Source organism: Apteryx mantelli, chromosome 10 (assembly GCF_036417845.1).
Source record: "Apteryx mantelli isolate bAptMan1 chromosome 10, bAptMan1.hap1, whole genome shotgun sequence".
Lineage (NCBI taxonomy): Eukaryota > Metazoa > Chordata > Aves > Apterygiformes > Apterygidae > Apteryx > Apteryx mantelli.
The window spans coordinates 23,411,014-23,478,699 of NC_089987.1; the positions used below are offsets into that span (position 1 = coordinate 23,411,014).

Sequence of the window (67,686 nt, forward strand, 5' to 3'; positions counted from 1 at the left end):
AAACAGCTGAACTTTTTTGGCTGGATCTGAAAATAGCGCTAACAATAAAAATAGTTCGATAACATTTCGGAGAAAGTAGGTAAAGCTTGACAAACTTCAAAGCAACTACAAACAGGGCTTTTATTGTGGGAAGTGTCAGGCAACGTTAAGACTCGGCAATGCCAGGAACCAGCTGTCTCGGGAGCCAGGAAGCCTTGGGTTCCTGCTTTTGGGACAGACCTGCAGCCGGGCAGCCAAGGAGTCAGCTGGAGGAGCTGGCCAGACTCCAGGCGGGTTTCCTGCCAGAAATGAGCCCGGCAAGCCGGTTTTGTAACCTGCTTGTGTCCCACTGGAAAACTCTCAGGAGCATGTCACCTGTGATGAAACGGGTGACTGCTGACAAGCCGGTGTAGTCCGCTGGGGAAAAAAAAAAAACAGAAAAAGGGTGGCCGACTTGACCTTCGAGCACGCATGCCCAAATGGCAGCACACTGTAAAACGTGGGCCTTTCGGGGGTCTTATTCTTCCTTAGGGTAGGTATGTGATTGCAGGACCGGCACATCTGCTTCGCTCCCCAGCTCGTACAGGCAGAGCAGGGAGTGCGTATGCAGATTGCCGTAATTAGCCATTGCTCAAATGGCCAGGTGCAAGCAGAGCAGCTTTGTACGCATCCCTGCACCGTGTCTTTGGTTTCGTGCAGAGGGAGGCGCCTCGGATGCCGTCTCCCTCCCCACGGAGCATGCAAGTAGGTCTGTGTCCCACCACAGCTGGCTGCAGGGCGCCCTGGCTGCTGGTGGCAGGCAATGGGCACCTGAGCTTTCAGAGCTTGGGCCTGGATGTGGATTCAAACTTCCCCATGACTTGCGAGTGTTTGGATCTGGATTTTAACATGCTCCCGTGTAGATTTTACTGGGACAGATGAACTTCTCAGCTGTGTACTGGCACGGCTTTGTCCTTCTCGCTCTGAGAAAAAGCCATATGTACGTGCTGGTATCATGGCGTTGTTTTAAACCTATGACTCAACCCCCTTGCATATACTGTCATAAATTCTAATTTCTCTAAGGACCTTTACTCTGAAAGAAAGCTGATGCACTTCTGCATCTTCTCTGAGTCTTATTCCACCACGTACTGCCACTGGTAGATGATTTTCATTTTCAGTCTGTAATCCTGGTAACAAGAGGCTGCTAAGTTGTCCTCTGGCTGTGCCAGACTTCCCCAAGGTATAGGTGACTTTCCACTCACTTTGCTAAGACAGACCTTATAGAAGTGGGTGCTGACTTGCCTTTTCTCTCCGATGCTGGGTGCCCTGGGAGAGCAAGCAGTTTGAACCCATCCACCTAGCTTTCCAAAAATCCTGTGAAAGTCTTGCCTGGACTGTTTACTGTCAGAACCCAAAGTATAAAATTATAGAGTCCTGTTTGGTTTCCTGGTAATTCACTTCCAGGCACCTGGAAAGTTCACTGGCTTTTGCCATGCATGGTTGACTCTGTGCTTATCTTCTCAGTGAGACTGGAAATGAGCTGGAAATGAGTGGTTACCTCCACTGTAACCTCAAAGTCCGGTACCCATGTCAGTTTTAGCCTGATGAATTGAAACTTTTCCTTTCTTAGCACTCAAAGGAAAAGAAAATCATCTCTCTTATATGTGTTTCCATAAGGGAACACAGGCTAAGGCTTATATCCTCATCTCCAAGTGCTGCTTTCCCCATTACTGGCAGTATGAAGAAATACAAAATCTTTATGAAGTATGAAAACGTCGCCTTGTCTTTGACTCCAGGCAGGAAAGTGTGTCTGCAGAAAAGGAAGCACGCCTGTGGTGGCCCTGTGACCTGATGGCTGGAAAGGTCCCTTGGCAGCCAGCATAAAACAGAGCAGCCTCAAGCAGGTCTAATTTCCAGCCAAGACTGAGCTGACATTTGGATGGTCTCAGGTGAGGGCTCCGGCTTTAAACCACCTTTGCCTTTGGCCTTCCTGAGGTGTTGAAAAGGCCACTGTGATACCATTGACACTGCTATTCAGGCAGCATAGTGATGGGCAGGAATGCAATCCCGAGCTAGCATTAATTCCTCTGTGATATTACAAGCCGTGTTCAGCGCCAGCCTAAGTCAGCCCAGCACTTGAGAAGTTGGTTGCCAGCACTGAACATATGGCATACGTTCGGCAAGAGCAGCAGCAACATTAAAAATAGCAGTTGAGATTTGCCTGAGGACTCGCCGGGAACGGTGCTGCTGTAAGACGAAGCAAGCCATGCCCCAACCCATGCTCAAAACGCCAGGCCAGCGCCCCGCACCAGTGGGGCCGGCGGCGCCCACGAAGCGTGCCTCCCTGCGGCAATCCCTGCATCCCAGCGCGTGGCTGCCCTCCCGCTCTGGCCCGCTCCTGGGGCAGAAGGGGCACGAGCTAGTGTGTCTTCTTTCTCCCCACCTCTTCTTTCTGCAAAATTTGGAGAAATGTAATGCCTTTTTGAATCCTGCTCCTCTATCTGATCAGCCAAATGTCAGCTTAGTCTTGGCTGGCAATTAGACCTGCTCTGATTTTTTAAGGGGGACTGATGGGTGGCGGAGGTGGTGCAATGCCATGAGCTCCATTTCTGTAGGTCATTAGGCTAAAAAGGCCACTATTCCTTCTCCTCCAGCAGCCCCAGCTACTCTCGCAAACCAGTGATGCTTCATCCTCTGCTCTCTGGCCAGCTCTGTTCTCCCTGGCTGTGATCCGTACTGTCACCCGCAGTGAGTCCCCTCTGGTGCTGTCATCCCTGAGCTTGGGCTATAACCCTGATACCCCTCGGTGCATGGCTGGTGGTCCACAACCCCCCTTGTCCCCTGGTGACAGTAACCCAGCTCAGGCTGGCATTTCCGTGTTTTTTTTTCTCCCACCGCTTCTGCTGGCCTTCCTGCACTGCTTGAAGCAAAGCACCAACGAGTTCTTCTCCCTTCAGCGGATAAAAATATAGCATTGCTGGGGCAAGCGCAAAGGCTCATCTGTGAGTCTGTAACACTCCAAAATGCCAGCACTAGGCAGAAGAAGCAGAGCTTCTCCAGAAGGGCTTCAGTGTGCGAGAGCAGGTCCCTCTCGGTGCGTGAAAACGCTGAGGAGCAGCCGTGCGGGGGAAGCTCCAAGAGCTGACATCTCCCCCTCAATCACCTTTCCTCTGGGGCCGGGGCTTCCTTGATGTGCTCCTCCTTGGCCCCCCCTCCCCCCCATATACCCCTCCTGAGAGCAGCGTGAAAATGCCGCTGGCTCTGGGGTGGTGGCAGCAGGTTGATCCAGAGGCAAGAGGCACCAAGGGCAAAGCCGGGCAGCTCGCTGGGCTTGACACCCCTTGCCTCCTGCCCGAGACAACCTGCCTCCTGAAGAGCTGGTTTGAAGTGCCTGCAAATTACTCTTTTCCATCACAGAAACTGCCTGCCCGGCCCCTCTCCTCGCCCAGCTGCTGGGGGGCTGGAAGAACTGCCAGACAACTACTAGTTTAGCCTTTCAGAAGCAGGAAGGCTCTCGACACGGCTCGCATGCTCATTTTCTGCCCCGCTTCGCCCGCCCCTGTCCTTTTTGGTTTCTCTCCTCTTTTCTCCGCAGCAGCTGGCCTGACTCATCTGTCCCACGTGGGCCTGGGAGCACGAGCTCCTCGCTGGCACTGTCCTGATCCCTGAAACTTTCCCCCCAGGCTCCCCACGAGGCCGATGACATCTCTCTCCCTATTCACTCTTGTGCTGAGACCCCACCAAATTCTGGCAGATGGGAATTATCTCCCGGAACAGTTTTAAAACCTTCTTCTGCTTGCCCCGAAGCCAGACTTGTGGTCCCATGACAAGGGCAGGGATGCTGATCTGCTGCTCCAACCTGGCTGCTGTGTCACCGTCTCATTAAATCTGCGGAGATAGTATCTGCTGTGCTGATCAATCCACGGGACTCTCCTCGCCTTGTTAGCTGGAGGCTGGCACTGAGACCTGAATGCATCCAGCAACGAGGCAAGGACCTTGGAGAAAAGCTGGAATTCGCAGCTCCCCACCATGACTCACCAAGCACAAGGGAGACGAACGTGCGCCTGGAAGCCATGCACTGACATCCCTGCTCTCAGGAGACAGCTCGAAGGGATGGATCTTCTCATACTTTCTCCTCTTACCATGCCTAACAGCAGGTTAGGGACCAGCTCCAGTTTAGATTCAAGTCCTGGGTCATTCTTGCCTAGCTGTGACTAAGGGTCCACATATGTGATGTGTCCAGCCTTCCTGCTGGGCTAATGTGACTCTTACTGGTCCTACCAAGTCTCCATTTGGAAGAGTGGTCTGGAAGCAACTGACTGCTTGGACAAACTCCTCTATCAGCTTTGTGGAAATGAAAGACTACGACCAGGGTAGGGATCTGGGTGAGGGAAGCAGGGCTGAGATACCAAAGAGCCACAATAGCGCTGTTGCAGGCAGCTGGGCAAGCCAGCAGCGCATGAACCTGGTGTTAACGATGGTGATGCCATAGCCTCCGTCTCCAGTTTGGCGAGTTAATGCAAGCGTTCAAATCCCTTTAACCTCAGCATGCCCATAGGGTCGCTCGGGAATCTGGAGGTTAACCCACTGGTGTCCCCTTTCCAGCTCATTAGCTGTGCAATCTCTCTTTTTCCTCCTAGAGCCTTATCAACCTCAGAAGACAGCAAGGCCTACCAAGCGAACTAGGTTTTACCATACCATCCTTAACCCTGTTGCGTGATACTTTCTCATGATTTTTCTCGAGTGAGAAAACAAAGCTGTGTCAGAGCCCGAGGTGGCAGAGCACTGGAATAAATCCCTTGCTTCCAAAGGCAACTCCTTTCCATGCCCAAGTGGCTGAGCTGTGAAGAAAAACCTGCACTCTCATTTGGACAAAACACCGCACCGAGGAACCGCAATGTAGTCAGTGCTGTATCCCTCCTGAAAAAGGCCTTAGGGTGATCCCGGGGCCTGCAGACCAATTAACCTCCCTTTGGCAGCAGAAGAAGGGAGTGAAGCAATCATTAAAAAGAGACTGATGAAGCGCTAGAAGAAGATGGGGACAAATCAATGTGTCTCCTGCAATGCAGAGAGGAAAGCAGAGCCTTTAATCTATCCAAATTCTCTCCTCAGGCCAATAAAATAGGAGAACCAGTTGAGAGATTTTGTCCTGGATTTTCAAAGAGCCTTTGAAAGAGGTAATCCTGAGAAACTCTTTGGTGGTCAAGGAAAAGCAGGGATTAGAAAGTGGTGGAGAGAGTTAGGAATAGAAAGGAGCAATCCTTGCCTCTTGCCCTGAAGATAATCACGCTCCATAAGCTCCTGGGTGAGGGTGTTTCAAATATCACCCGGAAAATCTCCTAAGCAATGCCAAAGAGACTGACAGGTGACACAGGGTTATTTTGGTCAGTTTGTTCTGGAGAAGACCAAGGACATGAGCCCTGGTCAAAGGAAAGCCCAGAACATGGCAGAGTGTGCCTTCCTGGTGGGGCTACAGCCCTGCTCCCGCCCACCGTCACCCACGGGGGCCCTCCAAAACCTCGTGCCCTGGTTCGGGAGGGGTAAGCCCGGCTACACCCGATGCTCGTGTCAAAGCACAGCCAGCTGGCCTTGCTGCGTTTCGGGGAGGCGAATTAGCGCCGCGAAGAAGCCACAGCTTTACGGCTCACGGCGAAGCGAGCCGCAGGAGCGGAAGCAGAGGTGGCTGCTGAGGGTCCCCGTATTTGTAGTAATAATTAAGCTAAGTAACGACCCTTGCTTCCCCTCCTCTGAGATGCGTGGAGGGGCCACTGCCTCCTCACGCCTGCGTTTTCCGACGCCGGCTCGAGCTTTCTGTCGTGGTCCCCTCCCCAAGGGATGGCCGGGAGCAGGACCCCCTTGCCACTGAGGAGCCCAGGGCAGGGGGACACACGCAGGGGTCGGTCCCAGCCTGGGGCAGGCGAGTGGGTGCGCGGGGTTAACCCGGAGCTGGGAGGCGGAAGGGGTGGGAGGTCTCAGGGGCCCCGGGGTGGCTGGGCTGGGGGGCTCTCGGGGTGGGGACCACTGGCAGGGCTGGGCCATGGGCACCTGCGGGTGACAGGGCAGGGGCAGCAGGGCCTGGGAAAAGTGCTGGAGGTTGAAGGACCCTGGGGCTGGGGGGGCCTGGGAATGCCCCAGGGGCTGGGGGTGCTCAGGAGTCTGGGGGTCACTGGAGGCTGAGGGTGTCCTGGCTTCTGGGGGTCCCTGGGGGCTGGGGTGCACTGGGGGCTAAGGCAGCAGGGTGGGGGGCTGTAGGTGGGTGTGGCCATGGGGCATGTGGGGTGTGAGATGGTGACAGGGGCTGGTAGGGTGTGATGGGGTGACGGGGCCGACATGGGTGACGAGGTGTGCGACAGGGGCATGTGATGGGTGACAGGGTGTGACAGGGCTGTGACAAGGTGTAAGGGGTTGATAGGGCTGAAAGGGGATTGTGACGGGGTGACAGGGGAGATGGGGGTGACAGGGTGCAAGAGGGGTTGTGACGGGGACTGTGATGGGGGTGTGGCAAGGGTTGAAGGGGGCAAAAAGGGGTGACGGGCTGTGATGGGAGTGACGGGATGATGGGGGTGACAGTGTTTGACAGGGGCTGTGACGGGGTGATGGAGTGACAGAGTGTGACAAGGCTGTGACGGCTGTGACAGGGAGTGATGGGGGTGGCAGGCGCTGAAGGGGGCTCTGACAGGAGATGATGGGGAGACAGGGGCTGTGGCAGGGGTGTGACAGGGTGTGACAGGGCCTGTGATGAGTGGTGATGGGGGGAGAGGGACTCTAACGGAGGGTGGCAGGGAGAGACAGGGTGGCAGGGGGTGACAGGGGCTGTGCTGGGGGGTGACAGGGAGTGATGGGGTGACGGAGGTGAGGGGGCTGCACGGGGGGTGACAGGGGGTGATGGGGTGCTCGAGCTGTGCGGGGGTGAAGGGGGTGACGGGGCTGTGCGGGGGGTGCTGGAACTTGAAGGGGGTGACAAGGGGTGATGGGGGGCCGGGGGTGAGGCGGCTGTGCAGGGGGTGACAGGAGCTGTGCGGGGGGTGAGGGGCTGATGGGGTGCTCTAGCTGTGCGGGGGGTGCCGGGACTGTGAGGGGTGTGGCAGGGGGTGATGGGGGGCCGGGGCTGTGCAGGAGGTGACAGGGGGTGACAGGGGGTGAGGGGGTGCCGGGGGTGGGGGGGCTGTGCGGGGGGTGCCGGGGCTGACAGGGGGTGATGGGGTGCCGGCAGCCGGGGGCGCCGGGCAGGGCCGGGCCGGCGAGGGGCGGGGGCGAGGGGGGGCCCGGCGGCGGCGGCGGCGGCGGCCGTTGGTGGCGGGCGGGCGGGCGGGGCGCGGCGCGTCCTCCGCGCCGCCGGGGGGCGCTGCGCGGCGGGCGGCGGGGCGGCGCGGCGGGCGGCCGCCTCTCGCGGCGGGCGGCGCGGCGGCGGCGCGGCCGCATCGGCGCCTTTTCCGGGTTGGCTGCGCCGCGCTCGGGGCCGGCCCAGGCTGCAGCGCCGCCGCCGCCGCCGGGCACCGGGCAGCGGCCTCGGGCCTCGGCACAGCTCCGCGCGGGCCCCGCGCCCGCCCCCGGGGCCGGCCCCCGCCCGCCCGCCCGCCCGGCCTGGCCCTGCCGCCGCCCGCCGCCGCCCTCCTGCGCGCCGCGCCCCGCCTCGCCGGCCTCCCGCGCCGGCCCCGCGCCCTCCTCCTCCTCCTGCAGCCGCCGCCGCCCGGCGCCGCCATGCCCGGCCCGGCCGCCGGCAGCCGGGCGCGGGTGTACGCCGAGGTGAACAGCCTGAGGAGCCGCGAGTACTGGGACTACGAGGCGCACGTCCCGAGCTGGGGGTAAAGCGCCCCGCGGGGACCCCCCTTCCCCGGGCGGCCGCCGCCCCCGGCCGCCCCGCAGGCCGCTGCCCGAGGGGAGGCCCCTGCCCCCCCCCCCCCCCGGCGTCGCTTCTCGGGGTGCCCGTGGGTCCTTCCCCGCGGGGAAGCGGGCGGGCGGCTGCGGGAAGGGCCGGCGGGAGGGGAGCCCCCCCTCCCCCCCCGCCCCCATCGCAGCCCGGTGCCCTCTCAGTTATTTTCCTCTCCCTCCGTTCTCCTCTGTCTGTGTTTTGGGGCCTGCAGCAATCAGGACGACTACCAGCTGGTTCGCAAGCTCGGCCGGGGGAAGTACAGCGAGGTCTTCGAGGCCATCAACATCACCAACAACGAGAGGGTCGTTGTGAAGATCCTCAAGGTGAGTGTCCCGGTGATGGCCGCAGGGGCTTGCGGTGGCAGTGGCCCTCGTTTCGTTTTTGAGCTGGGAACTAGCGGGAAAGAAGCTGCGCTAGGGCCAAAAGACTGTTAGATCTCGTCCTGTGCCCCCCAAACTCTTGTTTTTTGCTCTATGGACATTTGGGTGCGGGACCATGTTTGGGGAAATGGATTTAGGCTCCTGTGTGCTGTAGTGATGTTTTGATGTCTCCACCCCTTCTGTCCAGAGTAGCTGGAGCCTGCTCCAGGCCGAGGGCTCCTCGGGGGGAGGAGTGCTGTGAGTCCTGACGTTTGAGCAGTGTTGCATGTGCTGCCTGCGTTTGGTAAATGGTAGCTGGCAATGCCTGTCTGAAGCGGCCCGAGGACTGCCGTGTCAACAGGAGTACGAAGCCCGGAGGGGGAATCCTTTCGTTAACCTTTAGACAGCTGGCACGCAGCCTTTTCAGGGATCAGGCCACGGGATGCTCGGCGGTCAGGATTTAGTAAAGCAAACAAAACTTTAGATGCGGCCTTTTAAAGGATCGGTTACATGGAGGAGAACTTCACCATGGTCAGGTCAAAAATACTATGGAAACTTGAAGAGGCTGAAGGAGACCATCTGATGTTTAGCAGCGTTGGTGACATATTCTGGTTGTGTTGATCGTAGCGAGGTTGGGGTGTGGGGACCTTCTTGCAAAAGTAACCGGTTGTAGTTTGGGACAGCTAAATGCACTGGATTAGTCTCTGTAGGGCACACCTTACCGTGCTTGACGGCGAAGCAGCGTGCTTACGGAGAGGCGTGGTAGCCGTGTTCACAGAAGTCTGTGGTGGTGGTGACCTGGGGGTGGGGATGGGGGGGGTGTCGAGAAACAGAAACCAAAAGGTTGGAACCGAGGTGCTTTTGGCTTTGGTTTGGCTGATGCTTGTGGCTGCTGTTTGCAGAACCGGCAACGCTTCTTACTCGTTCCTCAAGAGCATGTGGGAGCTAGTTTCTGATCACGGGCGTACTAAGAATTTGGACACGTGTTGATCTGCAGCATGCAGGAGGGTTCAGAGCTTGGAAACTTGTCCTTGCAGCCACTAAGGCTGGGAACTACCTAGGATATGGGTCTCTACGCGGGGTCATAGCCTTAAGGCTGGGATGCGTTCGCTAGATATAATCTGATAGTGTAGCTAGCTGGCTAGTTTTGTCTTTGCTCCTTTCCCCGCTCATCCACTGCTCCTGCTTCCTTGGGATCCTCCTTGGCTTCCCAGAGAACTTGTTATCGCCTGTCCAGCCCCAGCTCCTAGGCAAGGTGTGACTTCCCATCAGAGAAAGAGTTAATCGTATCCCTGCCTTGACTCTGGCCAAGGTGGTGGCTAGGTGAGCCGTTGAGGAGAGCCCTGTGGCCAAGTCCCAGCATGAGGGCAGAGCAGTGAGGCTTCTGTGTCCTCTCCAAGTTCTTCTGGCGTGCTGCTCAGGCCTCCCCCTCTTTTGGACGTTTTACCTAGGGTGGTGTGGGGTGGGTTGGTTTGGTTTGTTTTTTAAGCAGGGGCAGGCGGGAGTTTCTGTTTGGAGAGAGAGTAGTCAGAGGTAGCCGGTGTAGAGTGGTGAGTTACAAGATGGCTTGTGGTTAAGCTGAGGAAACCGTGCGCTTCTGTGTGCTGCTCTGGAGCCCCCCTGGTCTCTCCAGGACTGCTGCGGTTTGTTGAGACTGCAGGTCTTGCCCCACATTAAAAGGTGCCACTAGGCCGCGAGACTGCAGAGAAAGTCTTGGGGAAATCTTCTTCCTTGCCTGTTCCTAGCCTAAAGAGCCTCCCCTGGAGCAATGCTCCTCTCGCTGTGGCAGCTGAACTCTGTCGTCTTTAGGGAGCCTGTCAGCACTGAACTGTGAGTCAGCTGGCAAGAGTCATCTGAGGGAAGCTGGGTGCTCCTTCTCCTTGGGGCCTGAATGTGTTGCCGTAACGCCCTGCAAGCAGGGGACTGGATTGTCCCAGATTTGAGGTAGATGGCATTGCTACCAGTTCCCCTGGCTTCCCCCTACTTGCATTAACATGCAGACAGCATTCCTGCAAGTGAGCAAGGAAAAGCAGAAAGTCCAGATAAATAAAGATGAACTTTCTTCTCAGTGGAAAGTGGGTCAGTGAAAAGCGAGTTTCAGAACATCATGTTGTATACGTTATGAAAACCTGCGAAGTGTGGCAATAACATCACTCTCTGATCTGTGGAAAGTGCCTCTGGTTTCCTGTAGCTAGACTCAAACTTAATTGCAAATGTAATTACACGTATTTACAGTGGAGCCTTAACAAATAGGCCGGGCCTCTCTGTTTCTCTTAATTCAAGTTGGATTCTATGAGGTGGGAAACGTGACCAAAAGTCGTCAGGTTTTTGTGTGGCTGTGGGGGTGGGAGAAAGGGAAAAATTGCTGGGTGATGGATGCTGCTGTTTAGCACAGTCACTCCTTTCTCTGTGCCGTCTCTTGAGAGGAGAATTTAAGTTATGCATTAGAATGATCTTTAGCAAGAGTCACTGTCTTAATATCTGTGCCTCTCGTTAGGTGACTGAGATCTCTTCCCAGCCTTGCTCTTCAACGGAGCTTATCCTTACTGAGCTCAAGTTAGTATTGTAGCAGGTACTTTCCCCTGCCTTTTTTCCCCCTTTCTTTGGTACTGTGGTACCTGATCATCTTGCACCCTCCTCCAGAGAGGTCAGGAAACTTTATCACCCTGTCTCAGATGCAGAACTGAGCCACAGAGATTTCCTGTGTGACTTTGGGCAAGTCCCTTAGCCTCAACAAAGTCAAGACTAGAGCAAAGGTCCCAGTCTGGTGCTGCATGAACAAGATAACTGCCCTTCCTCTTCAAGCAGCCACTTGCCTCCTTTAAGTACCCCGTGACTCTTAACATTGGACAAGGCCGAGGAGCTAATGGCTCTGATTTCTGATTGGTATCAGAATGCCCCAGGCCATTTGGGCTTGCATAAAGCAAGATGTCTCACTCCCCTGACTATTCCAGTACAGAACAGTGCCTTCCTGTTCTGCTACCCCATGTGCAGGACCAGGTTGGAACTGTGATGCTCTTAATGTCGCTGTCTTCAGGAAACTTTTGCAGTTCTACTTTAAAAGCAAATGAAGCAAGCAAGTTCCTTAGCATAGCACTGCAGCTAGACACCAGGGTGCTCTGTGTGGGACAGTGTTTGCAAAGGCAAGGCAGGAGCCCTGGCTTGCCCCACAGACACCCTCTGCCAGCATTCTCCAAAAGCTTTTATCTCTAGAAGTGAGGCAGAGGGCAACTCGCCAGCTCTTTGGCATGTTCAGGGAGTAAAAATTCAGCAAAACAAGAGCCATGGAGCTGAAGTCATCCTCGGTATGTAGTGGAGTGCTCAGCTCTGTGCTGTCCTTCCTGCCCATCTCAGGTGTAGGGCATGGAGTCGATCAGCAGCTGTGTTCCTGCAGTCCCCAGCTGGTGTGTGAGGCTCTTGTGGGCTTTTTGATCTGGCTGACTTCAGTGCAGCTGTGGACATGCTTCCTCCATGCTTAGGGGAGGGCCAAGCCAGGAGCAGGGAACGTGTGAACATGTCGTGCCTGTGCTTCTGTGTTGTGCTTCAATTTGATGCCAATATTCAGCTCACAGAATGAGATCCGATATTCTTCTGCACGTACAAGCGAAGTTTAAGATGTTTGTTTCCAGTGAGTTATGTATTGTTGACGTCCAGTGCAGCTATCTACAGCGCAACTTTGGTCTTTCTTATTGCAACCACAAGAGGTTAGGTTTTTTTTTTTGGTGGACCACTGAGTTTGGTCTGCAGCCTTTGCGCTGTCTCTTTGATGAACTTCTCATTTCTGTTACCAGCTAATGTAGCTCCAAAGTGTCTGCAGTCTCCTTGTGTACCTCCATACTGGAGGAAAAAACCACGTTCCTGGGGGATGTGAACAGCATTGCAAGTTGCTGCTCTAAAAGATAAACTTTTCACATTGCTCGTAATTCCTGTGGGTGACTCTTTTTGTTAAAGTTACCTACAGTTATGGCTGTCGGTGAGCTTCAGCTCTACTGCAGTGTCCTTCACAGCCTGTTCTATTGTAGCATTTACCACCCATCTGAGTGTCTGCCCAAGGCAGAGTTTATAGCATCAATATTGTCAACTCTGTGCAGGAGCCTTCCTGCTTTCCTCATACGTGTGTCTATGTACAGTCTGTTTGCCTGTAGAGCATTAAACCACCCCATAAAGAGACTGTTCTGTTCCCTTGTATAGCTACTATCTGAATAGGCAAAACACACAAGCAGAAGTTAGGGAAAGAGTGCAGTTATAAGGAGAGGGACCAGCGAAACAGAGATTCTGCAGCAATGATGAAATAGCCCCTTTCTCCTTTGGTGGCTTTTGTCCCTCTGTGCTGAGTCCATGAACTGGAACTTTCAACCGTGTACTTGGTTTCACAAGTGCATTCTTGTTTGTTTTTTTTTTTTTTCCCCTGTTCCCCCTTCTGGGTTGTATAAACCCTCCAGAGCCACTGCCCTGACTAGGGGCTGCTACATGGTCCTTTCAGTGTCGCACTCCGAATGATCCCCCTGGGAGCTAGGGATCAGTTTGGGGGATAGCCCTGCAGCTCCAGTAATTCTTCTGCTGTCTCTATTAGAGCTGTCATATATAGGCATGCCCTAAGGGTGCGTGGGGAAAGGGGTTTGAAATGACTCTCTTGGTATGAAGAAGGGACTGCGCAGGGAAATAGGATCGGACGATGTTGGTCCCTCAGGGCTGGAGCTTTTGACTGCATCACTGACTTTCCACCAAAGCGGTTGACCTTCCGCCAACGCTGTTCAATGTCTGCTCCTGGTAGTTCTGTGTTTTCTGCTACTCCTGCGTTTGCGCTCACTGAATCAGCTCTCCCTGGCCCACTTCCTCCTCTAGCAGGACTGAAATGAGCCCTTTTGCAAGAGAGCTGGGTGCCCAGCTCTTCTCTTTTAAACATCTGTTGCCCACACTGAGCTTGGCACAGTTCGCTTGTTTGGAGCTGAGATCAACTGAAACGGTACAGGGTGTCTAGCAGAGGTCTGGAGATGCAGCTCATAACTCAAAGGGTTGTGTCCTACCTTCCAGGAATTGGTGAGTTATAAAATTGTGACTCTTGTGAGGAGGAGGAGGGTGAGTTACAGTAGTCTGTCTGTTTGCATTAGCCTAGGGCAGAATCTGAACGAGTGTTTCCAATTCCCTGCTATGGTGGTGGTGGGCAATCAGGATTTGGTCCTTGTGTGTCTCCCTTTTAGTTGACTGCAGAAGTCTTGATGTATTGTGGGCCGAGTCCTGTGTCCTGTAGCTCCAGAAAGGGGTTATTTCAGGGATGTGCTGTGGGGGGGAGAAAAGGTGTTCAGAAGAAAATAGATGCTGCCTTCAGAATGCTTCCTGATACCTCACTTGGATTAAAAAGCAAAAAAGTGGATTAAAAAGCAAAAGTGCTTTAGCAGTTTCAGGGTGAGTTTTTTTTCTCTTTTCTAAAATTCAAGAGCAGCTCTGGAGAGGAAGGGTTGCAGCTTCCATAATGGAAGCTGCAAGGTGCAAACAACTGACAAATTGCTAACACAAGTGGGCTTCTTGATTGATATATATATATATATATATATATATATATATCAATATTTTTTTTTTTGTGGCTCTTTTGAATATGATTCTTTGGTTTCCCAGCTGATGTCTGACAAAATAAACACTGCTGTTCTGAAGCCAGTTTTTCTATTGAGCAACTGGCATCAGGCTTTATAGGCAGATGATTACGACCCTTTCGATAACACTTGCTAGAGATAAATGAGTTTTTAGTGCCAGCTTACATGTTTAAAGCCTGTTATGTGGATGCTGGTCAGGTCTTTTTCTGGTCTTGGACTTTGTATGTCGAGATTTGCCTACTTGTTCACTGGAACGATTGTGGTGTTTCTTGGCTATTGAGGTTTGGTGAGTGAAGAATAGACCTCTCTGTTTAAATATGCTTTGCGTGCGGTGGGACAAACGGCATTAGTTTCCTCGGGATTTGTATCTTTTGACTGCTAAACCTTCTGCCCTGCTGTACTAACTAGGGTTCTTCTTCAGAGCACCTGCTGGGCAAAACCCAGCACCTTCTGGGACTCCTTCAGGGCATCGTGTGTGCTCCTCAGCTGGCCAGTAAGTGCATGCTGCCTCATGAACTGCTTTTGGCTAATGTAAAATGATTTTTACACTTTGAATCTAACTTGGATCTTGCTTCTTTTTCTGGTCACCGTTCTTTTTTTTGTTTAGTTTTTCCGTAAGTGTGGAAATATTCAGAAAACTCTGAATAACAAAGTTCTTGAATTCAAGCAAAGACAGAAGAATAAAGTGATATGTCCGCTGGTTATTGGGGAAGTCTGGAACTGAAAAATCTGACAAATGTGTGTTTCCCTTGCTTTAGAAACCAAGCAAAAATATGATTAACCAGGCAGACATCTATTCATTCCAGACAGGAAGTGATGGTTGCAGTCTTATATTTAAAGGTTTATCTTAGCAAACAATGTTAATTCTCCCAGCTGGTGTTTGCTGCAGCTGGACTCTTTCCCTGCTAACAAGTTTACACGATTTCTGACATAATGACCTGGGATCTGATCTCTTGGTCACAGAGAGGTTTTTTGCCTGCACCTACCTGAGTACAAAGCAACTGCTCATCACATGCCACTTGTCACCTCTGCCAAGAGAAGGCCCCGTGCGAATGCTCCCTGATCTCTTCAGACAAAAGCAGTTGGGTTAGCTCTGGCCACTTTCATTGCCTGTTCTGTCCCAGCTGCCTTTGAAGTAGATTGAAGAATCCTCATGTGATCCTTTCAGCCAGTAGGGTGGGAGACCTGCAGTGACAGGTCACCAGCTGGTGACAATTGCATGAGTTCAGGAAGGACCATCCAGCCTCCTGTGGCTTGAGGTCACCTCGTCCCTCTGCTCTGGGTGTTCAGCATAGTGGACCACCATAAGCTCTAGGTCTTGTCTCCGCTGTCCACAGCCACCTCACGTCTAGTTTGCCTGAGAAAGGAAGCAATTACCTAGGAAACTGGAAGACTGGCTTGTGCTAGACAGTCATGTTGCTCTGAGGGTACTGCTGCAGTTGAAGTAATTAAACCCCTCCCAGTGTAGACACAGTTAAACTGAGACATGTCTTTTAGCCTGGTTTCCTATGGAAACGAGCCTTATGCAATCCTGCTGTCTGTCAGCCTCTTCTCCCACTCCCCCCCCCCAGTAATTTTTGCACTCATTGGCCAATTTCAACCAAATGTGACAGAAGTCTCCAAGCTGTCAAGTTTCTACAGATTTCATGGAAATAGGTGTTTGCATAGAGCAGAGGGACTCTGTCTCTTGAGGGAAAGGCTGCAGCGAGAGTTTGACTCGTACTGGTCACTGGAGAAGCCAAGCAGGAAAGAAAGCGTTGAAATGCCTCTACTGTGGGAACGGATTGAGTTGGAGTGTGCGCCTTTATAAAATGTTGCCTTGCAAATATAGGCTGGTCAAACTTGGAAGCAGCGAATTTCATCTAGGTGTCAACTCCATTCCTCTGCTGGAAATCCCCCTTCCAGAGCAGGGGGGAACTGAGCCGTGTATGCAGCATAACCTGAAATGCCACAGTTCATAGTTTGGTATAAGAAAATAGCCCCAAATAGGTGCTATTAAAATATTCAGGCTGTAAGGGGCGGTGTCTTAGAAGCTATCCCTGCTGGGAGAGGCAGATGGTTGGAGGCCATAATAGCTTCAGCAGTTTGCATTTAATCCATGTGTGTTTGGAGTCAACACCCTTGGAGAGACAGATCGGGTGACCGTGAGAGACAGTTGTAGCAACCCAGACTTAATCCTGGGTGCTCGGAGGATATGCCGCAGATTGACTGCGATTTCAGCAGTCCCGGGGCCTGGGGGTGGGAGGGAAAGCAGCAGAATTTCTGTGGTTGTGACCATGTAGCTCGAGTCAGCTGGTTTGCATTACTGGCCATGCGTTGCGGTGGTTTGCACCGCTGCTTTTGACTTGACAGATGGGGTAATCCAAGAGTTTGGGCTTGGAGTCGGTTAGCGGCATTCAGTTTTGGGGCAATAACGTGTTACTGCACAGTAAATTGCATTTACAGTTTTAACTGGAGTGATGAGCTCTGTCTGGCATGGTATGACGTGTGTGGGTAAGAGATGGCACGTGCTTAGTCAAGGTTGCAGGGTGAAAGCCATGTGGAGGGGAGGCCAGAGACTGCCACTGCTTTCTCCTGCAAACTTGAACTGGGGAAATCCTCTGTTCCCCGAGCGTTACCCTCCGAGGGAAACTTCCCGGTGGTAGCTTTTCCTTGAAGATTTTTTTTAACCTGTGGCATTTCTCCCCTCCTCATCCTTATTTACTTAGCGGTAGGAAATTCTGTCCTGACCAGTGGATAGGGCTAGGGAGAGCGTTCTTGCATCAGCGTTCCTTAAAGCCACTTGGCAAGGGAGCTTGCCGAAGGGAGCAGGGTTTCCCATACCGCTGCCCGGCTCGGAGGTGCCCGAGGGAGGCCAGCGGGGCCTTTGCCCTGGATCGCACCCAAGCCGTGCACAGGCAGCCTGGTCCGAGCTGGGCGCTGCTGACGCTTAGCAGTAAAATTGCAAACAGCAAGCAGCTCTGCGTTTGGTTGAGATGGGGTTCGCTGGAGTGTTTTTCCTCGGTGGCCATGGAGATGCTGCTTTTGATGTTTCAGCGATTATCTTCAGGTGTCTTACCCTCCTTCTCCCCTTCATTCCCAAAGTTGCTGAATCTCTCCGCTCATGTCTTTTGAGAAGTGTGTGTATGTGTTTGGGGGGTGGGGGGATAGATTTCTGGCAGAGATTGAGCTGGACATCTTTATCTCACTTCGAAAAAGGTAGAAACACGTGGAAGGGACTGCGAGGGGGAAGAAAGCATGTCCTGCCCCGGTGAGAGTGGTTGCTATGGAAGGAGGAATGGAAACCTCGCGTTAGAGGGGTATCCTCTCTACTTAGCTGATGCGAAAGGCCTTTGAAATAAGTACAGTATAAAGAAAAAGGTCTTCCAAAGGTGGCCTTTGGACACTGTGCTCCTCTTGGCCGTGTTCAGGCATGGTTTTGGCTCCTGCTGAGGTGGGAGCGTCGCAGCAGAGGAGCTCTGCACGCGAGGGCCTGACAGTAGCCAGGCCGTCCAGCAAGCTCATTAAGGACGGCAGCAGCCCCGCGATCTCTTTGAAGTTACTTGGAGTACAGCTTGCATGCGCGTCTGCCTCGCTGGACGGGCAGAGTAACTGAATTACGGCCTCTAATTCCATCTCGGCCTTCTGGTGACGATCAGTGCCTGGGAACAAAGCGAGGGTGGCGTCCGTCGCCACGCTGACGTAGATGAAATTAGGCCCTAACGAAGCGTCTTCCTGTCAGGTTCAGAAACGTGGCCTCGGTCTCGGGGGTTTCCGACCCTTGCTCTGGCTGCCTCTCCCTGTCTGTCCAACCTTTTTCCTGGCTCCGAGTGCTTCGGTGCTGCCCCTTCCCCAGCGAGCCCCGCCAGGGGGTTGCTCCGGCTCTGGCTGACAGCTGCAGCGGCCTTGCTGCCGTTTTGCACAGTGGCTTTATGAGGTGCTGACGCCCTCCGTACCGGCATTGCTGTTATTTTTGGCACTTTGCTTCAGGCTGAGATTCTCATCTTTTGGCTTGAAAGTCTAGCTCCTGCCTTTTAACTTGGAGGAGGAGGAGGGCAGAATTTGAATCTGAAGGTTTCGGCTACCTGAAGAGCCTAGAAAGATAGCATATTTTATCACGTATATAAATACCAGATTTTCCCAGTATATCTAAAGCTTCTGCTCCTTCTCTTCTCTGCACATACGTTCCTTTGAGGGATTTAAAACCCAAGGTTTGTCTTGGATTCACCTATAACAGGAACTTGAATTGCCGTGTCGGTGCTCTGCAGCCGTTGTCCAAGCAAGAGGCTGCAGCAGGGGCAAGTTGATGGGGACTGAGAGCTGCTGAGCTCTTGTGGCTCCTCATCCTGTGCACAGAAGGGTGCTGTGGAGTTGCTGACACCTCAGAGCTTGAGTCACTTTGGTAAGATGCCTCTTACCCCTTCACCTCTTTCCTCCTCTCCTAACAGACCAGACTCTCCAAGCTGGAAGGTGAATGTTGCAGAAAACTAAACTGCTGGAAATAAGTGTTCCCATGAGCAAACCTCACGATAGGGCAGGGGCTTTACCAGTCCACGTAAGATGTCTCTGTGGCTCTCTGTAATGGTACTGGTGGGGCAGGAGGGGCCCTTCCAGCTCTGCGATGAGGCAAGACTCCTGGAGTCAGCAGTGATAGGCAACTGGTGATGTCTGCGCTGGTCAAGAGCCAGGTTTAAAAAACAAACGAACAAACTCTCCCCCTCCCCCCCTTTTTTTTTTTTAGCTGCTCTGTTGGCCTTTTCCTTCAAGCAGGCACAGCACTAAAGTTGTCCTGGAAGTGGATGAGTTACAGAAATGATCATTCCTTTGCGCGGAAATGAACTGCTGGATCAGCAGAGCGTAACAGCTAACCCAACCTACAAGCCCCCCTGACTTGGGAGCAGCTGTTCTTTGTCACTCTCTGCAGGGTGATGTCCAGAGCAAAGCTTGCTTTGCGAAGGGAGTTCCTGGGACCACACAGATTTGATGAGGAGTCAAAACTGTTTAAAATATCCTTACACTTTAAAAATAATTGTGGTGTATAGGTGCAGTAACATGCCATGCAGTTGGGTCTCTGCTCTTGGGGGTGGTTGCAAAACAGTCTTCCATGTAGTTGGACACAGCAATTTGGGACCTTATTAGAAATGTTGGTGCTGGAGAATCTCAGGTCTTCATTTCGTTGCATTAAAGCACTCTTTGGAAGAAGTGCACTGGGCAGCAGTAAGGAGCAAAAAATTGTGTTATGCTGGTAAACAGAGGCTGTGAATGAGATCTACCATGTTTGTCCTGTGGCTCTAAACATATAACATGGAATTAGTGTGCTGAGATTTCCGCATAGCAGTCCAAGACACTTTTAACCACAGTTACTTGGAGTCACAACTATGTTTATGTCTAGAGTGGTTAGACTTCCCCTGATGGGCGAAAAGCTTTCACTGAAGAGAGGAAGATCCTAGTTTGTTCGAGGTGTTTGTCTCCTGTGTGCCAGCCCCTTTGTGTCTGCTCTTTGAAGCTAGAAATGTTCTCATGTGAGGGTGGGAGCAGGGGGAGGAGGGAGGTAATGTGATTCCGTCAAAATCGCTGGCAAAAATTGGTGCTAATTTCTGAAAGGACTCTCACTTCTAATTGCTTTTGTGTATTTAAGCCAGTGAAGAAAAAGAAGATAAAACGTGAGGTTAAGATTCTGGAGAATCTGCGTGGTGGCACCAACATCATTAATCTGATTGACACTGTCAAGGATCCGGTGGTAGGTGCCTGTGTGTCTTGGTGTGAGTGGTGGGCTTGCCTTCCCGCCAACTGCAGGCAGGGCCCTGGGCCTCCTGTAGGCCCCTGCCAGCGTGACTTCTGCTCTTGGCTCGGGTTTGGTGCTGACTGTGCCCGTGCCTTTGTGCTAGCCAGGGGTGAGCAGTGTCCAGCTCATTAGGGTCTCCTGAGATGAATTGGTTTGGATGAGCTGATGTTCCTTTCCATGCTGCCCAGACTCTTTTACGCCCCCTCTGTATCTCTTACGAGTTTCCCCTGGCTGATGAGGGAGAAGTTCTGTGGTTCTCCATGTTTTGTAAGAAAGCAGAGACTGCAGCCTTCCAGCTGCTGTCTGGCCTCTGGAACACAGGTGTCTCCCAAGGCAATTAGTTATTAAGCACTTCTCATCCTTCTGGTTGCTGTCCTGCCCACTAACCAGAGGTTATATCCTTTGCCTGCCTTGCCACAATTTCCCCATTCCCAGGAAGTTTTCTTTGACTAGCAGCTGGCTGAGGCCTGTGACTCCCAGCTTGCTGTCAGCCGAGGAGAGGAAATGACGCTGTTGTAGTGTTGGCAGTCCTGGCTGACCTTCCTCCTGCGATCGGCTGCGAGGTCTTAGCCCCTGATGCCACCTTTCACCTTGCCCGGTGCTATCTCTGCTCGGTGGAGTGGGGGAGCAGCACTGGCCGAACATGCTGTGTTGGCGCTTGCTGCGTGGGGCATAAGGGGAGCTTGCGTCAGCCCGGTGATGGAGCAGGGTTGTGTTTCTCTCGCATTCCTGCTCCTGCCCTGCTCTCTGCAGTGAGGGTTGGGCAGGAAGCTAGAGCTTTCTCAAGTCTCTTGAAGCAAATAAAGGTCAAGAGGGTGTTTTAAACCATGACTCTCTCTCTCTCTCTCTTTCTCTTGCAGTCAAAGACCCCTGCTCTGGTTTTTGAGTACATCAATAACACAGATTTTAAGGTGAGTCTGCCCAGTTGTGGAGGGGGGAGGCTTCCCATTTCTGTTAAGGTTGCAGTGCATGTGGGTTATTGGATATGTTTTGAGAGGCTGAGAGGGGAATTGGCATTTGTCCCTGTGTCAGCTTTACCTTCCTTCCCTGGCTTAAATGAGAAACTTGTGAAGTTACTAAGTAGACTCTAGATGAGAAGGAATAAAAAGCTTGTGTGTTGCATCTTCTCCTCACTTTGAAGGGTAAGTTCAACAGGTGTAGAAAATAGGAGGGATGACCAGATCTTCTTACTCCTTTCTCAATTTAGTGATCACTGTTGTGCTGTATTTTCAGTCCAAGTTAATCCCTGTGCTGCGCTGCTCTCTTTATGGCAGCGCAGTTGATGGAGATGATAACTCTGCTTTGTGTTGAAATCCCTTCAGACCTGGGGACTGTGGGGTGTCTGAGGCTGGAGAGCAGATCTCCCACTCCCAGTGGGCCCGAGTAGGGGATCGAGGAGGCCTGAATGAGTCTTAAGAGCTGTTCTCCCATCCCAGGCTGCAGTGTATTCACTGTCTCTTCTGATTTCTGGGGAGCTCCAGGTGGAATTACTTGTTTCCAAAGTGGGAGTCCTTCTACCCGAGTGCAGCAGCAACTGGATGTGCTGCTGTGAAACACTTCTGGCTGGCAGAAGCAAGTTGATATACAAAAGAGATATGTAATTAGTAACCACACCAATTTTAATGGTATCTTCGCTTCCCCCATGTGAATTTTTACCATAAGTTATTAAGTCGGTGGTGGAGAATTAATTGAGCAATTGTCATTAGAAAGCCAGCAATCATCACTTACTGCACTGCTTGGAGATCTTTTTCGTTCCTTGTTATAGGACAATGTTTTTTTCTTCGCGTCTTTACTGGAGCGTTGTGTAGATCAACGCATGGTAGGATGCAGCTTCAGCGTGTGTACTAAACGCCCAGAGAAGGACTTGCGGTCGTTGGTGGTGGAAAGGAGGGAGTTTGTGAGCTAGCCCATGGGCTGTGAAGCCACATGTGTTGTTTCCATCCCTTTGGAGTTGGTCTAGCAAGTTGAGCGCCGCTGTGCGGGATGCTGAGCATAGCCAGAGCTGTAACCGTTCTAGCTGTGGTGTTTTTAGTGCTACTTAATGTCCTGTAGAGACTAGACTAATAGTAACTTGCAGCAGTGTCTGCCCTGACAGCTCTGGGTAGGGAGATAAGCGTTACCCCGTCAAGTAAACAGCAGGGAGAGGAGTCCTATGTGGTGACCTTTCAGGGCTAATTAAAGCGGGCTTGGTTTGTCCGGGTTTCGCTAGCATCGGCTGGGTTATTCCAGGGCCTTGTGTACTGTGGGGAGCATGTGCCTGTGCTTCTCCTGGTGACCCAGGGACTCTCAAGGAATAAGGTTGTTGCCAGAAACTTTTAACTTTCTAATTAGAATTTTTCTTCCTTTTTTTTTTTTTTTTTTAAATATATGTCTTGAAACAACAGAATAGATTCCTAGGGCAGTGGGACACCCTGCTGAGGATTGCTTTGTGTGCCTTTAGCCAAAATGTGATCATGCCACAGTGTGGTGTCCTTAGAGGGGGAAAAATTATCCTCAGAGATACCACCCAATAACTGAAATATGTTCATGAGCTTTAAGCAGTACTTGAAACTGGTGGCCAGTAGGTATTCTGGCTAAAAAATGCAACCCTGGCTGGTAGGCCTCGGAGTGAGTTGTAGGTCAGCCCCCTGCCACCGCCACACTGAGAGCAGTTGCAGGCACTTTTGCAGCCATTAAGATGACATTGATCTGGCCCCAGCAGAAAGCAGTGTTGGGTTCTGGCTGAACTGGAAGTAACTACATTATTTTGTAGCAGATCGCTTCTAGGCTCACGGGAGAAGGCCTGACTTGAGGAACCACCAGAATCGCAGCCATAGATGTCCAAGGCTGAGAGAGCTGATGCTTTTTGCTGACACTGATTGGTACAAGGCAGGAATAACTTGTCTTGGGAATACAGTCATGTCCCCCAGGGCATGCAGTATTCATGTTCAGAGCTTATAACCTGAATTTCACTAGCTGTGTATGGACCATGTGGGTTATTTGACCTTGCCCCCTCCACCATCTGTCTGGGTAGGTTCTTAGGGCCACAGCTAACTGGCAGCTTGCAGAACTGCTGCATGCACACAGGTGTCTGTGGATATCTTCTTTTATACTGAAGCCTCTGAGCTGTTTCTTCACTTACTCTGGAGTGATGCCAAGCAGAAAGTGCACAGAGTAGATGAGACCAGTCGTGTTAGAGGCCTTCGTGTTAGAGGCCTTAGCTTGGTCCAGCCCTCTACACATGAAGCAAGCTGGAGAGCACCCAGAGTCATATTGTCTCTGTTATTGTCCCTTCTGTCCTTCTATTGTCCCTGCTGCTTCACAGTCCTAATTTCCCTGCCAGGCAGTCAAATTCGGCTGTGATTAAATGCCATGTGAGCTAATCCCAGTGACAGGGACCTCTTCTCTTTGTTTTGAGGTGGTAGCTCCTGATCCACCCATCTCTGCATTGGCTTCTAGACTCTGCAATACTGATGAGTACCATATGTCTCCCTCAAATCGTCTTCAGGGTGTGTGAAGGGTTCCCAAAGCAATTCCCAAGGCAGCTTGTGTACTACAGGTGGTTGCCAACTATGTAGGCTTGCATTTTTCTCTGTTTGTGATACTTGTTTACAAGCTTGGATATCTCCTTATCAGTTGTCTCCTTTCTGGCAGTTGCTTTTCTTCAGCAAAAACAACCTTTTTGCTTAATGATAATTCTTTCACCCTTTCAAAGGGTAGTTGTTACTATTGATGTCTGTGCACTCATGAGAACTGCAGCCAGGTTCCCTCAGCTTTCTATGTGTGGGCAGAAGCTGGGGTTTTGTAGGTGCTACCAAGACTATGGCCGCAGATGATCCCTGATCATCAGTGCAAACTCATATTCCACTAGGCTTGACTATTTTTAAATGACAGGAGAAACAGCCTTACATAATACCTCTCTAGAATTGATTATGTTGTCTTAAACTACCTGGCTGGATCCCTTCTTAAACTGATGGTTCTATGCTCATAGGGATAATGAGTCAGAACTTTGATTAAATGTATATTTTGCTGTGGGAGGAAGGCAGCTTGTATGTGGCCCGTGTTTCTCTTCAGATCTGTTGTATAACTGGTCATCTGTGAGTACTCAAGCTACACACAGTCATCTGCCTTAAATTGTAGCTGTACTGCAGAACCATGCAATCGAGCCAGTAATCATTAGCGAAAAGAAATGCCTTATTTCTAATTGGTTTCAAAGTACAAACGGGACGCTGTCCCTCGACCACTGTAAGTTGTCATGTATTTTGTTTAATCCCTGAGTGCACCTGACACTGTGCAGGCCCTTCACTGACTTGAAGAGACAAATCTCTTGGGTAAGAAAGGGGCAGAGCTGGGACTCCAGCAGCAGTACTGTTTTGGATTTGCTACTTTGTTCTTCAAACAACAACAACAAAAACCACTAGCAGGTTTGCAGCCGGCTAGGAAGGATGGGCAGCAGAGGTGAGCAGTGAATGGTCCTTTCAGGATCTTCATTGTGTTGCTGTTGTGGAGACAGAGGACTTTTGAGTGAAACCTTCTGCTTCTTGTACACCTTGGTGAACTTTCAGGCCAAGTTGCTGTGAGGAAGTGTGTACCTGTGTTTTATCTTTGTACATCTCAGATTAGTTTGAAAAATAGTTGTTGTCCTCCATAGGGGAATGCAGAAATATGAAAGAGATTCTCCTCCCTTGTATGGCTGCCAAGGCCCGGGATGCTTCGGAAGCTGCTGCCTGCTCTGCACCCCAAAGCAGTGTCTTTCAGGGCTCAGCCCTTCTCCGAAAGCTTCTAGGAGCCACCCTGTTGCCTTGCAGATGCTGCTTGCTGCACATAGCCAGCTTTAACTTCTGTCAGCCCTGTGGAGGAGGGGAGCATGTCTGTGCCTTCTCGGGTGCTAATGGAATTAGTTTACAATTGGTTACATGTGTGCCAAAAAAGCACTGAAAGCTGGGGAGTGGTGGAAACTGCCAAGGGGTGAGTTTGGCCTTTCCCAATGTGGTATACAGAGGAAGGAGACTGGCCCAGGTCTTTGAGGCCCTGTGTGATCTGGAGCACTGGCAGTTGGCTGTGCAGATATTTTAGGTGGGTTTGAGACAGCAAGCCCTGCAGTGATGTTTCTGGTAGCTCTACTCCAAAGAGCCAGGCTTTAAGAGCAGAGTATGGGAGATGTCTGCAAAGCAGGGGGTCTGCTCTCACCTGCTAGGCTGGGCAAAGGGGATTTAGAGTTCTCCATTGAAGCTTTCCCAGGGCAGCTGCTGTGTTGGACCAGCTTGCGGTGGAAACATCCACCTGGCTGCATGGGGCAGGGGAGCAGGGAAGGGCCGAGAGAGCCTGCTCCCTGCAGCAAGCAGAGCCTGCCACACCGTTGGCCATGGCGCAGCAAGAGGGTCAGAGGTGCTGGCTTATGCAGGCAGCTCTTCTAGGGAAGTCTGTCGAAAGCTGGTTGCCCAACAGCTGCCTCTGCTGCAGAGGCAGCTCTGCTTTGCAGTATCAGGGAGCGGAGCAGAGTTGGAGAGATTGTGCTGAACCAACTGCATTGTGGATCTGAGCAGAAGAGGATCAGTGATCTCTGTCCCATCTCTTCCTACAGGCAGAGAGAGGCAGAGGAGCCAGGGCACAGGGAAATCGGACTCTAGTCTTATTCTGCTGCTGCCACTCCTGTCCTTGGCATGTCACTGTGTTGTGTAGAAGGGGTAGGCTGCCCTTAGCAGCCTTCCCCAGATGCTTTGATGTTGCCAGGTGAAGTGTGTTGGTGTTGAACAATGTTGGTGATTCACAGAACCACATGTTTTTAAGCATCTTTATTCCCCAAACTGTTATCTAAACAAGCCATTCCAACTCCCGAAAGAGCTCAGCTGTCCTCTGCTGGCAGGGCTTTGCCCTGGCTTGTGCATAACAGAGTCATGTGCAACCAAGTCAGGAAGTCTATCCCTGCTGTAGCTTGTGGCTATATCCCTTTTGCTCCTTGCTGACTTGTCTGCTTCACTGGGTTGCTCCTAAGTGTTAAGATCATCCCAGCTCATGAGACTAAAGTGCAGCTTGTGTCCTGAAGGCCATTTAAGCTCTGTGCATAAATGACACATGTATGTTACCAGATGACTTCCCAGAGCAGCGCTGGGAATGGTCCCCTAAGTATGGATCTGGCCCTGAGTGTGGACAGGTAAGAATCCTCTTAACTCTTCTGAGGATCTTGACTTGGAGAAGATCCAGGGCCAGAACTGCTTTCTTGGAATGTGGATTTCAATCCGTTGCGGTGGGATTTTCTCAAAGCTGCCAGGTGGTGCTCGTGGTGGGCGGCTGGCCTCAATGTTAATGCGGTGGGTGATTCAACTGAGCTGTGAGCTTTCCTTGTTAGAAGGGACAAAGGCATCTGGTCCTGCAGCTCTCCTGTGACTGTCCTTCCTGGCCCAGCCCCTGCAGCCTAGCATCATCCTGGCTTCTCACCTTGCTTTCCCCGGAGCAGAGCAGCAGCCCAACGGGATCAGTCTGGCACAGCTGCCAATGCCAGATATGGTGCAAAAGGCAAGCTTGGGGCCAGTTGTGACCTGGAGTGGGAGTCACAGGATGAAGATTTCTCTCGTGACTGCTGGTGACACGATGCAGCTTAAAATGCACCTTGGATCTTTGTCACTTCCTCAGCAGTGATGAGTAACCACAGAAGGACATGGAAGAGAGGAGGGTGGCAGACCTGTGCCAGCAACAAGCATTTCATTGAAACGCTGTGCTGCGTTCTCCTTGCCCCCACAAGCATTTCTGTGCTGTTAAGTGGCATTAACCTTTATTCTGGGGTGAGGGGGGGAAGAGCTTTGGAGCCTCCACCACTCTGAGGCTATATCTACCCTCTGTGCTTCCCAGCCCTGTGCTCTATCAGGTTAATGTTTTTCTCTCCCCACCCCACCCTGGGTGCTTCGAAGCCTTGCCCATGTGCTCCCAGCCTGCCTTCTCTGAATGCTGTCGTCAGTGGTGTAGAATCACTAGGATCACTTTGTATGTGAACAGAGAGGCAAGATCATCTGTGCCAACTCCAGCATGCTCTGAAGGACTTGCTGTCTTCTCTGTGGACAGGCAGACTGCCTGTCTCTTGCTGGAAAGATGTGATGAGTCTGAAGGATCCCAATAGCTTTTCATGGGAGCTCTTGTTTCCTTTCTGGATTTCCTAGCATGTAGCCCTGGCAGGTGTCTTGTGCTCCCTCTGGGTCCAGGACAGCCCTCAGGAATGTCAGCTTTCACAAGGGATCTGGAATGGGGTCAGTGATTCAAGGCTGGTGGGATGTAGGAAATGAAACTAATCCAAATCTGGAGTATTTATTTTTGTTTCTCTTTTTTTTTCCTCCCTCCCCAAATCTATTTCAGCAACTGTACCAGATCCTGACAGACTTTGATATTCGATTTTATATGTATGAGCTGCTGAAGGTGAGTGGTATCGCATATGGCAGTCTCTCTGTAGAGACCATGAAGGAGAGAGGCAGTAATGGGGTTCCTGGGGCAGTGCTGGAAAGACCTGTTGAGCATTTACTTCTCTGGTGTCCAATGCGGAATCCATGTCTCATAAGCAGGGAAGGCTTGGGAGGAGATCTAGTTACCTAGCTTGTTATCGTGAGGCTTTAGACCGAACTGGGGACCTTCAGTCATCTCTGAAGAATTTCTGATTCTCTAGGATCTGTTCTTTCCCGGTGAAGCATTTGTAATTGCTAGTGGCTGGGTAGGGGTGTGCTTTGTGGATGGAGCACTGGGAGGCATTTGGAGAGTTGAGCAAACAGCGTTCCTAGGGAACTGGGAACTCTTAGCACTGAGAGGCAGAAGAGAGGAATCACCAGCTTCAGGCTTCCTTCTGCTGCAGTGTTCAAATGCAGAAGGGTTACTTCTACTTGCTTGGTCTTAGACCTCTCTGTCTCTGGGTGGGGGGCAGGCTGCGGTACTACTTCAGGAACAAGCTGTCCAACTCAGCACCCTGCAGTCACAGAGCCCCATGAATTTTGTCTTGAACAAGGCTTCTGGTTCTGTGTTTGGTGCAGCTCTGGTACTTTCCTTTGAGACCTGCTGGATGAAGCCTTCTCTACCCCTCTGCAGAAGGATGAGGAGTGCCCTAGATAACTCCTCTTCACTAGCTTAGCCTGCACCTTCCTACAGAAATACTCAGAGCCATATGGCAGGTCTCTAAGATCTCCTGTGCTGCCTCTCTGAGATCTTGGGCTTCAGGATGCAGGAGGCAGCAAGGGCATTAGACAGAGCTTACGTGTTTCAGCTGAGCCCAGGGCTGTTTTGTGCTGACCTGCTGGAGCAGTAGCTCATGTCTATATGTCAATTCTCAGCAGGGCCTTGGGACTTCTTGGCTGGCTCTTCATGGGTCCCTTGCCTCAGGAAATGAGTGACACTGGTTAGGGAAGGATCTTTGTGCTCCAGGACTTGGTGACTGCAGGAAACCTCTTGAAATCCATCTAGTGAACTTAAGGGAGGCTTTCTTCCTCTGCACCACCAAGCTTGTTGTACCTGTCTGCAAGGGAAAGACCTTCCTACTGAAGCTTGGGGAGCCCAAAGGAGCCCAGGATTACTGTGGGAGGGACAAAAAGAGGTTGCTTAGCTGGCCCAGCCTTAAGCAAGGCGCTAGAACTGTTTTGTCCCTGGAAGCAGTTTGTCTAACCTGTTAAACGTCTCCAGTGATGCAGATCCCAAGACCACTGTTGGCCATAACTGTCCTGTTTGTGAGGCTGTGTGTCACTGCAGGGATATTCCCTGAGACCTTGCTGTGATTGAAGCCGTTGCCTGCTGTGCTTCCTGCTGTGGCAGGGACCCAAGGACAGCCTTACTCCCCTGGCACTGGTGTCTTGCATACTGAATGACTATAGGTTGTGTCCTCCTTCAGTGCCCCTGTCTGAAGATCTCAGAGCATCTGATGGATGTTGATGGATGGATGGATCCCCCCCCCCCCCTTTGGAGATGAGAAAACAGTGTTGTCTTTCCCCTAACTTAAGGGAACAGCTGTGCAGGGGGAGTGAACAGTGCAAGGTCACGGAGCTGGAGAGCTTCACTGTGCTCCTGCCCTCAGGCTTTAAGCAGCATTGCTGTCCCTTGCGTGCCATCACCTGCCTTTTGCAAACACAGATTTGGCTTAAATGAGCAGGGCAGAGGTGACTTTCGAGCTTAAACATGTTTTGGGGTCCCGATGGAAGGCTGCACTGGAAGGCTGTAAAACTGGGTGCATGTAGGAATTGGCCCCTTCTAGGGAGAAGAGCCCTTCTAGTATGAGCCAGGAAGCAAAGGGCTGCCTGGGGTGGAGCACAGGGCCCATCTACAAGTGGGATACCTCTCTGGCCCATGTTCTCCAAAGACGTGCAGGTAACATGGGTCCAGGACCTGTGGCTACAGTGTGACGTGCAATCGATACAGTCTTCTTGCCAGCTTGCTACTTCATCATGTGCAGCAAAAGAGCTGAAAATGCCAGTTGTTCATTATCTCAGGGTTGCAGTATTTCCTCGTGGACGGGGTATTCTTGCTCCTGGCTGAGAACTGTCTGTTATACTGTTAATGCTATGCATGTGGTTACAGCCATGTCTAATGTACGTGTGTGTGTCTGCCAGGCCCTGGATTACTGTCACAGCATGGGGATCATGCACAGGGACGTCAAACCCCACAACGTCATGATAGACCACCAACAGAAAAAGGTACCATGGCACCAGGGCTTATAGGAGGGTTTTTTTTCCAGGGAAGCTTGAAACTGCCACCTCCATACCCATAGTCTGGGCTGCTGTACTTATTCTTCATCCTTTCTTTACCTGCTCCCCTCCACTTGTGCCCATATCAGGTGATAGCCAAAGTCCTGCTGGGGAGTGTCAAAGTGGGAGTCCATGGCTTGGAGGTAGCTCCTCTCCCCAGCCAGCCCCCCAGCCTTCCTCTTTGCTGAGGGGAGCAGATCTGAGCTGTTACTTCAGCCTGGAAGGTGCCTGTGGAGTTGCAGTGGTGGGGTGCAGAGGCCCTGGGCAGGAGGGTGGAGGCTGCTCTGTTGAATGGTTGTTTAGGCCTTGTCTGTAATGCACATGGACATTTTTCCCTTGGGAACAAAAGCTCTTCCTGGGGCACAGCCTGCCTGTCCTGCTGTGGCTTCCTCACATCTGGGACTTACTAGTCAGAGTCTGGGAATGTTTGTACCTGGCTTGCTGCAGTGGAATTGGGCAGCAAAGGGACTCTCTCCTCTCTGTTACAGTACTTGTGCCTCTTTCCTTGCTGTTCATACCCATCTCCCCAGGGACCTTTGCAGCAGCAAATGAGCTGCTGGTCCACAGGTCCCTCTGTGTGGATCAGCGTGTGGCTCTACGGGCAAGACAAGGCTTGCTAATAGAGGGAATCTCTTACTAGAGCAGCTGTCCTCCAATAATGGAGCTGGTCACCTTCCCTTGCAGCCATAGAGAAGACCATCTCCCTTGTGGGATGTGGTAGCCCCGCTCCTGTCTCATTTCCTATCCTCAGCTCCCAGTTAATATTGACATTGCCTTTGGGCCCAGCCCCTCTACACAACCTGAAACAGCAGCTGGCTTTTGCTTGTTCCCTAATATGCAATGACCTGCCTTCTTGGGCTGGTGACGTTGGTAGGGAGCAATTGACCCGGTAATAATGATTTGATTTGACTTGGGAGACAGAGAAACTCTCCAAGCCAGGGTTAACCCCACCAGCACTGCATGGTGGCAGGGGGAAGGGGACAGCATGACCAGAGAACTGCTGAGAGCATCTCCTGTCCTCTGAGCACCTCCCTGCATCCAGGGCTCCACACTTACACCATGGGACTGAGAGGCTTTGGCAGACGTGGCTTCACCTAACTCATTCGTCCTGAGGCAACTAAACCTATGGCTCCTGACTCTGTGTCTCTTTATTGCATGTTCAGTTGCGGCTCATAGACTGGGGTTTGGCAGAATTCTACCATCCAGCTCAGGAATACAATGTCCGTGTGGCCTCTAGGTACTTCAAAGGACCGGAGCTCCTTGTGGACTACCAAGTAAGAGTCTGCCTCCTCATTGCTAGCCAGTGATATTGCTTGTGGTTGCACTTTGGCCACCTTTGGGTTGTCTGGTTTTGCCTGTCAGGGAATTACCTGGGTTGGAAAGAGTCTTGTTGTGAAGTTAAAAGGCTGAGGTTGCCTCCTGCTGTTGGGGAACCAGGCTATGGTGAGCATGCCTTCCCTGACAGTTTTTCCTTTTCCCCCTCAGATGTATGACTACAGCTTAGACATGTGGAGTTTAGGCTGTATGCTGGCTAGCATGATCTTCCGAAAGGAGCCCTTCTTCCATGGCCAAGACAATTATGACCAGGTAAGTACTTTGCTACATAGCTTATCTCGTGAGAGACTTCTTGCCATCTCATCTGTGTGTGTGTAACGGGAAGGTTCTGGGGATGTGACGACCAGGCTGGGAGGACATTGCTACATGCTTAGTTGAGCCATCTGGGTTTACACATCACTACCTTAAGAAGGAAATTGTTTTATGCTCATGTTGCAAAAACAAGTTTCAAGGGCGATTTTCCTTCAATCTGGGAAGCTTGCAGACGGAGAGCTCTTGGATTTGGGTAGCTCTGCCTTTGCAAGACAGTACACAGTCCTGTCTGTAGACATCAGACTGGAAAGGAGCCACAAGTTCAATAGCAATCACCCCAGCAGGATCTGCTGCTCCTTCTAAGCTTGTGGCCTGCCCTTCTGCTCTCTCACATGCTTTTTGTTCCAGCTGGTTCGCATCGCAAAGGTCCTGGGCACAGATGAGCTGTATGGGTATCTCAAGAAGTACCACATAGAACTGGACCCGCACTTCAATGATATCCTGGGCCAGTAAGTGGAGAAGTGAAATGCAGCCTTTGTTCCTTGTAACGGAAAGAGAGAGATGACCCGAATGTCCATCCCCTGAAGTACTCTCAGCTGATGCCTGCTTTGATCTTCTGGGTCACAGTGCTGCTTGCAGGCCTCCTGGCTGGCTGCTCGTGTCATCTCAGCAGGTCACGGAAATGCAGGCTCTTTCCTTCACCTTTCCCATGATCCACGAGCCATCCCCTGCCTCTTTCTTCTCTGGCTTGTTGACATCCTAGAGTAAAGATGTAAACGCTGGAGTACTGTGTGGGCTGAGGGGGAGAGAGCTTCATGTGGTGGCCTTCTTTAAAAAGGTTTTGCTTTTGCTTTCCTTGTGTCCCAGACAGAGCTTTGCTTTGGTGCTGACAGCTGTGCAGGACCACCTCCCCCATTCTGCCCACAGCTTCTCTTTCCCTGGTGTGTAAGAATTAGGGTGGGAAAGGAGAGGGTGACATGCGCTGAGATCTCAGTTTGGGGCAGAGAGCTCAGTTGTGCATCATCTCTCTGGGAGATATTTGACTAAAAGCCACTGTACTGCTTTAAAAGTTCAAAATCTCCTAGTTCAGATTTCCTAAAAAGACTGGAGCTGGGTGGGAAAGTGAGGACAGCTTGCATGAGGCTGGCTGACTGGCAAGCCAGAGCACTTCTGGTCCCGTGGGTGTCACCATGCCTGCTGAGTGTTGGTGTCTAGTCCCTGTAGATAGAAGGGAATGTGCAATATTGTGCCCTTCCCAGCTTACCATTTCCCAGACAGAGGACGTCATCCACGCAATTGCGTGGCTAAAGAAAAGGGTTTTCCCCTTTGGCAAACGCTTGCTGAGCAGTAGCTTGTACAAGGAAGAGCTGTAGGCGGAGTCCATCACAGCCATCTCTTCCCACAAGTGGAGTGTGGCAGGTGATTCCCCCGGGACCTCTTGGTACCACTGTGCTGGTCAGAGCCCGGGCAGTGACAGCAAGTCTCTTTGCAGGCATTCTCGGAAACGCTGGGAGAACTTCATCCACAGTGAGAACAGACATCTGGTCAGCCCGGAAGTCTTAGACCTCCTGGATAAGCTTCTGCGATATGACCATCAACAGAGGCTGACTGCCAAAGAGGCAATGGAGCACCCCTATTTCTGTGAGTCTGGAGACAAGCTGGGAGTGGGGTCCAGCTGGGAAGAGGAGGGATGCTGGGTTGCAGGGGAAGTGTCAGTTCCCTGATCTGAAGGAGCCTTAGCAGGTCTGTAGGTTTTGAGGGCAGTTCCTCTGGAAGGGTTTGCCAGGGTGGAGCTTCCGATTATTAAATGCTATTTCCCCTTCCTGCCTGGTCTGTGTCTCCTGCAGATCCAGTGGTGAAGGAGCAGTCCCAGCCCAGCTCAGAAAATGCTGTGCTCTCCAGTGGCCTGACAACAGCACGATGAAGACTGGAAAACGACGGGTAATTCAAGATGTTTACAAATAAAAACAAAACCTTCGGTCACACAGTGAAGGGAAATGAACCAAGGACCCCCCCCCTTCCCCTCCCCTTTATACTCGGCAGAAATCTAACCTGGGGGGGGGTCATAAACCTCAGTTCCTCTCTGGTGGTTGTGGTTAATGTAACTCTAACCCTGTGGTACCAAAGCCCTGGGCAAATGGTTTTGCAAGAGCTAAACATATAGTGATATCCCCAGGGCTCAACACGACTGATTCTGGTTCACATCTCTATGGATCCTACTCTTCCTTCTCAGTCCAGCCTTCCCCACCTTCCTGGTGGGGGCAAATTTGCTGTTCCACCATCAGCCCTTAGCATGCCTCTTTCTAAACATGCCTTTCTGACTTACACTCTGGATGAACCAAATTCAGGCTGGGGGTTAGCAGGTGCAACTCTCTTTGGAGATCCGAGTCCTTCTGCTCACTCTGGGCTTGAATTTGACCCTTGAATTCCGGTTTCAATTGCAGATGCCAGGGCAGTGGTTGGGGGAGGGAGTTCAACAAAAAAGCCACACACCCAGTAGCAACTCAGGATTGGTTTTGAGCATTAAAACAAAGGCACTATCTGAGTTGCTGGGGAGAGGTGAGATCCCCCTCCGGGTGTGTTTGACAAAGGCTCCGTCTGAGAAGAAACTCAATAGACCTGCTTTGGAAACTTGTGAATGCGAAGGGCTGCTCTTGTGGCAGGAGGGGGGAGGGAATACCTAGACTTTCCCACAGAGCTCAGGAAAGTCGATATTGCAAGACTTGTTGTGATAGATGTGCAACCACGTACCTCGTGGCGTGGCTCCCATGAGAATTCGTGCCAGACACAGACTCGTGCCAGAGCACAGCTCTGGAGTGGTTCAATCCAGCACCGTAGAAAGGAAAGTGGGATGGAGGAGTGGAGAGGAAGCCTGGGAGGAGAGCATGGGGAGGGGGGAAGGATGAGGAAACAGCGGTGTGGTGGGAGCAGAGCTGTCAGAGAAGGGGGCTGTGCAGCTACTGATCCAGGACTTTGGATCCACGTAGTGTTTTAACAAAATCAGCCATTTGTTGACTTCTGGGGTGCCGATCCTGTTGTGGGGGGTGGGGGGTTCGTCTTGTGGGTTCTTTCATCAGATCCCTTGATGGCTTTATAGCCCCACAATTCACAGTTGCCTCCTCTACTTGTTCTGTGTGTGATTTCATCAAGTGGTTCTGGTGATACTCAAACCTAGAAGCTGGAGATAGTGTTTTCCCACCAGCACCTAAACACAGAATTTCCTTCTGCGGCATTGTCGAAATAGTTAATTTTTTATAAGGTTACAATGTTTCTATTTGAAACATCTGTTTACATTCCATATTCCAATAAAGTTCTATTGGCATCGATAGCAGGTCAATCCATTTGTATAATTCACTGAAACCAATAAATATCTATACGTCTGAATGTCTGTCGTCTCAAATCTATGGGCTATCCAGAAAGAGCAACAGCTGAAGGCATTGCCTCCTAAAGGAGGTCAAGTTGTCTGTTCCAGCCCCTTTTATCAGAAGGGTATTGGGATCTCTTAGACTTTGGTTGGAACTTTTCATGCTGTCTGCCCCGAGAGTTTCACTTCAGCAAAGCGTGTCCACTTCTTCTGGGCCGCAGAGGAAGCGTGAGGTTTTCGGTGCATCTTGGGAGTCGATTCTTCTGGTATGTTGGACTCAAGCAGCTGGTGCTCATGTTACTGAACTTGGTCTGTGTGTTACACTGCTGGTTGAGGGAGAAGTAACTTAAGTTTGGAAATCACTGATTTGTGGCTGAAAGTTGGGAATTCTCCGTGTGCGTACTCACATGCGTGTCTCTTCTCGGTGGGGGTGGATGGCATTCTCTAAAGACGTGCTGAGGAGGGAGTAGCTCTTCTTTCCTTCCACCCTGGGACGCAAACAAAAGCACACAAGCTACGTTATCCATGTCCAGGCTGAGGAGCTGTTTGACTGCAGTGTTATTGCCACACCAAAGAGCCGGTCTCACTAGCCTTAACTCCACTGCAGATGCTGCTTAAAACTTCAGCTAGTGTTTCCAGCCCTCTGACCTTCCGTCTGCCCTACTTGCACCTTGCCTGGCCTGAATGCTGCGGGCTTCTCTTGTGCTCTTAAGCTGTGCTAATACCAGTGGCATTTTGTGTTTTTTACATGAATTTCTGAACTGCTTTTATAGGGGTGTTGAATTGTTCCCTTGAGAAAAGGCAGAAGCGGGCATTTCTTGTGGCTGTACTTGCTTATCCAAGTTGCTATGGGGAACTCATACGCTTTCCAACTCTTGTGTGTTGGCATTTCCAACGTCTGGAGGGCCAAGGCAGAAGAGGTGATGGGGGGGAAAGTTGGGTTTGTTGTAGGAAGTTTGATAGGTGAAAAGCATTGATCGTCATGAAGCTTGATAGAGGTGTGGGAATGAGTGCTGGCCACTTTCCAAACCTGATGAGGGGTTTCAAGGTGGTACTTAAGGAAGTACCAGCTCTGTTCCTCTGGAGTACTGCCAGAAATGCTTTTTTGGTACTCTCTTAAGGGTGGGAAACATGCAAGTGGTTTGAAATGGGTAAATGACTTGCCCTGGATGTGGTGGCTAGAGGGGCAGGAACAACCTGCCGGGAATCCCCCTGCATCCAGTTAAGGGTTGTGATAAGCTGTGACAAGTTCATCCCCAAAAGAACGGAGATGGCTGAACCATTGCAGCCATGTGCGTAAGGAGGGCGCCTGCCGCGAAGGCGACTCCGGCGCGCTCTCCTGTTCTGACCGTGCCATGTACACTTGGCTGCAGTACGATTCAGTTCCTCTTTGCGCCCATCGGCCCTTTCAGCACTCAAAACAGGAAGCTCTGCTTTCCCCTGGATGTTAGCAAAGTATTTTCCTGCCTGTAAGGACGGCGGGCAGCTAGAGTCAGTATCTCGTCCTTAGGAAGGAAGGAGGCTGGGGCATGTTGCTGAACATGCTTCCTTGTATACTTTCTCCTACCTCTGGCTGCTACTGCTGCACTGAGTGGGAGAGTCCTCTGGTGCGTGTCCTGGCCTTTCAGTCGAGTCTGCCCCCGAGATTCCTCGTGAATGTAGAGCTCAGGGTTTTTTGGGCGTGTTGTAAGAGGAAAGGCTCAAAAACCAGAATCAGGGCAACTGAGAGGGGAGAGGATGCACTAAGCAACTTCCTGGCTAGCCTGTGCCTGTAGCAACAGTGTTGTGCTGTTGTGAGATGGGAGCCTTTAGCTGGGCTGGAAGGGATGTTTCAGGCGGTGGAGAGACACTTAGCACAAGAGTTTGGGGAGGAGAAGCTCCAGACTTGTGTCCAGCTGCCTGAGAAAGTGCTGCTCTGCCGGGCTGCCCAGGATCGGTCCCTGCGTGCTGAGAGGTGCGGCAGGCATGGCCATGGCCCTGTCTGTGCCTGGCTGGGAGAAGGTTGGGGAGGGTGTCGGGAGGGCATCGGGACAGCATCCTGTCCGTCGCCTCGCCTCGCCTCCCTGGGCCGTAATAGTGAAACACAGAGCCCTAGCCGTGGCCCCGCTCACCCCGTGGCACTCACTTCCCTCCTCCCGTCTCTCCCCAGGTCCGATGCTGCTCCTCCCAATTTTCCATAAGCAGAACGAGAACCCAATCAAACGTCTTATCGGCGCGTGTAGAGTGACGGCGGGCAGACTGCGCAGCACGGGCAGGGCTGAGAGCAGGGCACGGCGCCTGGCTGGATGGCACTCACCTGTTTATAAACACACAACCCTTCCTTCCGACTGTAAAAGGTTCCTCTGCCTTTGAGTCCTTGGCCATCTCTTCCTGCCCCAGAAAGCTCGGGAATGCAAAGGGTAGGCAAAGCGGTTGTTGGTTAATTGTTCCTCCCTCCGTTCTCCTAGCTGTTGCCCCTGACCTCCAATGGACCATGGTTAACCAGCTGGCTCCAGCCTCGGCCGGGGGTGGGAGGGGACATAGCATCACGATGGACGGTTCTATATTATAATTGAAAGAATTCTATATTATTGAATAAAAGTTTTAAAAGAAGTCCACGAGGAGGAGTATTCAGTGGGGGGGGAGCCACGGGGCAGGGACCGGAAGGCGCTGGCAGCGTGAGCTTTTCCCTGGATGGGCTCGGCGAGGAAGAGCAGGAGGAACTAGTACAAAAACATTGTGGGTAGAGGCAAAGGAGCCACTGCTCACCTTTGGGGACATCTCCCTTTAGATCCCCCCCCATGCTCTTCTGGAGCCCTGGATACACCTGAGGTGCTCGAGCGCCTGTCTGGGTGGCAGCCTGGGTGCTAATGCTGGTACCTGCTTTTTCCCCACCCCATAGGGCTTGGACACAGCCATTAACAGACCCAGACACTTTACCCTCCAGTCTAAAATCCTCCGGTGGGATTGTGTACCACTATACTTGACCATTTCCCTTGTCCCATTCCTTCACTGCTTATATGGTTTTTCCTAGATCTCCTGGTTACTGATGCTGCCAGGGGTAAGGCTACCTTGGAGATAAGGCTTTCAGCTGTACTAGTGTGATTTTTGTTTCAGCAGTCTGGAAGCTCACTAAATACCTCCTAAAACAGCACCTGGAAGTGGTGGTGTGCACGTGTGTAGATAAACTCGGTATTTGCTAGCTGTGTTTGCACATGTGGGCTTGTGTATCTGAGCAACGTCCCGTGCAGGCTTGCCGGGAGCAGAGGGACCGCGGAGGTCTCGCAGGTGGAAGAGTGAGGGGCACGGAGCAGGTCTCTGCACTACCATTACAGCGAGGCCGTCTGATCCCAGTGAGGACACACAGGCACCGCCGAGCCAGCAAACGCCATAATTATGAAACACAGAGCCCTAGCGGTGGTTCCCAGGGAGGGGAGCTGGGTAAGGCAAGCAGTGGGCTCGTGTCTAGACAGAACCACGCAATGCTTTTCTGACCCGGCCCTACGCCGTGGCTGAAATGCAAATGCAGGAGTGAAACCTCACGCAAAGCCTGCAGGATTACGCATGGAAATGCCAATACCATCCACGTGTAACATCTGGAGATGTGCCAATCTGGGGATCTGGTGTGTACTTATCCTCCAGGTGGGTTCAAGCTACTGAAGCTTTAAGGTAGGGCTTGATCTGTTGCAGAGGCATGATGAAACGATAGTCCCTGTTACACCTAGGGTACCTAAGAGCTGTGCTGATCTGACTTCTCTGGTGCTTAAGTTCAGCCAAGGCTGCTTAGACCAGCCTGGAGGTGAGAGCCTGTCCCTGCAGAAAAAGCCCAACGCAGTGGCCATCTGAGGTCCCTCACGCGCTGTGCAGAAGTGAGGCTAGCTCAGGCAGAGCAGTGGTCCCTGTGGCACCTCCACACCACTGGCACCTCAGTCCTCCCTCCCCTAACATCCCCCGGCTGCTGGGGGATGCCTTCCATCCCCACCACGCTGCCATCCACAGCCCAGTTTCTCTCTTAAGGATGCTCCCAATGACTGTTTAGTTTTTTACAGTTTAGTTTTTTACTAGTTGTTTGCCAAAAACAGGTCAGAAATCAGCTCTGCTGATCTTTTGTCTTCAGTTTGTCCAGAGCTAGAAGGGGTTGATGCATTTTTCCCCCTTGCTCCACCCTGACACCCTTCCTGCACGTCTTCTGGTCTCCCCGTGGCAGCATGTCCTGCTTCCTTGGCTTCCTCTGCCGGACAATTCCAGCACACGCTGGCACAGCCTCCTTCTGCCTCTTCACTAACCTCTAAGATCCCATTTTCACTTTTGATCTCATGTTCGCCAACAGCCTAACTTCCTCTGCCTCCTCCTGGTGTGAGCCTGCACTGCTACGAGCTGGCACATGCATCCCAAAACCTTCCACAGCCTTCACCCAGGTTCCCCAGCCACCCAAAGCCACTTCTGCAGCTTGCCCCCCCTGCACACTCTGGCTATGCGTTTACTTCCCAATTCCCTTTTCGGTTTCCTCGTTAAAGTGGCCCTTCATCCAGTCCCACTCACATAGGATAATTCAGGTCGGAAGAGACAGCTGGAGTCGTCTGGACAAAGCCCTGCCAAAGCGTAGCTCATGCCAGGATCTCATGTTCCTTGTAGAAGTCATTTGCTTTGCTCTTGTTTTTGCCGTGCAAGAAAGACTTTGGGCTCACAGATATACTGACTGTATCCGGTTCTGGTTTTACTGGTCCAAGCACTGTTCTTTCAGCTGGCCCACTGGGACATGCAGCATTAAGCAGTTTCTCTGCTCTCCAGTGATGGCTTAAGGTCAGGCTGCTTCCATCCAGGTTAGGATTTCCTAGTCCATGAACCCAGAGCAAGTGCATCCACCTCCAAGGCAAGCACAGACTTGGTGATACTGGAGAGAGCTGCTACATTTATTCTTGTGAATGCATCCAGCAATGTGACACTTCAGAGGAGCAACATTTCAGGAGCTTCCTGAAGATCTCATTCCTCTGAAGGCATCAGATTGCGGGGAATTCTGAAGGGCAGGAAATGCTTTAGCGGACAGTTATTTTTGGAGCAGGTGCCTCTGTTCAGTCAGTCTTCAGATCAGATTATTCTCTCAGGCTGGACCTTTCCCTCTGCGCACTCCCCCAAATCCAATTCCTCAACACCTTGGGAGGGAGGATGGAGGGTGTGCAACATGCCAGCGCCTTCCCAGCAATCTCCAGGTGGATAACATCATTCTCCAGCAACTGATGGGGTTGAGACAACCTGCTGAGGAACATCGTGGGGCCTGGGTTCGCAGAGCGAGCCAACCACTTGAGCCAAACCAAGTGACCATCCAGTGGCATCGATGGGACACCAGTGAGAGCCCCCAGGAGCCAGCGGCTGGGTTAGGTTCACCTGCAGCCGGAGATGCAGGTCCTGGACCCGGTGGGAGATGACCAGGCTGCAGATCCAGACAGCTGTGTGTGCAACATGGTTTTTGGGAGCACCTTTTTCCAAGGTGCTGAAGGGACATCAGGGCTTGAGTCTCATTGAAATACATCTCCCCAAGGCCTCTTTTTGAATTGCAGCCTTGACTATTAATATGTGTTAACATCCCATTAGGCTCCTCTGTTTCTTCCCTCTCCTTTAGCCCATACATGCCCTTAGGAAAGAGAAGAGACAACGGGTATTACTTTTCTTTAAAATTCACTGAGAAACAAGGACAAACAATTTGAAACCACAATGTATTTCCATGTACATCCCTTGCAGCAAAACATGGCATTAAAATGGTAAGTGGAGAGCGTGTGAATAAGCAGGCTGTTCAGGAATGGCAGCTGGATATTTGTCCCAGTTGTCTCTCGCCAGCTGATTAAGGGTATAAGTTATTTGACTGTGCTGTATAAAGTGTACTCTAACCAATTGACTAAATATAGCCGCTCATTTCTAAATAACGCCTTGCTTTTGGTGTGTGCCTCGTGTTTGTGTGCGAACTGATAGCCTGATAGCGAAGATTAGTAAACGGAGGAGAAAGCGCTGCTAAACCGGGAGCTGCAAAGGACTGCACACTTGGGGCAGTCGGAGCATGTGGGGCCCGAGGGAAAGACAAGCACGACGAGGGAACAACGTCGTGGCCATCGATGGGATTCGGACGGGGCATTAGTTAACAGCAAGAGCTATACAGGGGCCTGGAGTTAAGCTGCAGGACTGCTAAGTTGATGCAGGATGGTAATTTTTATGCTATTTAGTGTCTGCACATTGAAGATAGAGGCTGTGTTTGTTATTACAGCAAGGAGCAGTTTAATATAGTTTTGTTTAAAAATGTAATTTCTAGCCGAAATTGTTCCTTTTAAGTCTCTTCAGCTGTGCAAGGTCTATACTTGAAAGCACTTTCATGCCAGTAAAGCTGTACATCAGCCCCCCCTTCACATCGGCAAGGTACTGCATCTTATCCCGGTTGATAGAAAGAAAGAAAAGAGTTTATTTGTAGTTACACAGTCAAAGACAAGGCATGGTTATCTCAGAGCATAAAGACGGACCTATTCCAACAGATAAAGCTTTCTTCTGGAGGCTAGGCCAAAGCTGAAAGCAATAACAATTTAAAAGAAGGAGTAAGTAAACAGCATGAAAAATGAGGGTTGTACCGTGCTCAGCGCTGTTTCTTGCTCACGATAAGGACTGTTTCTGAAGATGAGCTGGATTTGGCTCGTGTCCCTGTGCCACAGAGATTTCCTGGAAAACAAACGGTCCCTTGGCAGCCCGGCAGCAGACACGGCGGGCGCAGAGCTCTGCCCACCCACCATGTGCTCGTGCGCGAGAAGTTTCTTGCGAATCCTGCTTTCAGATTTCTCTCACCAGTACCGGCAATAGGCAGAGCCACCACTTTGGCTTGAGCAGTAGCAGTGGGTGGCTGGGTCGGGCTGGCCGAGGGCGGGGAGGGAGAGTCCCCGGCTCCTACGTGCAGCCCCATCGCATCATCTGTTTCCTATATTCATGGAAAGCCACTTTCATTTCTTGCATCTGCTATTATTTGAGGATGATTTTGCAGAGCCTCACTCCTCAGGCACCTGTATTTGCTTGGGCAAATACTTTCAGGCTTGGGTTTTACCACTTGTCCTTGCGTGCACCGAGCTGGGTGCGTCCACAGAAGTCAGTGGGGGCTGGATCTTGTCTAGTCCTGTCTCATCCGTGCTCCCGCGAAGAACAGGCAATATTTGCCCATCTCCCAGCAGAGTGCAGCAGCGCGATCCCCTCAACAGTACTCCTCGGCCTGGGGGTCGGCGCTGCTCGAGGAACGCAAGCACGTCCCTTCCCACTAACGCAGAAATCTAATTCCTCACGTGAGCGCAGATCACCATGTTTCAGCACAAATAAGCCAAGCAAGGGGAGCCGTTCCCCTCTCTCCCTTGGGAAGAGATCCTTGCTGGCGCTTCTCCGCCTGGCTCAGAGCAAACGCGACTGGCGTCAGGCAGAAGCCGGAGTTATTGTACTGAAGGCGACGCTGTCACTGTGTTGGAGCGTTTTCCTGCCCCTTCCTCCTGCCGTGTCTGGTCTGCCTCATGACGGGTCTGTCTGGTGACGGTGAGTGCAGAATCCGGCCCATTCCCACACCGAAATGCAATAATTCTGGCCTGAAATGCTCTCTGGGGAAATGCTACCCTAAGAACAAGCGTGATGCTGCAGTGGGACGATCTCCCGTATCAGCCAGCGTGTGGGAGGCTTTTCTGGAAAACACGGATTTTTGCAGACGTTCCAACGGTTTCTGATCTAACGAGGCAGCAGCCTCCAGCACTGGAGCATCCCTGTTAGTGCCGCATCGGTGCTCGGGAGAAACGAAAAGCTTTGAGCACACGGCTGCAGCTCTGGGAGTCATTGTGTGACAGCAATGATCTTCCCTTCCATCCCGACCAAAGGTGTTGGCATTCCCTTTGGCCATGGAGATACAGACAGTGACCTGGAAACATCTTGGAAGGCCTGAGTCAGGAAATCGCTTGGGAGTAACGTGAGCTGCTTTCCGGTACTTACACTTTGCAGTAATGCTGGCCCCCCAAACCCAGATTCCCATAAAATGGGCTAATCTCTAAACAACTACATTTATCACTCACTTTTTAATGGAGCTTCTGGCATTAATAATCCTACTGGATTTCTAACTGGTATGTGTAACTGCTAATGTCCGCAAGCTACTCAGAGCGGTATCCAGATGCCTGGACGGCCAAATGTCACCTACTGGGCATGACCACTGCCAGTAGTAACACGGGGCAAATTAAGCTTGGGAACTTGGGATGCAAGACTTAGGCTAAGGGGAGTACCAAAGTGATGCCTACGTTGTGCAGCTGCTCCATTCTTTCATAACCGGTAAAGAGAGAAACGTAGGTCCCCAAGACAAAACACAGGAGAACCAAAACTGTGAAACACCCAAAGAAAAAAAGTGTATTGTCAGAAACAGAAAACGAGGAAGCCTCCTTTTGGCCAGTGGTTGCAAACTGCAGGGGGAGAATTGGGACATTTCAAAAACGTATCCATCTAAGTCAAGTGTTCATTAGATTTAATATTAGTCAATTCATTAGCTACGATGGACTGGCTATGGGTGTGTGGCCTCGAACAGCCTTGGCTTCAGTAACACTTAGCTGAGTGAATGAGAAAAGGGGATGGAGAGGCCGTTCTCGTGACTTCCGTCTGGCAATGCTTAAGGCTGGGTCAAAGCCATGGTGCATAATAGGAGAGAGTCCCGGCCTCGGCCTGGATTTCACGGTGTTGAGGACTTCTCTCCTAGCTGGCAGCTGCTCAGGATGGCGTCCCGGTGCTGAGGCCATGCTGGACCTACCTGCCTGTACAACCTGCACCACCAGGCGACTGTGTCATTCTGCAACACACAGGGGTTCACACACAGACCAGCGCCAGGGCACGATCACTGCCCAGCACAGCCTTCCTCCCCCGTGTCCGCTTCTGGCGACTACAGCCACGACAGCGGCCCCTCAACGCGCAGGTCTTCGGGCCCAGGCTCCGCCTTTCCCAGCTGGAAAGGCTCCAAGGGGGAGCTGCCCCCGGAGCCCGTCCAACACCGGGCACTCACAGAGGACTGTGCGTCACGTGCGTCTTGCTGCCAGTCACACGCAACAAAGATTTCTCTGTCCCCTGGGCGTCTTAAATGGTTACGAGGACTCTCACCAGCCGCTGTCTCCCTCCCTCCCTCCCTCCCTCCCGTGACAGGCGTTCTGATTCACTGCTGAAATAAGGGCTTTTTGGTACGCGCTAGCATTAGCAGGAGAAGAGGGCAGATGCGGCTGCTTTTCAAGGTCCCTCCTTAGCTATCCTGTCCTCCATTAATCAAATATATGCTCACACGAAGCACCAAGGATCAGCGTTTTCAGCTGATGCTTCAGAAATCAGCAGTGACACGCAGGTCCCAAAAAGCAGGGCTGAGGCTGGGAAGAGGACTGGACAGACGTGGGTCCCGTAGGACCCCCAGATCGAGGTCCCTGGCAGGGCTGTGCCCTGTTACTTTGTCCTCAGTCAACCCCGGAGCCGCCAGGCACACAGCCTGTCTCGCCGTTACTGCCGAGGGGGCCGAGCGGCTCCCTCGTGGCGCTGGGCACCGCTGCGCACCCAGGGAAGGGGGGACCCATCCTGAGGCACCACCGGCCCTCTGCCCCGGCCTCCCCATGGCTGGCCCTCTCCCCTGGCATCCCCCCAGCCGGCCCTCTCCCCCCAGCCTCCCCATGGCCGGCCCTCTCCCCTGGCCTCCCGTGGCCGGCCCTCTTCCCCAGCATCCCCCCAGCCAGCCCTCTGCACTGGCCTCCTTGCGGACGGCCCTCTCCCCCGGTCTCCCCAGAGCCAGACCTCTCCCCCTGGCCTCCCCATGTCTGGCCCTTTCCACCCAGGTCCCCCCGGCCACCCCTCTCCCCACGTCTCCCCACAGACCTCCTCCCTCAGCCTCTCCCCCCGGCCGCCCCTCTCCCCACATCTCCTCACAGACCTCCTCCCTCAGCCTCTCCCCCCGGCCGCCCCTCTCCCCACGTCTCCTCACAGACCTCCTCCCTCAGCCTCTCCCCCCGGCCGCCCCTCTCCCCACGTCTCCCCACAGACCTCCTCCCTCAGCCTCTCTCCCCGGCCGCCCCTCTCCCCATGTCTCCCCACAGGCCTCCTCCCTCAGCCTCTCCCCCCGGCCGCCCCTCTCCCCACGCCTCCTCACACGCCCCCTCCCTCGGCCTGCCCCCGGCCGGCCCCGCCCCCCGGCGGGGAAGGGGCGGGGCGCCCCGCGCGGCGCCGTTGCCAGGGCAGCACGCGCACGCTGACAACGCGCGGCCCCTCCGCGGGCGGCCGGAAGTAGATCCGACGGCGTTGCGGGGGGGGGAGGAGAGGCGGAGGCGGCGCGGAAAGTAGTTCCCTAGTGACGGCGGCTCCGCGCGACCCGGAAGTGCGGCGCGTGGCGCGCGCGCGGCCGAACCGGGCGCGGAGGGATCCGCGGGCGCCGCCGTGTCCTTGCGCGCGCGGAGCGGCCGCCTCGGCTGCGCGGCGGCGGCGGCGGCGGCGGCGGAGGCGGAGCAGCGCGCCCGGCCCGGCCCGACCCGGCCCGGCCCGCCGCGCCCGCCCGCCTTTCCCCCGGCCCCGGCATGTTCAAGAACACGTTCCAGAGCGGCTTCCTCTCCGTGCTGTACAGCATCGGCAGCAAGCCGCTCCAGATCTGGGACAAGAAGGTGCGCGGCGGCGGCGGCGGCGGGGCCTGGCGCGGCGGGCGGCGGCGCCCGGCCCGCCCGCGGCCTCCTGAGGCGCCGCGGCCTCCCCCGGGAGGGTCGGGGCGCGGGGGGCTCTCGCCGCGGAGGGCCGGTGGCTCCGGGGAAGCGCCGGGCCCTCCCCGCTCCGGCCTCCGTCCCCGCGCCGCGTTCTCGGGGCTCCTCGTCGCGCTTGGTTTATTTTTTTTCCCTTTAAAAATGTTTCTTCTTCCTTCTCTGCTGAGCAGAGCACCCACTCAAAGATGGCAGGGCAGCGAGGAGCTGGGCAATGAAGCACTGAAAGTGGCCGTAAAAAAAAGTCAGGCGCTTGAAATGTGCAGACTGATTCAGAGCTCTTCTTTGCTTCATCACCCGCTGTCACGCAGGGTTCGCCATGTGACCACAGGGGTCTTCTTTTCCTCTTGTTTCTCGGGAGATGTCTCGTTTTTTAATATGGCCTCCAAAAGCCATTTAAAGCTAGGCTTCATGGTAGTCTTTCAGGGTGTACAGCAAAGTCGTGAATGTTTCTTCTCTTTCTTTTTTGCTTCTGGCCATTTCTACAGTGGTTATACTGACAGTTCCCTGCGTTTTCCTGGGTATTTCAGGTATCTGTGAGCTTTTGCCCTTATTGGGAAGCTTGGAAGTATTGCATCTGATGCTGTTATCGCCCTCTCCTTCTCTGCAAATCCGTGCTGGTTATTGTTGCCACTTAAAAATGATTCTGCAATATAATTGCTATTATCATTTGATAGCTGGCTCCCCTCTCTAAGGTTACAATGTTTATTCAGTTTATTGTCATGTTATAACCTAACCTGAATTTCTGGTGGAGTTTCAGCAGGAATGAAAGCTTCCAAAGCAGGCAGCAGTGTTATATTTTTGGGCCTCAGGAGGGTGCTGTGAATATTTACAAGTCACGAGATGGGGGACAGGCACTGCTCACCCATCCTGTTTCCCGTCAGCAGGGTGCATGTGCTCCTCTACAAAGGACTGAGTTGCCTGGCTCGGACTGGCCTGTTTTGGTTGTGTGCATGTACCTAAATGTATCTGTTGCACTCTTTCTTGTGAGTGCATTAGGCCTTGTGTTCAAGTGTTTGTGATTTGAAGAGGGGCCAGCTTATCTGGATGATGCAAGAACGGGACGCGTTAAAGACGGTTAGACAAAGATAAAGCCCTGAGCAACCTGATCTGACCCTGTTCTGAGCAGGAGCTTGGACTAGAGACCTCCTGAGGCCCCTTCCAGCGTGATTTATCCTACACGCAGTGACACAGTAGTGACCATGCAGCTTCTGGGGTGTCAGGCAGCAACTCTGCTTGCAGGGGTTGGCGTAAAGCAGCAATCCATTCAGGTGTGAAACATCGCTGGATTGGGCCTGAGAAGATCAACAAAAAGTTGGGCTGTTAGGAGCAATGCTGTTCCCGAGAACAGCACCTCTGCGTGCAGGGTGCTTTTCATCACCCGCTGTAGGGCTTGCGGTGGCAATATCCGTGCTCCCTTGCGAGCAGCAGAGCTGCGTGGGGGTGCTCTTCCTTGCTCAGGACCTGTCTGTCCTGAGGAAGCCTGTCCAGCTTGGGCTAGCTTGTTGTGAGGACGACTGCTGCTCACAAAGGTGTGGAGTGAAATCAGAGCAGGGTTTTTTGGCTTCTTTGCCTGTGAGTATCAGCGTACCTCAGTCTTGAACTTGCTTTTCCACTTGAAAGGAGTTGGGGTGAGGGGTTTATAACAGTTTTGTCATTGCTGATCCTGCATGCTTAGTATGTTAAGAGCGATGGGAAGTGTAGGGGGGCACTTAGGAAGTAAGACATCACGCTGCCTTGGAGCTGAGGAAGAGGAGTCCCTGCGAGTCTTTACCCTTTAAGGAGTGATTATCATCCCTCCCCTCCTTAAGAAAATCATGCCTGCTCTCATTCGCTGGATGCTCTAAAGATTATGTGAACTTACACCTTGGGGAAATGCCACTCATGTTTTGAGTGCTGATGGCCTTCTGCAGCCTGCTGGAAGGGAGGAACTGGGTGCTAAGCTGCTGCTGAAATCTCCGACTTGATGCAAGAACTTGCCAAGGCAAGGCACTAGGGCAAGCCCCGTGTCTGGCCTGCGCAGCGTGTTCGTGCCAACGAGGTTGTGCCCTGCATTTGGTACCATGTTTACGGGTGTGATGGAGACGTACGGTCAGAGACTGCGCCCCAGGCTGGTGGCTGCTACTGGACTGCCTGGTTTTACAGTAGCTGAATGTAGCGACCACGTGCTGTTTTTGCAGACCATGTTGGAAGAGAGGGCTTAGGGAGCAATTGCAGATGTTAAGTGAGTAAATGTCCACACTTGGTAAGGGATTTTCCAGTGCAATTGTTTGTTGGAAAGTGTCGATCTGTCCAAACCCAGGCATCCCGGGAATTTTCCAGCTCTGGCATCTCTATTGGAGAAGGCTACTTAGGGCTAGGCTGAGGCTTTTGGAAGGAGGAAAAGCAACCTAAACTTGGCAACAAGTGATTGCTGCCCTTTCCTGGGGTGCAGGAAGATGCACCTATAGTTTTGGTGTGGACTGAAAACAGGGGAGTCGATGTTCTCCCATGTCCTGGGTGAAGGCCCCAATTAGCAGCTTCTTATCTGCCTTCACATGGATTCTCTGTACATCTTTGCAAACAGGCTGTGATTTTTTTTTTATTATTTTTTTTTTTGCCCTCCTGCAAAATGAAGAATTTATGGAATCTTAGAGCTTTGTGAGATGGAGAAAAACCATTTCTTGTTTAGCCCTAGTAGGATATGTACTCTTTGTGCTGCTGATTTAATGGAGATGGTAAGATGTGAATTAGAGGCTTCTTCATTCAATATAGAGATGGAAATTGGGCATTAGAAGCCGTTCCTTGTTACACTGTGCGAGTGTTTATAACCTCTCTCTGTGTATTAAGATGCTACCCTTCCCTTGCCGCCTTTTTCCCCACAGTGGGCTGTGGGTAAGCTCTGGGCAGGCCTTGGCAGTGAGACCTACCAAATCTGCTCTGTCCTGCATGCCAGCATCTCGTCCCAGGGGACTCTGGCAGGACTGAAGTGGCCAGGCCTCGGGAAGAGCACGGTGACTATCCCACCATCCTTGCAGGCAGAACTTCCACTTTAAGCTGTGTTCACAGAGAGCTAAGAACTGCTGGCCTGTGATTTCTTCCTCTGCTGCCTTCCAGAACTTCTCGTGCCCTGTTTGGAGACCTGTTTGCAAGGCGTATTCTGTCTGCGTTTAGGTATTCAGAGCCGTCTGTTTATTCCGGAAGTGTCCCACCACCGTGCTTTTCCCTCTGCCGCCAAAGCCCAGACATGCACTTAGCAATCTCCGGGGGACTCGCTGAAGCTTTTCTGCCGAGCAAATGGGAACAGTTCAATGGAACTTGTCAAATCTATCGATCCTCTTGCTGATTTCTCCATATTCCTCCTGCTGACAGACCGAGACAGAATTTCGTAGCAATTCCAAACGCCGCTGGGAGGATGTGAGGTCAGCTAGCATTCAATATCCATCTGAATGTCGGATGAGTGCTCTGCTCTCAGAATACGGATAGCAATTTCCCTGATTAACACAGCAGGGACCAAGTCCCAGCTAATGCTGTGGCCGAATCCTCTCTCGCAGCAGTTGTCTGACTCGTTGTGGTGGGGACCCTCCTTCGTTTCTCTGCTACGGCATCCCAGCCTGGATTGCCCCAGATCTCTGCATCTCGAATATGACAGTCCGTGCTGTTTACCCTCCTTCCAAATCTGTGCATCAAAAGCTACAGCAACGCCGCTTAGCTTCTGTGTTTTGCCTCTTGTTTTGCCCCCTCTCCCTTCTTGGGGGAGGAAGGTAGCACAAAGGCTTCAGGCCCCTTCTGGAGTCGCCACCTGGTTTGAGAAGTTTTAGCGAGGTCCTTCGGAGGTGAGGGCGTACCCATGCCAACAGCAGCCTGGGAGACGAAGATGGCAACGGCCGTGTTTCCGCTTGGCTGTTGTTAGTGCGGTTCCAGCCGTGCACAAGCCCATCGCCTAACGACGGTGGTGCCAGCCTTGGACAGACGGAAACAATTCGGGAGCGGGCCTCCAGAGGTCAGTCTCAGACTGCTTAATCCTGGCCCTGCAGCGTGCTCGGCGGAAGGGCAGCTCAGCCTGCAGAGGAGAGCTCATCTACTTGTTTTCCTCTGGTCTTTGTTACGTTTGTCTGGCGATATGTTACTGGCAACAACATCTGCCTTAAAAAAATATATACGTTTGGACACAGCTGTCTTTGAAGCTGTTGTTCCCGCTAAACCCTGCCAGCTTTGGGATGTGCATCTGCAAAAAAGGCTTTTTCAATATGTCTTTAGACATTAGATAACTTCCTGATTGTCCTAATTTAGAGTCCATTAGGCATTTGTAGGATTTTTGTTTTTAAGAGGGTAATTAGCTTTTCCTCCGGCTTCAAAAATCTGCTTTCTTAGGCTTAAGATGGCTGGAAAATATTGGCCCAATAGAGATGTGGAGTGTTTTGTTTTGCTTTCAAAAATTTTCTGAAATTACGTCTTTCCGAGTACCCCTGAAGTAGTGGAAAACCCTTGGAGACCTGGAGCTACTGCTGAGCAGCGGCTGATAGCTTAGCAATGCGCATCCCTCCCCTTTGGGCGATGAACAGGGCTCTCTTGCTGGGTGATGCGGCTGATGGAGTCGGCGGTCGCCTCTTGCTTTGCGTGATTTTATGGGGAAGTGACCTCCGGAGCTGGACGGGGGGGACGGAAGTGTTCCTCCGCCTGTGACCGAATGTGTCCTCCGTTGGGGAGATGGTCCCCGAGGCGTGCGTGAGGGGAGCAAGGCTCTCGAGTGAGCCGGGGCGAGGTGAAGGGGGGTGAGCTGGCTGCCTGCTGTTTCTCTTTTCTCTGGTGCATTGAGAACAGCAGCCGCTCTATAAAAACGGCGGGGAAGCCGGAGCGCTCTCCGAGCGTGAACGCTTGGCCGGGGAAGGCAATGCTTCGAGCCCCTGTTGGCTGCGAGCACTTTCAGTGCAGCTCAGCCTTATCTTATCGACACGGTGAGGCGGTTTGGACTTCTGATCCAGTGGGCATTGCCTCTGGGTCAGAAGCTTTGGGCTGATGTCATCCTCATAAATGTCTGTTCTTCTGTCCTGGAAGAGCTCGCCGCAGGCACGCGCAGACAGGCTGTCTTTTGTGCGGAAGGACGCCTGCGTGACCTGCCTACCTTATCTCTCCGGCTGCTGTGGCAGTGCAGCGAACACAAGTTTATACCGTGCTGGGACTAGGATGAAGGCCTCTGCCACAATCTGTCGATGTTTCTTACTTATCTCCTCTCTTTGCTGTCTTTCATCCTGTTTCTGGCAATGCTGAGGAAGAAAAGTTGCTTCTTTTACATTGTCCCTTTAATCCAGGGAAGGAAAAGCTTTCACAGGCTAAGGAATGTGACCTGGTTGCAGAGAAAGATACTGCTGACTAATCGGTTTAAAGCATATTTAGCTAACTGTCTTCTCTATTCCAGTCCTCTCCAGAGAAGCCCAAACCAGAGCCGTCTCCCTTCTGAGGAGTCGTAAGCTACCCCCAGTGAAAACTGTCTTACATGGCGTGGAGGCCGGCTTCCTTGCGTACTGCTGTGTCCTGGTTAAGCAGGGTTATTTCCTGGCATTAAATCGGCACACAATATCCCCGTGGATTCCAGGATTTAATTTTCCCGTATGCCAATTGCTACTGCTAATACAGAGAGGCACATGGGGCTTCTACCGCGTGGGTTCCAGTCTCTGGTAATTTAACAACAAAAAAAAAAAAGCTGCCAACTCATCCAGACCCTGTGCAGTAGTTGCTCCTGAGCAGACCTATAAATCCACGGGAGCTGCATTTGATGCAAAGGAGAAAGACTGTTATCCTGTAAGGATCCTCTCTCTCTCTGAGCTTAATGTTTTCTTGAAGTATTTGTGTGGGCTTGAAACAGGGTTAAGAACAGTCTGGCAGAGCCGGCTGCATTCTCGTGTTTATCAGCAGCAGTTAGATGAACCGGGCCGAGATTTCTTGAAACTGCATGTAACGTAGAGACAGGCCAGAGAGGCGGGCTGTTCGCAGGTCTTATCTCTTTCTTCCGGCAAATGTATCCAGCATCGACCAGGTAGGTCCATAGGAAGACATGAACTTAGCAGTTTTGAAGATGAATTGCCAAGCTTATAAATCATTTTGTATCTTATGAGTGCGACCATCCCATTAGAAGCTTAATGTATCCTATATTTTAGCAGCAGTGATCAGTGTTAAAGAAATTAATTCATGGAACCAGTAAGAGCGCTTGCAATTTGCTGATCTAGCGTCGGGGAAGAGGAGAAGGCTTAATTAGCAAAAGTGCCTTTTAAATGGAGATAAATTTGATGGGAAATGAGCTGCTTCATTAAAAAAATAAATCCTCGGACCCTGGGATTCAGCCACATTGCTTGCAGAGACAAATGAGTTTGTGTTGGCTCCTGGTTCTGCTCTGGCCTCCCTGAGCTCTGCGGGGAGCTGGCTGCATCCGTGTAGCTGAATCCCCGTGCCACTTAACAGCACAGACAACGGCTCTGCACTTGTGTGCTCTGTAACTAGGAGGAATTTTATCCAAGCTCTCTTCTGGCCTTGCTTTTTCATAGAGGCAGTCAGTCACGTCCAGCAGTAGAAAGCAAATCCTCTTGGTGACTAGTGTCTGGCTAGTGGCTTCCTTTCCTTGCCTTTGTATTCCCGATCCTTCTTGATTTTACTCCTTATCCCAGTCTGGTTTGATCTTGTTCTAACATTTTTCTGTTTGTTTATTTGGGCCTCTTGTGTGAGGCTTGAGTCATTTGTGTTCGCTGGAGTGTATTTTGATAGATCGAAGTCTTATGCTCAGTGTCCATGCAGTGTGCTGGGCCATAAACTCTTGCTCGGAGTTCTGGCACTCTGGGGTAATAATCGAAGTCTTTGAAATAGTGACATCCAGGACAGGAGGAGGCAAGTGAATGTAGACAGGTTCTCCCAGGATCTTTGTCCCCTTCTCGCCAGAGCTGTGGTGTCTCTTGTTCCCATTGCAAGTAATGTTCTGTGTTGTCTCCCCCACTTCTGTTCCAGGTGCGGAATGGCCACATCAAACGAATCACTGACAATGACATCCAGTCACTCGTGCTGGAGATCGAAGGAACTAATGTCAGGTATGAGAAGAAGACTCTTTCTCTCCTAGCATGCCCTGGGGGCTTGGCCCTGGAGCAGAGTGAAAGATGTTGGTGCCCAGCAGACATTTCCTTCAGACATTACTTTGAGCTCTTAATCAATAAATAGAAGAAAATGATCTGGGATCAGATCACTGCCACCCTTCTATAGCACTAGGGAACTACTGTGCCTTTCTCTGACACACTTGAGCTCTCTGTCATCCTCGGTGGGACTAAGGGAAGAGTTGCTTTATTTTTCTATCAGTTAGGAAAAAAAAATCATATTTGATACCTGGTCCCCACTCAGTGCAGCCAATTGCTGACAAAGCAGCAGTCTGCCTTCTGCATCTTTATTGTCTTAGGCCTGCTCTGCTGCTCTCCCCACGTGACAGTTACTCTCCTGACAGCAGGAAGGAAGATCAAAGGGAGATTTATGAGGGGAACTGCTTATGGTGCTTCACTTAGCAACCTCGTCCCCATGGACTAGGGGGAGAGACACAGGCTCCTCCGTTAACGGGTTCGGAGTCTCCAAGGCTTCTCCAGGGGAGATTGAGAGCAGGGCGCTCCTTATAAGGGCAGTGGAGACTCCTCTCCTACAGACAGGCTGAGCCAACGCTTCTCTTCATCCCAAGATGTGTTGATACAGAACTTGCCAGATGTGACGTGTACTTCTAGGGCTTGTGGCCTCTGTTTTCTTAGCCATATACAGTACACAGGGCTTCTGCTGTGCTCTGGAGGGCTCTACCTGTTCAGTCAAGGGCTAGGAGGAGGCTGTGTTAAGAAACTCTGCTGACATGGCCTTGAAATTAGGAAGGTGAAGCTGTCCAGGAAGGTGTTCAGTGTCCTGAGTGGGAAAAGTGATTTGAAATGCGCTCTCTGGGCCTTTTATCTTGTTCTCCCTGCTGCTGCCTCTGAAACTCTCCCTCCTGTATAGGAAGCCCTATAGGTTGTTGCTAAGATCTTACCACAACTGTCTTTTGTCTGCCTGTCCTCCAGGACTGTGTTAGGTCAAGTAAGAGGTTTGGGATTTGGACTGTGTGCTTTGTGCCGTGTGAAATTCTAAAGCATCTTTCTGTCCCTCTCAGTACCACGTACATCACATGCCCTGCTGACCCAAAAAAGACCCTGGGCATCAAACTACCTTTCCTAGTGATGATCATCAAGAACCTGAAGAAATATTTCACTTTTGAAGTGCAGGTGAGGAGAGCAGATTGGGGAGGTCCCTCCAGGGACTGGAGAGTGTCTTTGCAGTGACTGCTGAGCAAGGTCCTAAGAAGCCTGCAGTCTTACTGTTGTCTTTGTCCCAGGCAGTGTGTGGTTCCCCAAAACAGTTGTGGTTTCTTGGTCACATGCTGTGTCAGGTCTCCTGCTATGACAGTATGGGAGCACCAGTCAGCTCACAAGCACTTCGTGGCTATTTCTGAAACTGGGTCTATTTGCTGTCTTAAAAATACTTCTGCTATGAAATGGAGGGGGTAAGAATAGGAAAGCCCTCTCTTACAAACAAATAGAGCTCGAGTCTAGATTGGCTGTTGTCTCGGAGAGCTGCGAGCCACTCGCTTCTGAATCAGCTGCCTTGCTTTCCCACCCCAGGTACTGGATGATAAGAACGTACGCCGACGCTTCCGAGCGAGTAACTACCAGAGCACGACTCGGGTGAAGCCCTTCATCTGCACTATGCCCATGCGGCTGGATGACGGTTGGAACCAAATCCAATTCAACCTTTCAGACTTCACACGCCGGGCTTACGGGACAAATTACATTGAGACCCTGAGAGTTCAGGTACGAAACAGGTTTGTCCTACATACAGAGATCACCTGGTGATAGTCTTCTAACCGGCTGGGACAGCCTTGTTGGAGATCGGGAATCTGGGCTTTACCCCGGCTGGTTCCTTTGTCAGTCCCGCTCCTTGCGGCACACTGTGGGAGGAGAGTGAAGGCCCTTCTGAGACAATGGACATCTCAGTCCTGCCTCACTTCTCTGGGGTGAAGGAGCCCATCTCCATCTTTTTTTTTTCCTCTTTCTGGCTGTCAGCTAGGGTAAGAGTTGCAGTCCACTTAGTTTGCAGCAGCACGTTGCACGTGTCCTCCTGGGAGAATACCTGCTCAGTTAGCCGTGTAGTGCAGCACTGTTCAGACACACCAGACGGCAATGGGTCAGGCATGACTGGATCAGACGATCATCCCTGTGGGTGCCTGGCTGATACGGACACAGGCTGGAATGTTCTTTACATGTCCCTGATCAGGCTTGTTTCCTAAGGTGGTGGAGTGGCCCTGCCTTTGCCGATTCTCTTGAACCGGAGCTGAAGCAATGCTTGTTTCTTCTGAGGACGTGAGACTTGGCGCTAGTGCTGGGGATTCACATTCGCTGTGTTGAATGACATGAGTTTTTGTGAGGAATGCCTGTGTACAGAGAACGCCTCTTTCCTTAATATAATGGAACTGCTGCAATTCCCAGTGGTGGTGCCTGCTGATATCAGGGTAAACACCTGGGAAGCGTCTAGCTTCTCACATATGGATTTTGTCCCACGAGGAGGCTAGAGCGACTTCTTTGTTGTTGGCTGCTATTGGTGGCAGTGCTGCCTGTGGGCACAGACTGGGCAGTCTCATTCCTGTCCTCAGGGAGGTCCTAAAGAGGGAGTGTTAAAAATGCAGCAGGCTGAGAGTGTCTTCCTCACTAGTGCTGATACCAGCGGGGAAATGGAGGTGGGTTCACAGCAAAGAACCTTCCGCCTCTAAGCCACTAAAGTAGAACTGAATTTGCAGAGATGCCAGAGTTTTGGCCAAATTTCTGGAGCCAGCTCAGGTTGCTGGAGACAGCATCTAGCACAGGACAGAGAACATGGGCCAACCTTTCTTCTGTGGTACGCTACCAGCTTCGGAGAGAAGCAGTGAGGTCTCCTGAGGAGACTCAGGCTGGAGGCTACTCAGGATAGACAAAATAACAGTCTCCCTCCTTGTGAAGCAAACAGGATGCTTTGCTGGCTCTCACTGAGCTGTAGGTCTGCTGGCTTTCAGTCCCCCTAACAGTGATTGAGAATTGATGGCATGCTGGGACATCCTGGGGGAAAGCAGTGGGGGCACTGGGACAGAAGGGGGAAACCACCCTGCAGCAATGAGCAGGCTGGAAGGGCTTCAGAGGGGGCAGGCTGCTGAAGCAAAGAATCCAGGCCACTGCGTGAAGGAAGAGCTGAATGTGGAGAGAGCATATGGAAAAAGGGACTCACTCTCTTATTTTGACTCTTAGATCCATGCCAACTGTCGCATCCGACGGGTGTACTTCTCCGACCGGCTTTACTCAGAGGATGAGCTCCCAGCTGAGTTCAAGCTCTATCTGCCTGTCCAGAACAAGGCCAAGGTGAGCTAGCCGTGGGCCAGGAGAGTGGGAGCAATAGCTGGACCAGGGCTAACATTCCTCCTCCCTCTCTTTGCAATCCAAAGTTTCTCCTAGGAGTAGAGTGTTTATCCGTGGGTTTTACGCTTTGGCCTATAGCCGGGAAGCACCCTTGCTGGTGCTAGGGTGAGCATTTTGTCCCGTGGATTGCTGAATGAGTTTCCTGCCAAACAACATGGAAGTTGTTGTTCCCATCTAGGAGCAGGGTGAGCTGTGCTTCTGCTTCCAGTGTCCTTCCAGGTAATGTTGAAGGACTCTGGGCAGAGCAGCGGCCTCCTGGCATCTCTTGGTAACCTTCAGATTCGTCCATGACTCCATACAGTGGCTTCTATAAGAGCTGGTTGCAGCTCCATGCTTGTCTCGCAGGAGAGATGCCACTTGCATCCCTCCAGCCCAAATTTGCTCCCCTCTGATTCTCTTCCCTGCCCAGTGCAGATGGTAGCGCTATGAAGTGAGGAGGGGGTGGGCAAGACGGGCTGCTTGGTAGGAGGAGATGCTGAGCTCTGCCTTTGCAGTGATGGGACAGGAGTCCCCAGCGTATGGGCAGCAGCCTCAAGCAAGTGGGGAAGCACCTTCTTTGCCGGGACCAGGCTGTCCCAATGCAGATGCCTCTACTTTTAGCAGGGAAGACTCCTGGGCAAAATTTCTAGGAGCTGAAGGAGGGAGGTCACAGACGCTGATCTTAGTGGGAGGTAGAAGGCAGTGTTCTCAATAGATAACGCTTTTGGGGAACCTGTCACTATTTTCTGGGCTGTTGCAGCCTTGCAGAGGTGCCCAGGGAACACTCGGAGTCCTCCCAGTACAGTCTGCTTGGTGCTGCCTGTATGCTGAGTGTCTAATAAGTGTCTCCTTTCTTCTCCCTGCTCTGTCCAGCAATAACACCATATTGGGAAGAGACGCAAGAAGTGTTTGGGGTCGGTAGGAAAACAAAAGCAGGTGGAAGAGAAGGCCCTACTGAAACCAAGTTTTAGATCAGCTCACCTTGCCTAAGGTAAATTTGATTCATCTGGGATCCCTCTTCTGGACAGGACACAGTTAACCATGTAACAGGTCTGGGACTGCGTTGTTGGTGTGTGAGTTGTACAGAATCAGAGATTTCCTGGCCATTCCTAAAATGCCGAGTCTAAACAATGCAAGTGGCATGGTACCTAATTTCTCGTGTGGCGCAGAGGGGTTGCTGAAAGTGGCCACTGTGCATCTGAAGAGAGGATTCAGCAGGAATTACAGGGTTAAGTGTGCCCTCTTGAAGATACCAATTTTATTTTCCTTCCCTGGTTTTCCATCTCTTATTTTATATATGCTCTAAATATGGATGTAATACTCACTCTTGGAAAGTTATTAAACATTTGAATCTGTTTGTTAAGTCTGCTCCTGGTGTCTTCCTCCTGTGATGGGTCCATTCACTTGCACATGTTAGCGCTTCAGAAAGCACTGGGGGATTTTGTTAGGAACCCAGATGTTACAATTTGCCTCTGAATTTGACTTGGATTGGCAGCCTTCCTTTTTAAGGGAGAGCTCAGCCACGGACAACAGTAATCTGGAGAGGGGAAAAACACTAAGGTTTCAATACAGGAGATGGGATCTGTCTAGTGTGGCTTACTCCAGTCCCTCTGTGAGGTTCATGATAATCGACCTATAACAAAACTCATGCTGTTCACTTCTGGTAGATGGAAACGGGTTTTTCGTTCCCTTGTTTGAAGCCGTTTTCTCCGCAGTGACAAATTGGTCTTACCTGCCTGGTAGGGCACAGTCCTGTTAGCTCTGTAGTTATACAACTCACTCCAGTTCTCAACCAAGCTTTTAGCAGCTACTTATAGCAAAAGGCACACAATAGCCTTCCAGCTGCCAAATTGTCCCTTTCCCTGGGGATCAAAGGGGAGGTTTAGCAAAGCAGCATAACAGAAGCGGAAGTCTTTTCCTGTTCTGAAGCAGCCCTTCCCGGCTTCAAACCAATTTGCTTTTGTTGGGGAAAGGCTTGCTGAGAGGAGGCTGCAAACCTCCACCAGTGACAGAGAAAGTCTGGGAGTAGCTGACACCTTTCCTCCCTGAGGCCAAGCCCCCAGCAGTTAATCAGGTCAGCAGGTCCCTAGGCTTATAATGATCCGTCCCCGGTGCTGGGTTGTGCAGTGAGTTGGGAGAACTGCCTTTATATTATTGTGCCTTAAAACGAAGCTGGCCTTTCCCAGGAGGAGAGCATGTTGGGGGCATCTGCCCTGACCCTGCACCAGGTCCTGGGTTTGACCCTGGCTGCTGATTCTCCAGCTGGTTTAAAGGTTTGGTGGCTCTGTGCACCATCAGAGTCAGCAGCTCCTTCATATAGACCCTGCTTTGCTTCTGTGGCCTGTGCAGCTGGGGTGTGCTAGCATGCAGCTGCCTTTTTGGCATGGTTAAGTTAGCAGGATTTGAAACGGAGGGGCTGACCTCATGCTGACACCTGGTGCTGGGCTGCACTTGTAGAAGGCTTTCTGGAGAAGACCTTTCCAGTTATAACGACTGAATAGCTTGGTAGCTCTGGCCAGCCAAGGAAGCCCACATGGGAAGGCACCATCCGTCTTGCCTTGACATCTGTCAAGGCTTGGCTGGACTTGAGATTTGTTAAGTGGAATCGCACTGCATCCTGTGCCAAGGCTTGGCCTTAATGAAGTCCGTTGCTAGGCTCTCCTGACACATTTGCAAGACTTGCCAGGGCCGGGGGAATGGGGGAGTCTCAGCGGCAGAGGGAATCCATCAAGTCCAGGCAAGGTAAGGCATGCATCCTTTCCCACAAGCCTTTGCTCGTGCGCACATATTTTCGGCAGTCACTGGCAGCCAAACATTCACTGGGAAAGACTACTGCATTTCCCTGCCCCCTTGGGGCCCATCTTGGAGGATGCTGTGGGTAACGGGCAGGGACCAGTCACCCCTTGGCCACTGAAGATTCGGACTCGCTCCGAGTGAGAGACCTCAACATGTTAAAGCTGGCTAAACTCTCCGGTCCCTGGGCCGGCTGCCTGGGCAGAGAGCTTAGATGGGTCCTGCTGCCAATTCCTGCCTGACCTCTAGGGAGCTGTGCCAGCAGATTTGCTGGGATAAATTCCCAGCCGCAAGCCCTTACATCCACGTGGGCCCTGTGTGTATTTTTTAACATGAAACAAAATACTGAAACTTCCTGTTTACATGCTGTACAAAGTGGAGCATCATTAGATCCTGGCTCTTTCCTTTAGGGCCAGACGGTGGTAGATTTACATAGCGTAGTTCAAAAATCTTCCTCATCTAATCCCATTCTCCCATCAAATCCTTAACTATCTCGCTGACATGAGGGAAAGCGAAGCTTGGATGCTCTTCTCCCTCCCCCTGGGAAAGCAGGATGCTGCTGGCAGATAGACCAAAACATCACAGGAATCCTGTCAGCACTAGTTTTCTAGAGTAAAAGCACGCTAGCAAATCCGTTGTGATGAAGGACCCATCTTTTTACCACTTCGGTTGGCTTTTGGCCTGGCTGGAACACGTATGAGGGGCAAGGAGAAGAGGGGGGGGATTTCTGGCTCAATTTAGACTAGGTCTTAAATATCTCCTGCTCGTTCGCCTTTCTGTGGGCGGCCTGCTCCTTCTTAAAGCTTTATTGCAATTCATGTCTAGTGGGAGAGAAAGGAATCTCTCTTCATGGGGAGCCCTTGGAAAGTTTCAACCCAGGGCGGAGCAGGGTCTGTCCAAAGATGAGTTTTCCTTGCCTCTGCGAGCTCTTCGTCCTCCTCTTTTATTGGCTGGGGCAAGGTCCTGCGAGTGTGTGCTTTGATCAGGACAGAAGTGCTCAGAGCCTGCTTTCTACATCAAAGGCAAAGCTTCCCTTTGAAATCTTGGCCACTGGAAGACGTCGAGTGGACGGGCTGCAGCACCTTGGAGCCGAGCGAGGGGAGAACGACCTTCCCCTGCGCCGCTCCTCCGGCAGCCCGCGGGCGAGCCAGGGAACGGCTCCCTGCGGGGTTGCTCGTCCTGACCAGGAGTGCTGCCAAGCAGTCGATGGTCACCCGGTAGGGCCAGCCAACTCCGGGACCTTTCTCGCCTCTTCATCTCCTTGGGGCAGCTCTGCCCAGGCAGGTGGCAGCAGCGAACAGCCTTCAGCAGGGAAAGCGGATGACGGGATGTTCCTAGAAGGCTTTCCGCCCACCGTGCGCTGCAGCTGGGACAGAAGAGGTCCAGGCAAGATGCAGTCTGGCCCAGTGGAGCTGGAAACTGGTATGGGAGCAGGTGTCCCAGTGTCTGTCCCTGCCTGTGACCTTCCCCTTCCTCGGCCTGTTTCTTGCTTTGTCCCATTCATGTTAAGCAGATCCTGACATAAGCATCTTATGCGAAGGAGCAGGATCCCAGGCTGGGATCCCCGGAGTGTGCAGTGAGAGTGAGTGACAGATAGCCTTCATGGACCATGCTGTGGTTTCTCCTTTCCTTACCTTGCAGAGGAGAAAGTCAGATTTGCTTCTGATCTGATCATCAAGGGGCTCTCCAGGAATCACCAAAATCTGGGCCAAACTGCTGCTCTCTGTCTTTGTCTCCCTTTCTGCGTCTCCCTGGATGTCTTGGGCCAAATGTTGCCTTCTTTGCAGAGGGATTGCTCCTCCTGGCTGACATTAATCCTCTGCAGCTGTTGTCTAGCATGGGGCGGGTGGTGCTGGAGGCGAGCGAAATATTTATTTTGAGTTTTGCCATTGGCCACTGCCCAGGAAAAATGAATGACCATATTGGGGACTTTGGCCACTTCTGCACGCAGGGAGAGCAGATCTTCCTGCCCTGCTGGCGTGCATGAGAGAGGGGTTAGAGCTTCCCCCCGGCAAACTGCAAAATGGGACCACCCAAGCAAGGTTTTATTTGGATGAGGGAATGGCTGTGTGCCCTGAGAGCTGCCCCGGGGACATGATGGGGAAGGCTGTGGAGCTGCTGGAGGTGAGAAGATGATGGACGCTAAGTGGCGTTGTGCTAAAATAGACCTCGCTCCCCCCCCCCCCAGCAGAGGGAACCGCTCTGGTACGTCTTGCGAGGACAGCAAGACCCCTTGTACTGTAGGCTGGGGAACGGGGAAGGCTTGGGGCACGTGGCAGCCCCAGCTTAGCTTGGCGGAGTGAGGTTCCCTGGGGTTTGGGGCTGCCGGTGAGGCCGGGGGCAAGAGCAGAGCCGTAGGGGGCAGCACGGACTGAGGCTGGTCTGGTCTGCCCTGCTGTGGGGCGCAACAGATGCGAGTGGCAGAGCGGGGAAAGGCGTTTGGCGTGCGCTTTCTCATCGCTGCGTGGTGCTTTTCACCCAGCCTTTCCATCAGAGCTGGTCCCTTGAGCGGGCCTTGGCCAAGCTGCTCCTGGAGGACACACGGGCGGCTTTTGGTGCCCTCGGGCGGGATGGGTGAACTGCATACGCTGGCGCAGGGACCAGCCCGTGTAGCTGGGGGGGCGAGGGGGCTTGTGCATCACCTTCGTGTCCCCAGAAACAACTTACCTCCCCTGCGACGAAGGGGCCAGCCCCGAGGGGAAGGGGCTGGTGGCTGTGGGGTGGATGCGAGGGGACGTCTCCGGGTTTCGCCGCTTTTCGTGCCTCCTTCGGCCCCCACGGCTCTTCCCTCCGTCCTCCCGCGGCTGGATTTCCCCCGGCCTCGAGGCCGGCTGCGAGCGTTTCCTCCGCGCCGAGCCCCGCTTCCTCTCTGCTTTCCAGGCCCTCTCGCCGGCAGCCCGCGGCAGGCCAGCGCGGCCTGGCTGGAGAGGAAGAGGAGGAGGGCGGAGGCTCCTCCGCCGAGCAGGCAGGTCCCGCTCCGAGGGCAGGGAGCCGCCAGCCCCGGTTCCCGCTGATGCCCGCTTTGCCCCCTCCGGCCGGGGCAGGAGGAAGAGCTCGTGTCACGGCCCGGAGCTGATGGAAGAGCGACTCCTTCGGTCTCCGCCAGGCCTGGTTCCCCCCATCATCGCCTGCGTGGGGAGGTTTTAGTGGGGAAGGGGGGGGGACACCACCCGCCGCCTCTTTGCCCCGCTGGCCCCTCGTGACCACAAGATGGGCTCTGCTTATCTGCCCGGGGCTATTTCTACGCTGCCGGCACCCTCAGGGCAAGCGGGTGCTGCGCAGAGCAGGGCTCGGCACCCCGCAACGGGTCCCCTCCCTGCAGCCGTGGGTGCTCCGCCGTGGGGAAGGGGGAGCCAGGAGCCGCTGCAGCGCCTTGGCTCCCACAGCTGCGGGCTCCGGTCTCGCCCCGAGCCGGGGCTGAGCGCTCCGGGGTGGCGGAAGCGGGCGCGGGACGGCTGAGGACAGCCGCCGGGTCTCCCCTGCCAGCCCCACTCCCCTCCTGCCCATCCGCCTGGCACCAGCCGAGCTGGCAGGATTTGGGCTGCGGCGCAAGCGCAAGAGGAGCCCCAGGACCTTGCCGGGCGCTTCCCGACGGCCCTCGGGGAGGTGCTGGACCCGCTGCTTGTACCCAGGCCGGCAGCGGGAGGCAGTGGGGGCCCCAGGAGGTCGTGGCGGGGGAAGGCGGCACCGTGGCTCCGAGCCCGGCTGCCGAAACGCCGGGTTTTTGTCTCCGGCGGGGTCCCTCGCTGCTGTCAGTGAGCGTTTCCAGATGGCCCCGGGCTCCTGGCACCGGCTCCGCAGCAGCGGCCGGGAAAAGCAGGGAGGGTGGGAAATGGTGTCCTGACCTTTCCTCCCCCTCCCCGAACCGGGGCAGCCTGGGGCCCTGCTCCCGGTGCCGCTAATCCCCCGCCACGACCTGTCTTGGATGTGCTCCCAGGCTCTGCTCCCCCCCCCCCCCCCCCCAAATCAGCGGCAAGGAACCATTTCCCACCCAACCGAGTCTGGGCAAGGGGACACTGCGGGACAGCTGGCCCCGGGCATCCTTGGCTGGCTCAGCAGGCTTCACCGTGAGCAGGCACCTCTGCAGGCACCAGGTTCTGGGTGCTGCACCCGCAGCACCCTCAGCATCCCCAGGCAGGAGGGGAGCTGCACCCACCCACCGCGGGAACCGCATCCGCTGCCTGTCCCTGGGGCTGCCTTCGGCCCCGGGCATGCAGGGAGAGCGGTGGATCCAGGCCACCGTTTCCCATCATCGCCTTAATTTTGGCCAAATTCAGCCCTTTCGATATCTTGCTGGTGCTGCTTTCGCAGGTCCGCAGCCAGGGCAACGGCTCCAGCACCGGTTTGGGACCGGCTGGGGTGCCCCGGGCAGTGCTGAGCACGGAGGCGCCCTATTCCAACAAACCCACTTCCCATCCGAAGCAGCCGCTCTGGAGGAGCATTTGCGGGAAGGAGCACAGCTGGACACTGCCGCGCTGAAACAGCTGGAGGTTCCCACTCGCCTGCCCGGGAGCTGCGGGAAAAAAAAATGCTTTGGCGTCGCTGGGGAATTGTGGTTTTTTTTTTTTCCAGTTTCCTGGGCCAAAGCGATAATTGCTAAATCAGGCAGCCCGGCCTGCAACGAAACGCCTTCCCGGTCCCAGTCCGCCGGGCAGCCGCAAACCCGGGAGAAATCGAGGTTAAACCGGAACCACAAGGGGGTAAATCTGAAGAAAGGTGAACCTGCAGCCGGGAAGCAACAAAGCGGAGCCGTGCGGATGGTTTCTCCCAATCTTTCGGCTTTTTTTCTGTCCCCGAGCTCGCCGTCCCTTTTGGCTGGCGCGCCTCGCCGAGCTTGAGCCGAGCATTTCGCAGGGAATCACGGAGTTGCTTGCAGATCCCCGCGCGGAGAGACTTGGGGGCGGCGGGGGGGGGACGGCGCTGGCTCGTCCTGGCAGCGGCCCATGCCACGGGGTGTCCCCGGCGTGGGGGACCGGCGGCCCGGGAAAGCGGGGAGGGAGCCAGCGCCTGGCTTTCCCTTTTAAAGTAATTAGCGGCTGGCGAGCGGCGCCGGGTAATTTACTGCAGGGACTTGGCTGGTGCGCCGGCGTCAGGCCAGCGGTCCCGGGCTCTGGCAAGGGCGCCGGGGGCTTTTTCCGGGTGCTGCGCTTCCCCCAGGAGGGGGGATCTGCTGCCACCGCAGCCGGCAGGACGGATCCAGCCGCCCCCCCCCCCCACCGGCCCCCATTGCAAGTGGGGAAACCGAGGCAGGACACGGGTGCAGCGAGGGGCATCCCGGGTGCCGCGGCGGGGGGAACTGCGAACCCAGCCCGCGCTTCCCGTCCAGGGCGGCTTCAGCAGCGGCTGACGGGAAGCGGCTATTTCCAGTGACGCCGCGTGCCTAATTCGCTGCCCGCAGCCTCCCTGCGAGTTTTCCGCCCCATTAAAGGTCGAGGAACGTTTTTTTCCCCCCTGGATAAAGCCCATTTCCTACCCCCTGGGCCGACCCTCGCCCACTCCCCGAGATTAGTCCTGCGACGGTCGCAGCAGCAGCAGCTCCTCCTGCTTTCGGCGGCTTTTCGGCAGCGGCGGCAGGACAGGATGCAAAATCCCCTTTCCCACAGGAAAAGCGCAGGGAAAACGCGGGGAACGGGAACGCCGCGCGCCTGCTAAACCGGCCGCCAGCTGGCCCGTGGGAGATGATAACGGTGCAAACGCGCCCGGGCCTCCGCGCCCCGGCTCCCACAGCCGCATGGGCCCCGGGGGCAGCGGCCCCAGCGCGGGGCGAAGCCGAAACGCCGCCGGCGGGGGAGAACAAGGGGCGCTGTGTTCCCCGGCGAGGCCTTTCCGCCCCGGCCGCCGGGCGAGGGTGCCCGTGAAAGGCGGCTCTGTTCGAGGGGCGGCGCGGCGCGGCGGAAAGGACGGCACCCACAGCTCTCCACGCACCCGACCGGTTTAATGCAAGCACAAGGCGAGCGCCCGGGCCCGCGCCGCCGCCGCCGCGAGCCGAGGGGAATTACCGGACCCCCCGGCCGGGAGACGGCGCGGCCCAGGGCCGCCTTCCCCCAGCGGCCGGCGGTTTGGGGTTGTTTCGGAAGCGGGAGGTGAACGGGAGCCAGCGGGCGCTTCGCGAATGGCCGTGGCTCCCGCTGCCGCCGGAGCGCGCGGGGAGAGGCCGCCGGCCCCTCGCGTGCTTTCCCAGATCAGGTTTCCGAGCTATCTTTAGGCACCGCGTCCTGGCCCCCGTCCCCCCCTCTCCCGCCCCCCCGTCTCCCAGCTACAAACAGTTAAACAGGAAACAAATCGCAGCGAGCTCAGCCCTCCCTTTCCCTCCGCGCTTCCCCGCCGGACGCGGGGCCCGGCCCGGCTGCAGGTGCAGGCAGCTCCCTGGGCGCCCGCCGCTGAGCCCTGCCTGCTCGTGGCATGGGTGAGCGGTGCCGGCAGCAGCCCCCAGGCGCCGGCGGGGAGCCGAAGGCAATCCCTGCCTCTTCACCGCCGCTTGGCATGGAAACAAGAGTCCACAGTCCCGCGGGTGAACCGTCAGGGTCCCCCCGCGCGCGACACGACGGGACGGGGGACGCGCTCCTCCTCGCTGGGGCAGGCGACGGGATGGACGATGAGGAGCAGCGAGGAGGAAGCGCCGCGTGGCTCCGCCGCACTCCAGCCTTGTGTCTCCCGGCGCTTCCCGAATGTGGCGAACATCCCGCAGTCACGATCCGGTCGGGCCTCAGCCCAGCTACACAAATGCTGGGGGGGGGGGGGGGTGGTTCGGGGCCCACGGGCGTCCCCTCCGCTTTCCGAAGCCCGGGAGACGTCAAGCGAGCGTGGGGCGGAGGGGGCCGAGCGAGGGAGCGCTCGGCATAAATAGGCGGCGGGGGCCGGGGCGAGGGGCCGGGGGGAGGTCGGAGATCCGTGGGTAGCACCATGGTGGCGGGCGGGGGCCGGGCGGGGGGCCGGGGGTCAGACCCACTCCTGCAGGGAGCGCTTGCAGTACAAGAGCATGCGGGGGGCGCCTTTCCGCTGCATCTGCACGATGACGTAGATGAGGCCGAGGATGCAGAGCAGCAGCACCAGCAGCACCAGCACCATGACGACGCTCATGGTGCGCGTGTACTCGTCGATCTGCACCACCACGTCCACGTCGCCGCCCGGCTCGGGGCCGCCCGCGCCGTAATCCTCCTCGTCCTCCTCCTCCTCTTCGTCCTCGGCCTCCTCCTCCTCGGCCTCCTCGCTTTCGGCCCCGCCGCCGGGGCGCTCTCCTCCGTCCCCGTCGGGGTTGAAGGGCGGCCGGTCCACGTCGGGCCACCTGGGGTTGGGGTCGGGGACCAGCTCCGTGTGGCAGCCCATGAAGTCCCGCAGGATGGATTTAGGATAGCCCGGCTCCGTCTTTAGCCGCTCGTTGTCGAACTTCCAGTACTTTGTGCCTCTGTAGAAGTAGGTTGAGGCTGGGGGAAGAGAGGGAGGTGAGGGGTGAGCAGCCGGGTCCCCTTCCCGGCACGGCCCGTCCTGGGTGTCCTCAGCGCCCTTCGCCCACGGACACCCCTCTGGCACCCACAAAGCGGAGGAGAGGAAATGGGACCTCCTGCCCGGCGGGAAAAGGAGTGTGAGGGAGCTGGGCCTGGACCCAAGCGGGAGCTGGGCGACTCCGGTGGCTCCTGGGGCTCCATCCCGGCCATGGCGTGACGGCACATGGAGGTGGCCTCTGTGTCCATCCCACCTCTGTGGCATGCTGCTCTCACCCCAATTGCATGGGCTGGCACCCGTGCACGCCGGCGCTCTGGCCGCGGGCAGCCGGAGGGGCACCAGCGGCTGCCTGTCCACCAGCCCCCTCCCTCCCCACCCGCCCCTCCGTCCTCCTCCGCTTACCGGCGTCCGAGCTGAGGAAGGCGCCCTTGGGCGAGGGAGGGATGCCCACCCACACGGAGATGGGCTTCGGGTACCCGCGGTCCACCGAGCGGGTGTCCTCGTTGAAGCGCCAGTATCTGGGGGGGGGGCAGACAGGGCCTCGTGAGCAGGCGAGGGGCACGGACGGGCTGCCCCCCCGCCATGACGGCTGCAGGCGGGACGGGGGGCTCCGCTGCCCCGGGGTGCCCCCCGATGCCCACCCTGCTCCGGGTGATCCCGTGCTGGCAGCCCCCTGGCCGTGGTGACCCAAAGCTGGGGCTCGAACCTGTGGCCCCAGGCTGAGGAGATGGGGGGTTTCTTCCTCAGGGTCCTGCTGGTGACAGACCTGTCCACCTGCTGACCCACCTCTTCATCCACGCATCCAAATTTCCCACTTTTTTTGCAGGAATTCACCAATTTATCCCTCCATCCAGCCATCTGCCATCAGCCCGCCCCATCCATCCCTCCCTCCACCTGGAGCGCTCCTTCTCCCATCTCCAAGCACACATCATCCCCCTTCTAGATAGGGGAAACCGAGGCACAGGGAAAGACAGAGACTTGGCAGAGGCAGAGCACAGTGGAGGAGCCGGGAGCACCGGCACCTGGGAGCGCGGCAGCACCCACCTGTCCCCACGGAAGAAGAAGGTGTGCCCCGTGGGTTCCCACCAGATAGCGGTGTCGATGTTGTTGTAGGGGATGCCCTGCCCGTAGGTGACCAGGGGTTGCGGGTACCCGGGCTCCAGGTTGGCTTCTCGGAAAAGCCAGTACCGGTCACCTGGGCAGGAAACAGAGAAGGTGGATGATGCTGTGATGCCTAACTGCTGTGGTGGGGATGGGGGTATAACGCTGTCTGTCCCCGTCCCCTGCTCTGCTCTGGGTGTCCTTTCTGCTCCTGCGGTGCTGCGCACAGAGCCTGCTGGTACGCACAGGTCCAAGACTGGCACCAGGAGCTCCCTGTTGGCCCCCGTCCTGGTGGTACCCCTCCACAGCCACCCCGTCCCTTTGCCAGGAGCCTTAGGGCCAGGCAGGCTGGAGAAGCAGGTCAGGATGGGATCAAGACATCCAGCACTCGGCAGCTTGGGGGGCACCGGGCCGTGACATGGGGCCAGGCGGGTGTGGGGGCTCTCGTCCTCCAGCTCGGCCCTCGCCCCCAGCTCCGGCTGCCCCCCTCACCTTTAAAGAAGACAAATCTCCCGTCGTGCCTCTCGTAGGCGGCATCGATGTCCCCGGGCAGGCCCCGCCAGAAGTGCCCGATGGGCATGGGGTAGTTGTCCAGCACCCGGTTGTGCCGAACCCTCCAGAACCATCGACCCTGGGGGAAGACGGGGTGTCAGCGGGGGGGTCACGGCGAGACAGGGTCCCGCGGCAGGGGCTGCCAGCATGGCTCTAAGCATGGTACCCAAACCCGTCATCGCTCTGGGTCCTTCTGCCCAGGGACTGCCACATCCCCAGCCAACGCGGGGTGGCAGGGCCTGGTGCAGACCTGGGGTAGCAGATATCGCGCTGGGGAGAGGGGCAGACCCAGGCATGGTGGACAGAGAGGAAGGGGTCCCGGTAGCTACCTTAAACACAAACATCTCCCCTCGCAGCACCGCCACCGTGTCGAAGTTCCCGTCGCAGATGTCGGGGCCGTACTGGTCAGGCCGGTCTGGATGGCCGGGTTTGGGGGG

At 53.8% G+C, this 67,686-nt stretch overlaps 3 protein-coding genes across 7 annotated transcripts in view; 2 read left to right on the plus strand and 1 right to left on the minus strand.

Moving 5' to 3' along the window:
* The first annotated feature begins 7,589 nt into the window (after window positions 1-7,589).
* On the plus strand, window positions 7,590-36,735 carry CSNK2A2 (casein kinase 2 alpha 2). 4 transcript variants are annotated; one of them, XM_067302727.1, is made up of 12 exons: window positions 7,591-7,763; window positions 8,043-8,154; window positions 19,399-19,500; window positions 20,406-20,456; window positions 26,872-26,931; window positions 29,097-29,180; window positions 30,395-30,505; window positions 30,717-30,818; window positions 31,227-31,327; window positions 32,311-32,459; window positions 32,666-32,759; window positions 36,332-36,735. In XM_067302727.1, exons 1-11 carry the CDS (start codon window positions 7,660-7,662, stop codon window positions 32,740-32,742), a joined length of 1,053 nt encoding a protein of 350 aa, XP_067158828.1. In that variant the 5' UTR covers window positions 7,591-7,659; the 3' UTR covers window positions 32,743-32,759; window positions 36,332-36,735. The 4 variants fall into 4 exon arrangements, with proteins under 4 accessions (XP_067158829.1, XP_067158830.1, XP_067158828.1 ...); XM_067302728.1 differs by lacking the exon at window positions 36,332-36,735 and having other exon boundaries at window positions 7,590-7,704; window positions 19,403-19,500; window positions 32,666-34,202; XM_067302726.1 differs by lacking the exon at window positions 36,332-36,735 and having other exon boundaries at window positions 32,666-34,202.
* A 7,920-nt stretch (window positions 36,736-44,655) lies between these two features.
* On the plus strand, window positions 44,656-56,723 carry CFAP20 (cilia and flagella associated protein 20). Of its 2 annotated transcripts, XM_067302732.1 has the most exons (6): window positions 44,656-44,825; window positions 51,891-51,970; window positions 53,053-53,164; window positions 53,561-53,749; window positions 55,214-55,324; window positions 56,234-56,723. In XM_067302732.1, the coding sequence occupies exons 1-6, from the start codon at window positions 44,742-44,744 to the stop codon at window positions 56,237-56,239; spliced, it is 582 nt and encodes a 193-aa protein (XP_067158833.1). In that variant the 5' UTR covers window positions 44,656-44,741; the 3' UTR covers window positions 56,240-56,723. The 2 variants fall into 2 exon arrangements, with proteins under 2 accessions (XP_067158833.1, XP_067158831.1); XM_067302730.1 differs by lacking the exon at window positions 56,234-56,723 and having other exon boundaries at window positions 55,214-55,333.
* Window positions 56,724-64,067: 7,344 nt separating this feature from the next.
* Window positions 64,068-67,686, minus strand: part of MMP15 (matrix metallopeptidase 15) — an 8,964-nt gene continuing 5,345 nt past the window's right edge. The window contains exons 6-10 of the mRNA XM_067302733.1: window positions 67,579-67,686; window positions 67,190-67,328; window positions 66,641-66,791; window positions 65,999-66,114; window positions 64,068-65,577 (exon numbers count right to left, since the gene is read on the minus strand). The exon at window positions 67,579-67,686 is cut by the window's right edge and continues 116 nt beyond it. Coding sequence (XP_067158834.1) covers window positions 65,093-65,577; window positions 65,999-66,114; window positions 66,641-66,791; window positions 67,190-67,328; window positions 67,579-67,686 — 999 coding nt within the window. The 3' untranslated portion in view covers window positions 64,068-65,092. The remainder of the gene's footprint in view (window positions 65,578-65,998; window positions 66,115-66,640; window positions 66,792-67,189; window positions 67,329-67,578) is intronic.

What these genes read in the sequence shown, in the direction of transcription:
- CFAP20 (XM_067302730.1), top strand. Translation starts at nt 44,742, where the DNA reads ATGTTCAAGAACACGTTCCAGAGCGGCTTCCTCTCCGTGCTGTACAGC. An exon ending in ATCGAAGGAACTAATGTCAG is followed by an intron (nt 51,971 to 53,052) that starts GTATGAGAAGAA and finishes TGTCCCTCTCAG; the next exon opens with TACCACGTACATCACATGCC. An exon ending in ATTTCACTTTTGAAGTGCAG is followed by an intron (nt 53,165 to 53,560) that starts GTGAGGAGAGCA and finishes TTCCCACCCCAG; the next exon opens with GTACTGGATGATAAGAACGT.
- CSNK2A2 (XM_067302727.1), top strand. Translation starts at nt 7,660, where the DNA reads ATGCCCGGCCCGGCCGCCGGCAGCCGGGCGCGGGTGTACGCCGAGGTG. An exon ending in ACACTGTCAAGGATCCGGTG is followed by an intron (nt 19,501 to 20,405) that starts GTAGGTGCCTGT and finishes TTTCTCTTGCAG; the next exon opens with TCAAAGACCCCTGCTCTGGT. An exon ending in TAGACCACCAACAGAAAAAG is followed by an intron (nt 29,181 to 30,394) that starts GTACCATGGCAC and finishes TTGCATGTTCAG; the next exon opens with TTGCGGCTCATAGACTGGGG.